At 40.9% G+C, this 72089-nt stretch overlaps 1 non-coding gene across 1 annotated transcript; it reads left to right on the plus strand.

The window, feature by feature from the left end:
* The first annotated feature begins 7891 nt into the window (after positions 1–7891).
* Positions 7892–47060, plus strand: LOC106546378 (uncharacterized). The gene is made up of 2 exons (XR_015695796.1): positions 7892–8049; positions 45371–47060. It is a non-coding gene; the product is annotated as an uncharacterized LOC106546378 (transcript).
* Positions 47061–72089: the final 25029 nt, after the last annotated feature.

The following is a 72089-nucleotide window of genomic DNA, read 5'->3' on the forward strand; positions in this document are numbered from 1 at the left end:
CAGTATCCTTCTCCTGCCACGCCTACCAAGCCATGCCCACAGAACCGGTAGTAACAAAAATTGAATTTCACCACTGCTTGAGATGTTGGGAGGTCAAACAATGGCAACCAAAGTAAAGTGTGCTTCCCAAATTATACTTACATGTCCTTCATTTGGATGGATGTCAAAACCAAAAGCAGAAGCTGTTGATAACTGAAGGCAGATGAGGAATTTGTTTATTTGGTTATAGTTTTGGAACTTTTAGAACTGGGGCTATTGTAAGATTGAAGTGCTGAACACAAGAGGATCTGTTCTCATCAGATATGCTGCTGAATGCACATGTCTGTTTGTAGAATGGCTGACTCTATTATTTTAGATTTTGGGGGCAGTTAATGAGACACAAAGACATCACAAGCTCATAAAATGATTCTGAATGGCTAATTATATTACAAATAACAAACCCAAATGCAAAATATCTCCTAAAATGTATAGCAGCCAAGAAAAAGTGTAAAAGAATACAATCAATGCAATCATGAAACAAACTCCATCATACACCTGGGGAACCAAGTTCAAGCACTGGTAAAGGAAAGGGTACATTTAGAGAGGGGAGCCATTTTGGCAGGAGTTCTAGTCCCACCCTGGGCTAGTCCCCCTCTCTCTCAGCCCTAGGAGGCAAGCAATGGCAAACCATTTCTGAAATCTTGCCAAGAAAATTGCAGGGCTAAAAATCAGGCAATTGCCCAGAATCAAGATTGAACTGAAGGGACACATGAAGAGAAAACAATGAGTGTGTGGAACTTGGTGGGACCATTTGATAAAAGAACGACATGTACCTTGGAGAAGAAAACATGTTCAAAGCAGAGTTTTCAAAATTTCCTTCCCCCCTTCCCCCACACCCCAGATTTCAGATTTACTGAGAACAAGACAGGTGCATCTGGACTCCTTCCCAGAATCTGAAGCATCCCACTCTATGGGATAACTGCTCTGAGTTAAGGCATGAGTCAAACTTCCCTGCTGTGCTTCACATTCAGGAATTTCCCCTGGAAGCACCAAGACTAAATGTGGAGGCGTCTGATTCATGCAGTCACTTAGGCTTTCCAATGACCTACACTCTGCAGGCATTTGGGGAGAAGGAACATTGCCCAAGAGGAGGAAAGAGGGGATGAAAGGCTGGAGCTGAGCTGTCAATTCCTGACTTGGAACTGAGGATCTCAGAACCACTCGGTCATATAGGCGTTGCCAAGTTCTATGAACACCCTTGCCTTCCTGTAACAGTAGTCTCTCCTGCCCCTACTCCCACCCTGGCCCGCCTTTGTATCTCCACCCTGTCCCAAAGTAGCCATTTATAGCCACAGGTTCTATTGCCTTTCTTGCTCTTTGTCTTTTCCTCCACCCAGAACAAAGGAAGGAACAAATGTCCGGAGCTCACGACAATCAAAACAAGGAAAAACTGATTCATTTCCAGGAATGTTGAAAGTCAAGGGAGCATTTGGCTGCGCTTCAGTTTCATGACACTCTGTATCTCATAATCCAAGCAATGGATGGGCGGTTTATTCACAGCATGCGGACGCCTCATTTCTCATAAAATGATTTTGATCCTGGAATTAATTGGCACCCTTTGACTAAATGAATACCCAGCATGAAACCCTCTAAATCTTCTCCTTGTAAATCCATGCAGCTGCAGCTCTGCTAAACTACATGTTTATCTGGCAGAAGATATCTGCCAAAATATGGGAATTGATGCCACAGAAACATGAAGAGGCTAAAATTAAAGTGACAGGACAGACTTCCCAGGACTTTTTCAGCTTCATAATATAGTGGACTTGGCTGTCTTGTTCATGTGCACATGATTAATGTGATTGAGTCCAATGTGGTGTCCAAATCTATGTTATGCATGAAATTAAGATTGTGATAATGTGATGGCTTTCTCCTATGGGCACTTTTCATGACTGCAGCTCCATGTGTCATCCAAACATGAACCAGCACCTCCTTCTGGTTTCCATTTAGAGAAATGGGAAGCCTGAATAACCACAACGAAGTGTATTTCAGTGTCCCTATTTCTGCAGCTCTCAGTTTTCTTTTTCTACTGCACAAGTATGGAAGGCTAAAAAAAAAGAAGATGGAGCAAATTCAGGCTGGCTTTTTCTTGTATCTTTCCTGAGGAAATATTCTGTAGAACTTAAATGCTGTAATGGTATGTGGAAGAAATCTTGGGAATCTGGACTCAGAGATGCTGCCTAGGGAATGGTCAGATAAGAGACAGCATAGTCTGCAGCTGAATAGTGGGTGAGCAGAAGGCTCAAAAGAAATCCACACTAATTCCTCAGGGGTAAAGGAGATGGTGAGAGGATTATACTTCTAGAATTGGAGGATTCTGTTAATATAGCCATACAATAAAGTAGAATTAATTCATCTGGTCGGGTTTCCTGATTAGTCTACGTGATAAAGCTGCCAACTGCTTTGTGTGTCATTTTGGTTGCTTTAAGTACACAGTTATGAATTTTGATTACTCTGAAGGAACTTTGGGGCATTTCTGATCCTGAATGAGGACCTGCCTGTTCCCCTTTCCCACCTTCTGACCCCTCCTTATGGTTGATTTTTCAGAACAAGAGAGAACCTAATGAATCAGAGGAGACAAAATGTAAGTTTATATTTACAATAATTTGGGATCGATACCTCTCTCAGTATGTTTTGGAGGCATACTGAAGTTGGCCATAGTTTATTATTTTTAATATGTTAGTATGAGGAGCCGTATCTCCCCAATGAGAGACTAGCCTGTCCCACATGCACCAATGGAAAAGTCCCACTATGGATCGTGTCTACCAAGCAATTCCAGCAGGTGGGTTCAAGGAAAGGAACCTTTTCAGATATGGCCCCATCCCGGTGGAACCCTCTATCACCGGAGGTGAGAACTGCTCCCACCCTTTTGGCCCTAAAACATATTAAAACATAGGAGGGTATTAAAAGTTGGTTTGATTGGCCTGGAGCCCTAAGGTGGCTGCCAGGATAAAAAGATTTCATCCCCTTTCCATCAATTTCTTAGTTCTGGTTTTAGTATAGTTTTCATACTCTTAATCTGTGCAGTTTTAAGGTTTTAATATTGTAACTATTTTTATATCTTTTTTACTGTAAGCTCCCAGAGTCATCTTATAGGGGAAATGGGCAGCATCAAAATTTAAAGAATAAATAAATACGTATTTAATATGTACTACACCTAAGGAAACTACAAGTTCAACAGTAACCTTATAAATCAGTTGAGCTGAGAAAGACGGACTGGTTCCAAGCTATCCAGTCAGTTTCTGTGTCTGAGAGTGGACATCCAATACCTAAATTCTTGTAACTGCTAGTTAAGATGTTTCAGCACCATCTTCCTATGTTCAAATGTTCTCTCTGTCTCTCTCTTGTCTGTCTGTCTGTCTGTCTGTCTGTCTGTCTCTCTCTCTCTCTCTCTCTCTCTCTCTCTCTCTCTCTCTCTATCTATCTATCTATCTATCTCTTCCTTCCCTGTTTTACATTGCTTTGAGAAACCTTTTTCTTGCTATGAACCATGGAATATAGTTGGAATGCACCAGTGCTAGGGCATGTCAAATTTTCTAACTTTCTATTTCCAAACATTAGGGTTGCTCAAAAGTTGTGACATGCCTTGGGGATTGTAAAGATATTTTGCTTCCTTTAATATAATTTAGATGTGTTTGGTAGTAACTACATAAATATCATGACTTTTTAACATTTCATTTGTTTCACCCCACAAGGATAATCTAGTCTAACCCTCCTCAATGTGTGGGAAAACCAGTTAAAATATGGAAATTGTATATTAGTGGATGAAATAAGTAAATAAATAATAACGGTAGCGGTAGCACAGTAGTAGTAGATTCCTAGAAAGTAATAAAGGAAGAATATCAGCAACGTCATCTTTTTGGGATGAGATTCACTTTGTCATGGAAATCCGTGTAGAAAATAAAGGTAAGCAGAGAGAGCAAATTCTATTATGTTGAATATAATTGCAGTGAGTTCTCCACATGGATGGTTGTTGACTAAGAACCTTAGATTACACTTAAATAACAACCAAAGGCCTAGGAGAGATTCTGTAGCTTCAGCTCTTGGAGTTTCTTGTCCTCCTGATTAATCCATGCCAACTATTTTTGCCAACTATAATAGAATATCCTGCAGCATCACATACACAGTTTTAAGCAGTAACTCTGTCAAGAGGATGGCTTGATTTGAATCTGCCAGATGCCAGAAGCCTTCAGGTCTTTTTCTGATGGTGCCAAAACTGAAGAGTTGTTTGCTTTGACAGCTTGATTTAATTTCAGGGAAATCTTCCCCGCAAATCTTTCCTCTAGGGCAATTTGTATTCTCTCAGATTTCTTCCAAGCTGGCAGTACCATTTGCCAAACTGTATCCCGTAAAAGTACAGTATCAGATAATATTGGTTAGTCTGAAAATCAGTTTGGTGTAGCAATTGAAATACTGGACTGGAAACTGAAGGTAAGAGGCCATGAGTCCTAGTCCTCCCTTTTGCATGGAAGCCAGCTGGATGGCTTGGACTGGTCACAGGGTTATTGTTGTGGGTAAAATAGCAGGAGGGTGCATTTTCTTTTTATTGGGAGCAGTCTAGAGTTTGTTATACAATGGCAGTTATATAAATGTTTTAAATAAATTAATTACTCATGTAACCCATTTTGCGTAGTACAAAATAAAAGGAGGATATACTGGAAATCTACCCTAAATTAGTCAGTCTCTTTTGGGAGTTCAGGCAAAGAATTGTAACCAAAATCTTAGTGAAAATGTGGCATTAGAACACTGTCTTTATTTTTGCTGGGAACATCTTGTCTAGCCAAGATGCCCACTTTGATAACAGCAAGTCAAATCTAACAGCAACAAAATGTGTTTATTGGACTTTTGTACTATTCCTTAACTCCAGGATCAAACTTTACAGTAAACAGTCTTTGTAGTGAATGCATTTGCAAAGTACACAGCTTTTAGTTACACCTTAGCCCTCAAATCCTTCCCTGTCACTTCTTTTTTTAACCATTTCAAGAAGTGACTCTAACGTTAGCTAGCAAATATTCCTGGACATAGGCAGGTACCATTCCAATGCAGATTAACTGGCCATGGTTTGCTAACCTGTATAACCATCCTGCTCATCAGGATGTTATTTGGTCTTGTGATGTTTTTGGCTAGTTCTCCACTGACTGACTCCCTGCCTTCTGTTCAGTGCTTCTTTATTTCCCAAAAGTCCTCTTCCCTTCTAGGGGAATGTGATAGCTCAGTGTATGTAATTTGTATGCAAAACATCTTCAGGTTCAGGCATCTCTGAAACATTACCCTAGACGGGAATCCTGGTCTCCAGCCTCTTCCTTAATCATTCTTTGCCAAATGGTCAATCATCTAGTTAAATGTAAATCTTGTGGTTTAAAGAATGGTTCATTCAGTTAGATTGGTGGAAATCAGATAATGAAAAAGAAGTAGGTGGTGTTTAACTCAGATTTCTCCCAAGCCTTGGGCTAGGATGAGGGTGGAGCCTCTTGGATTGGTTATTGTCTGCTTGTCTTTTTGAGTTTTGATTCTAGTTAGCTGTCTCATTTTGTTTTTCTTTAATCTTTATTTGTAAGCTAGCCAGAATTGCTATGTAGTTGGATGGCCTTGAAATTGAAACACTAAATAAAATAAATAAACTTTGCCTATTTTCTACTTTTACCACAAATTTCAGTTTTATATCTCACTGCCCACATGCAGTCCTTGGTATAATCCTCAAGACTTATTTTATGCCCCTTGTCAAGGGAAGTCCTGATTGCATTAGATGGGGTTCTAGTATATCCACTATAAGATATACTATATTTGTCTTGGACTTTAATTCTTTCTTGCCTCCACTTTTCATCTTTAGAAATCCACCAAGCTGTATGCTTATCTAAGTAACCCAACCTTCATCCCACTCTTACCTATGCCACTTACATGTTCTTAGTTTTTAATCTTTATACCCCAACAAGCATTGAAGACAACCAAAGCTGCAAGATGCAAATTTCCTGAAAGGAAAGAGTAACTGGATTGCTGACATCATTGATGTCACAATACTAGCTCCAACAAGCAATCACAATGCCATGTTAGCTGTAGGAGAATACCACATTGATTTACATCAGGGGAGCTTCCAGAAGCGTGAGCATGGAACAACAGTTGGGTTATTATTTTGTCTGTTTCTCTTTAGATGACCAAACTGCTTATACTGCTTGGGAATCTTATATTCAATTAGAGAACTACGGTAACACAAAGAAGGAGGTGACTTGCCCATTGCAGTATACCACCATCCAGGAAGAAGAAGAGGTTATTAATACTGGGTTACATATATACCATGATGTCAAATGATCGGATGGAAAATCCATCAAGGCCAGGATCAGAGGTGTGCAAAACCTTTCAAGGCTGTAATCTGGGAGGGGGGTATGATCTGGAAATAACTGTGGTCAGAATATGACTATGGCCATGTCTCAAAACCAACTTCCCATGCACTTGTAGATAAAACTACTTGTCATTATGTCACACATAATATATACATATTATAGGATGTATAATGGTGAAGGAGCCATGGTGAAGCAGTGATTAGAATGCAGTATGGCAGGCTAACTCTGCCCAGAGCCTGGTTCATTTCTGACCAAGTCAAGGTTGACTCAGCCTTCTATCCTTCTGAGGTCAGTAAAATAAGGACCCACATTGTTGGGGGCAATATGCTGATATTTGTAAACCACTCAGAGATTGCTATAAAGCATTATGGAGCAGTGTATAAGTTTCAGTGATATTGCTACTGCTATTACTGCCTTTAGCTGGCCAAAATGTTGATTGAAGAACAACCTTTGGGGCTTTATAGACCCAGAGATATAAAATTTTGGAAGCATGATATAGAGTAGATCCTCTTACAAGAAAATTGCCTTCATGAATATGACCTATCTCAAAACATCCATTCAATGGAAGACCAACTATAAGGTTACTTTTTAAAATACTCAACTCACCCACTCAACCCCTGCTCTCTTTGTCTTTTTTATTTCTAGGTTGGCTGTAACCTCCAAATCTTTTTATTTTTTTAAAAAAAATATTGTGGTCTCCAGAACAATAATTGGGGCTGAAAATTCTGCTGAGTCAGCTTCTCATTTTCTGAAGTGTTGACACTGATCTAGCATTCAGCATGGATGTTTATCTGAGTCCTGAGCTAGTACTTGAGAAGGTGACACCGGGCAGCCTTTTATTATGTGTTGCTCTCTAAAGGAGTTGGCTGGAAAATTACAGAACTCTCTCCAATTTATCTGGAAGAGACCAGACTGGCAAGGGCTGATTGAGGTCCAGTAATGTTTTGGAATTAACTTTGGAAATACTGTGACAACTGAAGTTTCTAAATGGTCTTTAACAGTACTCCATAAAGAGCATGCTATAAAATATTTGTGGGGTTTTTGTTTGTTTGTTATTTTGTTATTTGCTCCCTTAGCAAGTAATGGAATTGAGATAAAAGGAAAATAAAAAAATCTGCTTGAAGACAAGAGGCTTGGAAAAATCTAACATCACTTTAAGAGTGTGCCAGTAGTAATCTTTTCTACCCATTGATCCCAGAAAGGGAAAGACTTTCTTTCTGTTTTATAAGAGGCACTTGATTCTGGAATAATCAAGACTGAAGGTAGCCCAATGTGTACATTAGATGGCCATAAGATACCACATTTTGTAGTTAAGCTTCTCATCTCCAGGGCAATAAAGAAAATGGCCCTTATTCATTTGGATGGCCTGTAAACTCTGCATTGTGCAGCCTGAGCGTTGAGCAGCTGCTTTGAGCACAGCTTCATCACAGCAGCTCTATGGCAACCCTGTTTACTGACAGGAACAAGCAGCTCTTTCTCTAAAGCACACACCTCAGTCCTTGCCTCTGGAGCAGAAAAGGCAGGAAGACACATATAGTGCTGGCTGTACATTACTAAGCCTGACTAATGGCTCTTTTCTTAAAGGATATCCTGCAGCCTTCTCAGAAGGACACCTTCAACCTGCTGACACAGGTGCAATCGCATGTGGATGATCCCTTTAAGAGCATAATCAAAGGTAAGCCTGACTTCCGTATTTGAAGGCAGGGCTACTGAAGTACAATTGAATTAATCCATTTTCTGGGTTAGCCTAATCCACTGAGCCCAAACCTAATAAATTGGGTTGTGTTTCCACAATCAAGCATGCTATATGAAGCAGATCTTTAAATGAACTGGGGTAAATGTACTTGCCTTACACAACCAATCGCCACCATTTAACTCCACCCTTACATCTCAGAGGGGGCAGCATTCATGGGAAAGTAAGCACTGCATCTTGACAGTGATTTTGGTGTTTTCTCCTTTACTTTCTCTCACACATGTACACACCTTGGAACTATTTTCTTACGCTATGTGTTGAATTTGCATAAAGGTCTGCTGTGTATCATTAGGTGTCCATGGATATTTTAGTGGTTTCGGAAAAGGAAATAAATTTAACTGGGCATGATAGCCATTTTTAATGTATTTCATACTGAAATGACAAAAGACTAGCAGACAATTGAGGGGCAGATGGGCAAAAGCATAATTTGACCTTTAAAAATTAAAGAATGAATGGGCTGGGTAGGATGTCCTGGCTCTCCCCTAAACTTGAGAGCACCTTCTTGATCCTTGATTGAAGTGGATTTGGATCTGACGATGAAAACAATCAACCAGTTGAAATGGCTTACGGAAGTTGTGGATGCTCCATTGCTGGAGACTTTTGAGAAGAGACTGGACAATCATTTGTCTGAAGTGGTTCATGTCCTGCTGCTAGAGCAAGGCGTTGGGCTATAAGACCTCCAAGGTCCCTTCCAACTCTGATGACACTCTATGTCCGTGATGGTGAACCTATGGCACTCGTGACATGTGTGCGCATGCCAGCTGATTTTTGGCCTTCTGGAGGACCGGGCTGGGGAAGGCCTTTTTCACCCTCCCCAGGCTTCAGGAAAGCCTCCAGAGCCAGGGGAGGGCAAAAAATGGGCCTACCGGAAGTATTTCCAGAGGAAATACCAAGCTCAGTTTGGAGGTGAGTAATTAGGCACACGTGGGGAGTAGTGTGGTATGTGTGCACGCATGTGCATCTGGGGTCATGCTTTGCATTATGATGCCAGCATGCATACACACAATTGCGAGCATGCCCTTGCATTTTTGGCACCCAACAACAAAAAGATTAGCCATCACTGCTCTATGTTCTAACATTTCTAATTTCCATTTAACTTCTCTTTTATTATAAAGCAGTGATGGGTTGCTAATTAGTTTACTACCAGTTTGCTCATCCATGCGCTCGCTCGCACAACACTTTTGCACATGAGCAGAAGCATCTGAGTGGGTGGGCAGAGCCTCCCGCCACTGCAACTACCAGTTTGGCCAAAATGGGCTGAGCCGGCAGCAACCCACCTCTGTTATAAAAACACATTCCTCAGAATGCATATGTGTATTCGTATTCTGCTTTTCCTGCCACAACCTCACAAATCAAACTTTGCTATAAATAGCTTGAAGACAAATGGAAAATTACTGAACTTGTATCTGTAAAAAAAAAAAAAAAAGAAACCCCCAAAATTTGTGGATTCTAAAGTTCCTGTACACTCGGGCTGGAAGGTCATCTTGAATGCTAGGGCTGAGGATCCAGTATTGGAACCCCTCATGGTAGAATAAATGCTGTGGCCCTACTGCCCATCCCTGCTAAACTAACTTCTATTTATTTCTCATCTTTTAATAGAACAAAACGTATTTTTGGATTGTTGACCTGTTTATCACTGTTGCGTGTGGTATTATTGATAACACTTGGACAGTTATAGATCTCAAAATTGCCAGTTGTCATCCACCATCATCAAGCATACAGTGTGATATGTATTTGATCTTGATTTGTGTTTGTCGTATACTCTGAGGAATAAAATAGAATATATTTCTAATTATGTAAACTGAGTTGATTGACAAAAAGCCTTTCAAAGCTTCCACCATTTTCAGTTCTCAGCCACTCAAAAGCAATGTGAAGCTGATGAACAAATCTTCTGATCTTAAAATGCCAAGAATACCATTGTTGTGAGTGACATAAAGGTTTCTGTCGACAAGTTCTCAGGGCTTTAAGCCTTTGAAATTCTGAGATGAACTACAGCTGAACTAGAAATAAATGGACTGATTTATAAATGTATAAATAAATTACTGAGAAGATGCCATGGGATCACACATGATTTGGGAGCAGTGGAAGGAACCTATGTGAAAGTGCCACAATAGACTGGATAATATACATCAGAGTTCAGTCACTTAAGCTGTATGGATAAAACATTATTGAAAGGGGATGATGAATAGGCATTGATTGATTGACTGATTGATTGAAAGAGGAACATGGAAAATTAATTCTCAGTACCAGTCTACAGCCATAAAACCCAGGAGATTAGGCTTTTCTTGTTAATTGCAAAGTCATGTCCAACCCATTGCGACCCCATGGACAACTTTCCTCCAGGCCTTCCTGTCCTCTACCATCCTCTGGAGTCCATTTAAGCCAACGCCGACTGCTTCAATGACTCCATCCAGCCACCTCATTCTCTGTCATGCTCTTCTTCTTTTGCCCTTTCCCAGCATTAGGCTCTTCTTCAGTGCGTCCTTCCTTCTCATTAGGTGTCCAAAGTATTTGAGTTTCATCTTCAGGATCTGGCCTTCTAAAGAGCTCTGGTTTGATCGCCTTACAGTCCAAGCGACTTGCAGGAGTCTTCTCCAGCCCCATAGTTCAAAGGCCTCAAGTCTTTGGTGCTCAGCCTTTCTTATGGTCCAACATTCACAGCCATCCATTGCAACTGGGAAAATCATATTTTTCAGTATATGCACTTTTGTTGGCAGGGTGATGTCTCTGCTTTTTAGTATGCTGTCTAGATGTGTCATAGCTTTCCTCCCCAGGAGCAAGCATCTTTTAATTTCTTGGCTGCATTTCCTATCTGGGGTGATCTTGGAGCCCAGGAAAATAAAATCTGTCACTACCTCCATTTCTTCCTGATCTATTTGCCAGGAATTGAGAGGGCTGGATGCCATGATGTCATGATCTTAGTTTTTAAATTAGGCTTTTAGATTAGGCTTTAGGAACTTGCAAAAGAGAGGAGTTATCAAAAGAATATTTTGAATAAGAAGGGCCTTTGAGTAATAGAATTTATTTGAATGAAATCAGTGTTAATAGGCAAAGGAAAAAATATGAAAAATCTTGAAAGCCAGGAAAAACAAATCTGATTAGAAACATTAATTCTGAGTGGACTTTCTCAGGCCGCAGCCTTTCAAAAATCATTTCTGCTAGCTGGCATACTGTTAGGTAAGCTCCCTGTTGGGAGAGTGAGTGCGTTCAGAGAAGCGTTGTGAGAGTGGTGTTGGAGAACACACAAACCAGCATACAGAGACACTGCAGTTTAAATAGGCTTTTACTTTCGTGGAAATAGAGGTATCAGAGTCCATCAAACAGTCCAAGTCATACATGGTTAAGACAGTCAGTCATCAACATCTTTCAGTTAAGGGATAATCCAAATAACTTAGTCCATAATCATACAAACAGTCCGGTACACAAAGTTTGCTAGCAGTTACAATACTTGCAATAGCTCACGCTGTTCACTATACGGCACTTCTAACAGCCAGCTTCCAAACACTCAGATCAGATCAGCATCTAACAGTGATTCTGGCTCCATTTTATCGCTGATTGAGGAAACAGCAACCAATCACATTTACAACATGATTTAAAGAAACAGGTACAGCATTGTTACATGACTTATATATTGCCAACCAAACCGTTAGATTATATTCCTAACACATACTGTATAGCAGGGGTGTCTAGAGAAGAGGGTGCTTACTGTATTGTGTTTCTGTCTTCCTTCTCAGCATTAGGGGCATGAGAAGTTACTTCCCTTGTCTGCCAAGGCTGTGAGTAATTAGAAGGAGTGGGGGAAAATAACCTTTTAAAGGAGGTTAGGAATAGCTCCAGAAGAGGTGTTTATCATGCAATGGTCCTGACTCATGCACAGGGGAATTTTAGAAAAGGCAGAATGGATGCTTTTAAGTTGGTAACCATTCTTGGTATTCCCACTGATCCTTTAATAGTTTCCTTTCTCCAATTAAAACAAGATCTACTAAAGAGGAAAAGAACTGTTTCAAGTAATGTATGTAGTTAATTCATTTTTAATTTTAGCAAAAACAAAGAAAAAGGGCCATGAAAATACATTAAATATGACCCCTTTTAAGTAAACCATTTCCAGAAAAAAAATCATTTTAAAACCCACAAATGGCAATTTCCCATAGAAATATTTAGAAGTCAATGGGAACAGGACTTTAGATATTTGCTTAAAAGGAGGTCCAGATAAGACTAGCTGCCTGTCTCCTGGGAGAGATTCCACAGCGTGGGGGTCACCTAACCTATGAGTTTATTTTAAGCTAAGATCTCAGGCATGATTTGTTAAACAGCTTATAGTTATTTGTTTTGCACGCAACACTAAGCCAGAATGGGTTTGTGTATATCTCTTGCTAAACCAGAAACAAAGCATAAAATGAACCAGGTCCATGCCATGGAATGGATAGCACAGATATGTCAACTTTGGTTAGCAAAAGAAGATGACAAAGTATTTTAGGACAAGGGATGCATCAGATGCGTTACCACATGGCACATTCTTATGAATGCAGTTCTGTTTCTTCTCATAGATGGGTGCTCATGCAAGTTTGAATGAATGAATGTGTCAGCAACTTAGAGTACTTCTACAAGAAACATGAAAGGTGGCATGTAGGGTTAATGTTGGAGGGCCTTTGATTTTATTAGAAATGTGTAGAGAAAAATCAAAGGTTTTGGAAAGTCTAGGATTCCAAATCAGTATCCTGATGGTGATGTCAGCTTGTCTTCTTTCATTGACACTAGGAGCAGGAAGTTGTAGCCCTCAGGGCACATACAGCTTTGTTTTGGAATGTGTGGAACTCTCTCCTATCATCAGTGGTGGTATTCAGCTGGTTCAGACCGGTTTGGGTGGACCGGTAGTGATGACCTGCAGGCGGGCCCACCCCCACCCACCCTTCTGGGCTCTATGCCATCCTGTTTAGCCATGTTTTCTAAGCCACATACATGCATGTAAGCCACGTGCATAAGCAAAGTGCATGCACGGAAGGCGCACATTCACAATTTTGGTGCATGGCGAACTGGCAGTAAACTTATGTGAAACCCACCTCTGCCTATCATCATTATCAAAACCTGGGTGGTATGTTTTCCCACTATGTTGAGAGAAGAAACACATAGTGAATTAAGTGTAAGACCTAAAACAGACTTAATAATTACAAGGAAATGTCTGCCTGAAACAGAAAAAAAAATGAATCAGAAAATTCTAGATCTAACCATGTAGCTTATCTTAGTTCAGAGTTAATATATGTAAAAAAAAAGGAGCAAGTTTTTGATATTGCAAGATGGTTGCCATCTTGACTTTTTGAACCTCATGGGTATTGTTGTTACCTTGCCCAATAAGGCTACTTCTTTCTATGTAATGTGCATCTCTTGACCAACAAAACGCTGCTGATATTACATTTAAAACAACCACTGCTCTTTATTGTTTATTGTTTTTGTTTTAATTTCCATATATTGGAATGAGCTTAGGTTTGTTTTCATAAAGATGGCAACTTATTGTAATTTAACCCCGAAAGCAATCCTCCTCCTCTCTATTCATAAGACAAAAACCGAATATTTTTCTTTGTAAAAGTTAAATACCAGAAGCAAGTCAAGCATGTGTTTTGAGTACAGTTACTGGCAGGCAAAGTAGCTGGGCGCTAAAGTTATTTGACAATGAGGCATTTTGTGTGGTTGGCCTTGAGATGACAGGTGTTATGTTTCAGACTGAACAGGAGATAGAAATGGAGCAAGAAGTTTGATCTAATGTAATGCCCTTTTATAGGAGGTGTTACTCCATTGTTTTTGTTTTTATGCCTTCAACTCAGAGGTGGTATTCAGCAGGTTCTGACCAGTTCTGGGGAACTAGTAGTGGAAATGTTGAGTAGTTAGGAGAACTGGTAAAAACCACCTCTGACTGGCCCCACCCCCATCTATTCTCTGTTTCCTAAGTCTCAGATGATTGGGAAGGAATGGAGATTTTACAGTATCCTTCCCCTGCCATGCCCAGCAAGCTGGTAGTAAAAAAAAAAAAGAATCCTACCACTGCTTCAACTCAGTGTTGATTCCTAGTGATGCCTGGAGAAACCTCTGCAGTTTTTCTTAGCAAGTTTTTTCAGAAGTGGTTTGCCAGTGCCTTACCAAGCTTCCTTGTGTTGAGAGAGAAGGAGTCACCCAGCTGGCTCTGTGGCTAAAACAGGGCTAGAACTCATACTCTCCTGGTTTCTAGTCTGGTACCCTAAGCACTACATCATACAGGCTCTCCATAGTCACCTGACTTGGCCATGCATATGCAGGTTCCCTTCTCAAAGGTTGTCAGAAGTGCTCAGCAAAATAGGTGTAATCAAACCTGGGTCATACAAGCCATATAAGCATATAACCTAGCCAAACATTTTTCATGACTTCATAGGCCAGTGCCATGCATTTAAAAAGAAACACAATTTTCCTGCCCTCTGTGATACATGTTAATGGAAGTATTTGTTAAAAAAATTATTTTCCATTGAACATTTTCAAGAACGGCTCAGGATCCCGTGAGACATTCTTGCATTTGCTTAGGTTCAAGGGCAAGGGATATTTGGGAATGGCCTCTATTTCATTCTGCAACAATGCTTCTCAGCAGCTGACATTTTTGCCCCTAAGCCTTGGAAATCCCCCTTTTTTAATGAAAAGGCTGATGCTTTGAATTAAATTATTAAATTCAAAGGAACCAAAAGGACACCACTACTAGACAATATATATATAAGGTAAGAAGAGGCTGTCCACTTCATTTCCAGCTTCTCTTTCTTCACATATTAGTTCAAAGCTCAGCTTTTTCCTCCTCAACTAATCTCTGCACTCATAGTAAGGCAACCATTTGGTCTTACACTTACCCCTTTGCATCTTATTCAGTCATTCAGTTTCTATTACTATCTACTTTTGCAGGACTCTGGGTGGATTAAAATAAACAATATAATAATTTAAAATGAGTAAAATGGTTCTGCTAGTAGGAAAACAAAATCACTTGAACAGGCAAAACATTTTCAACATTAACATCACAATAGGAACAGGCAGGTGGTTAAGGCTCCCTTGAAGGATAAATGCTCAGTGTCTTACAAACTTCAGTGAGATCCAAAGGACAAGTAGGGTGACAATTTACTACAATGTTGTGGTTACTGTTGTTATTATTATACTCAGCTTCTAACTACTTGGGTGTGGATTCTTGCTTCTTGTTTCCTACCAAAGTTCTTCTGAGGCTAATTCATAGCCAAGTCTTAGCCAAGATCTTAGCTGATCTCATTCTAGAATGCTACAGCTTATTTAAGATCAAGCCAGAAAGACTCTATCTAGGTGAAGATACAAGAGAAATGAAGAGCTAAGCTAGTAGCCATTCTTTTTCTTTTTCTTTGGGTAGTTTCTTTTAATCAAATTGTGTGTTTATCTGAGATAGAAACTAATGCAAACTAACATAATGTAAAAAGAAGAAAAGAAAAACAGTTAAAAGTACAAGAAAGGGAAAAAAGTTTAAAAAATAGATTAGAAAAAGATTAAAGAAATGGTTTCCAATCTTACAAAATTCCAATGTTACAAATACAAATCTCTTACTCTAAATTTACAACATTACTTTATTCTTTCTATAGTCTATCACAGGAGTATCAAACTTACAGCATCACAGCGGCATTACACGATGTATCAGGACGTTTCCCCCCCTTTGCTAAATCAGGCGTGGGAATGACCAGCACATGATGCATTCAGTCTGGTGGGGCACGGGTTTGACACCCCTGGTCTATCCTGTCTAATCATCAAATTCGTACATTCTGAATTTTTTTTTTTTCTGTTTTACACAAAAAGTCCATAAGGATTTTCAAGAGACAAATATAGCTATGGTCTTTTCTTTGATCAAAGAAGTCAATTCAGTCATCTCAACAAGTTCCATCATCTTCCTCCACCATTCCTCCATTATGAATAAGATTCCCTCTTTGAGCCAAGGTGGCGCAGTGGTTAAATGCAGCACTGCAGGCTACTGCTAGATCAGCAGTTCAGCGGTTCAAATCTCACCGGCTCAGGGTTGACTCAGCCTTCCATCCTTCCGAGGTGGGTAAAATGAGGACCCAGATTGTTGGGGGCAATATGCTGACTCTCTGTAAACCGCTTAGAGAGGGCTGAAAGCCCTATGAAGCGGTATATAAGTCTACTGCTATTGCTATTGCTATACTTACAAAATATTGCTACAGTTATCATCTACAAAAACAAAGATCTGTGATATGCTGCTAGAGAGAAATTCCCTGAGGATGGGCTCCAGTATGAGTTTGCAAGCTCAGATGACTAAACCTCTGGTCCTGGTGACTGACCCAGATTGAATCCTTCAACATTATCCTAGGACATGTATATTCACCTTTATTTGACTTTTTTCAATCCCAAAAGAAAGACTTCTGGTTTCAACTGTAAATCAATATTAAAGTCCTTTGAGTTAGTGTATGTATTAGAATCCAAAATATTCTAGCTTTTTTACATGTCTGTCATGCATGTCATTCTTATTCATTTTCCCACCCTACATTCTGAACAATCCTCGTCACCACATGTTTTCCTGTTCTTTCATTTGTATATTATACCAAAAAATTGTAGCCCACTTATCATACATTCTTTCACTTGTTGTTCTGCTTTCAATTATAATAAAAGGGTATACACTTTAACAATTACAGGTTTATCATTTGTATACAAATCTATTTCAAATTCAGTCTTACAATGTTCAAAACCACAAATTCTTTTGTCTGTTTTTGTTATAACTGTAAATAAGGAAAGTATTAGCAACTATATCGCTCTTCCACAGTTCTTCTCTCCCCCGATTTCATTTTGAATTTCCCTTGACAAATACTAGTACCCCACAACAGGTGGTTAGTCATTTGTGTTATCTATAAATGTTTCTTGTGCTGAGAACAAAAAGATGTTTTCGAATACAATCTACATTTATATCTATTCTGTATTTTTAATATGGCATATCCAACATATAGATTTTTAAAACCCAAATTAAATCTCAAGCCATGTCCTTCTCATTTCAATAATCCTCTACTTTTCAGCAGCATCCATTCTTTCAAACAAATCAAACAGGAAGCTGAAAAATATAATTTCAAATCGGTTAGACCTAATCTTCTTCTTTCCTTTGCATCTTGTAACACCTTATATTTATCTCATGTTATTCCCCTGCCATACAAATTTAGATTATATCCTTTTGCCACTGTTTAAATGGTCTATCAGTTGTCAAAACAGATATTGTCCGAGACAAAATTCTAACATTATTCTAAGCAAGGTATTCATTTTTATCTCAAATATTCTCCCTAGCAATGACAATTTCGATATCTATTTTATTTTCATTTTATGCCTTACCATGGTTATTTTTAAACAACATAACATTCATATTTTTTGTAATGACTCCCAGATATTTTACTATCTTCCCAATTTTAAAATGCATTTTATTCATCAATTCTGTTTGATCTTGTTTTTCATTTCTTCCATGTTATTTATTAACACTTTGTCTTCTGTTTGTTGATCTTAAAATCTGTGATTGCCCCAAATTCTTTTAATATTTCTATTAATGTTTCAATTTCCTTTAAAGGATCTTCCGAAACCAACTCCAAGGTATCTGCAAAACCTCTTTATTTATAAGTTTCTTTTTTTAAAATTTTTAATCCTACAATCCTCTCATCTTTTATCTCTCTATTTGGTATTTCAAAAACCAAAATAAACAAGAGACAGTGGACATCTCTGTCTTGTTCCTTTTTGCACAATAGAGGGTTTTGTTAGACCTTATTAACAATTATTTGTACTTGTGAAGTATAAATCGACCTTACCTATTTTATAAAGTTCTCTTGAAAGTTCATATCTTCCAAAAAACAAAACAAAACAAAAACCACAAACAAAAAGAGAAAACCAAATTCAAATAGTCAAAGCTCTTCTCTGCAAGTAAGCAAGTCAATGTGGCATGTTTTTCATTATTTTGCTATGAATATTTCAAAATAACCTACACATTTCTAACCCTGTTTTTTAATAGTCTTTTAGGTTAAAACCCACAATAAACCTCTCATGAATAAATTCTTGCAAAATGATTTTCAGTCAGTCAAGAAGAATCATTGTAAACTTGATGGCAGTTTCTTTACCCAATTTTTCATAACCAAGATTATTGTCTCTCCATATTTAAGTGGGAGATGCTGGTTTTTAGTGTTTGTATCATTGCTAAATTTCAATTCAGTGCTCCAGATTTTAGCCTTCATATCTTGGTGAACTGTGGAACTTCAAACCATCCCTTGTGCAGGGCAGAACATTGCATCCTACAGTGGGAGAGACACTTAAATCCAATAGGAATGTGGATGGGGAATGGTTACACATTGAAGTGGGAGGGAACTATTACTGCACGCTACCGCTGATGGCATGCACATAAAACTATTTTTTAACCAGGGATTCATGCTTTTTCAGAAGAACAATAAATCAATTTTAAAAGTGGCCACTGGGTAATTGATTGGATACTAGGGTTGCTGTGGGAAACGAGAGTTTTCAAGTCACTACATGGTACTGGTATGTCCTCCGCTAATAAGTAAGTACTTATAACCAAGGTTGTAATGGTTTGCACTAGATTGGTACTGAAAAAGAATCGCCCATCTAATGTTAACAGAATGATGAAGTTACACCATGAAAATGAAGTTTCCTTTGCTTGTTCCTGTCAGCTGTTAGGCACTTTTCTTTTTAACAATGACCTTGGCCTTCTGCAGCCAACCAAAAGCATAACCCTGCTTAAAATAATCACAATCAGGTTTATGCAGATGTCATAAGGAAAATACAGTCATAATCTGCCTCTAGGTTTTTAGGGTTGGGTTGTTTTTTTTAGCTTTTAAGAGGCATCAAATCCCTATGGGTATGTGAGTATTATAGCACTTCTTCCATCTGCTTTCTCACAACCCCCTTTTTAACCTGTCCTATGACTTAAGCCAGGGAAAGGATTGTTTATGTGGCCATATTTAAAATCACTTTTTAAAGAATCTGAGGTGCATTGTGGGAATGGAACAAATCAGGTTGGGTTATTTGCTTCTTAATATACATCAAAAAAGAATGTTAAACCTGTTATAAAGTTTTGTTATAAAGCTTTCAATGAGGATTTGTATACTGCACAAGCCAGAAAGAGGGTTGAGAAAATATCTACAGATCCTTCACATCCTGGACATAAACTGTTTCAACTCCTCCTCTCAGGACATTGCTATAGGGTTGCATGCCAAAAACAACTAGACACAAAGATAGCTCCCCCTCCCATGCCATCACTTTGCTAAATCCCCAATTCACACAGCGATGTCTTATGCATAAGGATTTTTACCCATGTAGTACAGCTGTATTACTATTATCCTTGTCTTTCCTTTATCTTTCTACTATTGGTATCCTGTGATTTATAACTTTGTTTTTTGTATCTTATGATTTATGATTGTATCCTATGGTTTATGATTATGATTTATCACTTTGTTGTTCATATGTACACAGAGAGCTTATGTTTGTATGTACACTATATGTTTGTCATTTGTATGTGCACTGAGAGCTTATGCACTGGAGACAAACTCTTTGTGCGTCCAATCACACTTGGCCAATAAAGAATTATATTCTATAAGATTCACACTACCATTTTCTTATGCTTGCTGACTCAACCTAATGAAAAATAGCTTTACCAATCTTCAATAATAGTGGCCAAATGAGGCTCTGAGCATTCCCCTCAAAGAAAGGACTTGAGTCACTTGCATCTCTGGGCCAATGGTGACCTCCCCTCCTTAGTGAGTCACTAGTACTCCAAATGTGAGCTAACCATTCTGACTTGATTAATGAGGACAGCTTCAAGCAAAAAAAAATATTCTCATTTTTAAAAATACTGTTACAACACTACAACTTGATGCATATTTTTCTCCTCTGTTATTTTTGAAAAGCACTGGAAATTAGTACGCAGCCTTCTTATATGGTACTTAACACTTTGGGCTTCTTCCTGATAGTGAACTGTTCTCAGGATCTGTATCCACCACATTCACAAAAGTCTTGAGGACAGGAAGGTCTACACATGGCCTCACGGTTGGGTGGGGCTCTTGTTTCACCAAAAAGATCTTTCTGGCTTTTCTTCAGTATATTTTTTGGTAATACCTCCTTTGTTTCATTCTTTGCCCATGACTCAACTTCTGGCTCACATTTGTTAACTGCTGATAACTTCAGCCTTGACAGAGAATAAAACCAATCAAGGGAACCAGCTCCATATTTCCAAAATGGACTTTGTTTTTTCCACTAGAAAGTTTCAGGTAGAAAAGGTGATAGTCTCCAAAAAATCTTTTTGAACTTCAACTACCAGCATCTCTCACCAGGAGCGATGCTTTCTTTAGTTATTGGGGGTTGTTGTTCACAAATGTCTGTGAGACACACTACATTCTGCATCTGGATTTAGAAGGAACAAGGCTTTGGCTGACTTAACTTTTTACAAGGCAGAGCAAGCGGCTCCTTCAAAACTACAGATCGGATATCTGGGTCACCTAAAGCACAATTCTTTCTCTTCCTTCCATTCCCACAGATGAAATCTGTATAGTCTGCTGCAGAGCAAAGGGTTCAAACCCCTCTTAGTTCATTCTGTCAGCAGATGTTCACTTGGCCACCTAGGTAGTGGAGGTTACAATAACACTACAATCCAGTTCTTGATCTCAGCAGTTGAGGGCTGCGGAAATATTGCCCTTACTTCAGGGAGAGTATGTGCTTCAAAGCCAGCTAAACCATTAGTTTGCATAAAGAATGGTCTCCTTTTATGGACCTTGTTACCAGAGACTCCTTTGAGCTGGGCAGAATGGCTGCCACAGTATTTGCTAGATCTCCAAGGAATCAATGGGAACTGAGCCATAGGAGATGAATAAGACATTCTGGGCAAAGAGGGAACTATCAAGTTGTATATTCTTAAAAGCTTGGCACTGTGCCCCCAAATACATCACAAACAGATGTTTCTACAACTACACTCTGATGGAGAAGTACTGTAAGCATGCTGCCAGCTCTGATGTCAGCTTCCTCCTCTCTCTGAAGATCTGATGTGTTTGGCAGTTTGCCGTCTGGGTAAGCAGTATAAATGAGCAACTCCCACTTTATTAAAATTTGTCTTGTTATTCCAACCAAACATGAGAGCTGGTAGGGCACAGTGAGGTGGCTTGGCAAAGTTCTTTAAAATGATCTGCGGCCTTGTACCTAAATAGGTGTAATAGTTGACTTTGCATTCCTACTCTTCGTCTGTATGGCTTATGGTGCAGACCACGAAAGGCACTCTATTTATTCCAAGAAAAAGGCCTGGCAATAGAACATACAACAAAGTTGTTTTAAAGTTCTTTATCATATTTGTGGGTCAGGTGGGCAATTTTTTCCTGGGAAATAAAAAGCAATTCCAATAATTTCTCAAGAGTGCTCCCTGCGCCCCAGTGACAGTAGTATCATGGTTTAAATTTTATTCTTTAGTTTATTTATGTCTTAATACTAAGAGATACAAAAACACAAAAGAAAATAGTAGGAAAGATGGAGGAGGGAAAAGGACTGGGCAAAGTGTGGGGGAAAGGGGGAAAAGAAAGAAAAGACGTTGACTTCTGACTCCCTTTGGTGTGCTAGAATAAAATAATAACAGCAAACCTCACCTTTTTACTTTTGCATAATAGTATAAAGTAGCCATTTCTATAACAACAAGCCTATCTCGTGGTGTTTCTTTAACAGTGATACTAGTGTAAAATTTAGGTTTTACATTACTATCATATACTATCAGTATAATGGGTCGATGAGGGTTACGTCAGTATATGATGATCATTCCTCTTTTTCTTAAGTGGGCAATTCTGGTTGGAGGTTGTGGGAAAGGTGATGTCAAGCCCTTGGGGATTCTAGTACCCAGAGCCTGACTCACATATGAATAAAGCCCTTGGAAGAAACCAATATATAGATAATACCTAGTTACATATCTTTACCCTGGGTTGAATGGGAGATGAGGCAAAAGCCTGAACCCTCAAGGTTTCTAAGATGGAGAAGAGGGAATACAGGCTCAGAGCTCAACCTAAGGAAGCTGGAGTAGATGCCATGCCAATCAGGCAGCTATCAAGAAGGTTTCAGTATGCGTTCCTCCTAAAAAAACAAACCCACCTAAAATTGGTTGATAGTCCTGGACTCATCGTTCTCGTGAAGTCCTGCACTGAGCTATCAAGTGGGTACTTGAGAAGTTTAAAGAGCATCATTTTTAATAGGAACAATTAGAGAAATTGGGAATATCCTTGGAAATATCTCTCTGCTGAAAGTTGTTTTCTTCATACTTGCCAACCCTGAAGAAGTTAAGCTGTGTTTAGGAAAGTTCATGTCAGCAAATTCTGTTGGAAGATAGTCAGGCCAGAACAGGAAATTTCAGTCATGTTCTAAGTCAAGCTGGACTGATGCCTGTGGCCAGTAAGAACTTCACACCAGCTCCGTTCAGTGATTAAGCTACAGGGATAGATTCATTCAAAACAACATCTACTGCTTTCTCACTAACACATGGGACTGTGATCGCCAGCATCCCAAGTTGCTACATGGAGTGAAAGATGGGAACTATAAGGGAGAACTTATTTCTTGTAAGGAGTATAGACAAAGGGGCAAAACTATCTTCTGTGTTTATTTGCTTTGTGCTTAGAGGGATAATCGATAACAACTAGATTATGGGTTAACAGAATTTCTGGTCCAATGGACGAGATCTAATTACAATTGTATATATGCAGAATGCCATTGTACATGAGCATAAAATTCCAATTCACTACTTTATGCCTATACAATGCCATTTTGAATGCCATGTTATGAATATGTAAAATCCTGATTGTCATTTACTGCATGATAAGATTTAACAAACATCCCTTCTTCCCTATTCATCTGTTAAATTAAGATTTTATTTATAATGTAGAATTTTGTCATGATTTTATACTTTAAGAATGGAGCCATAAGTCCTGTTTCTAAAACTCAACTATAGGGATGATGGCCATGAATTAAGCTGAAGACTTGTTTTGGCAGTAACCAAAGTCTGATATTTGTTTTTCTGGAGATTGGAGAAATGTGCTATTTATTCAGGGCCCTAATGCTTGGGAAAGTGACTCTCTGTGGCAGGAATACAGAATCAGTTTGAGAATTTAATCTTTAGATAGAAACCCCACACAAAGAACTATATTATAGGCCTACTACAGTAAAACATACAAGTCCTGTAGCTCCTTAGATAAACAAACACATATTGAAACTATAATTTTAAAATGATATTTTCCAGCATTTCCAGCAAATAGTATTTTCATAAATACTGTGCTAAACTATGGCTTCTGAGTCTATATAGGCAAAGGTTATGAATACCAAATATTCTATGATTGTTGTTATTTACACTCTAAGTGATAGTTCTGACTGGATTTGGTACTTTTGACTATCGGATCTAAGATAGTTGAAGATGTAGTACTGTTGTGATATATATGCTGCTCCAAGTAATATAACTTTTTGTAATTTATGGGTTGAAATTCAACAACTTTTTGTAATTGGTGACTTGAGATATCATCTCTTCCTCCTCCTCCTCTTCCTCTTTCTTCATCATCATCAATCTTCCTTTTTCTTTTGCCATCCTGCATGGGATTTTTTTAAAATTTTGGAGTCAGTATGATTTAGTGATTGTTTTTCCATTATGAAAAAGGCCTAATTCTTATGATAAATGTATATGGTTAATAGCCGGTTTGCAGCTCCTTTATTAAATAGGCAAGGTGTAACGGAATGCTCGGATGACATCAACATCATTTTCTTGCTGACAGGAATTGTGGATTAAGTGTTTTCTGAGACAAGAGATGTTTTGCTTCTTGGAGGAGTGCCAGCTAATTGGGTCTAGTTGTGTTCTGCTTATAGAAGGCCCTGAAGTGTTCCCAAAGGAACTCATGTGCAGGTAGCACATTTCCTTAGAAATTTTTTTTTCTAGGGTAGGCAACCTTTTCAAACTTACAAGATTTAATCCTTTCTTCAGACTTGAAGATTCACAAAGTGATAATGTTACCAGAGAAGGCAGGATTGGCATTTTAATGACCTGAAGGAAGGGGAAATGTTTGCTTGTTTTTTAAAAACTTAAAACTTGATGTATTTTCTCATAACTCTTGGTAAATTTCCACCTGAGTACCAAAGCTTCATCTATTTCACACGGCAACTATCTATTGTTCTGAGAACCATCTTTTTTGTGATAATGATATCTTGGTGTACCTTCTTTGAAGTTGTCATCTTTTATGTGCCACACAAATTTTCCAGGACAAACCTTTCTACCTGTATGGCCTCCTTTGAGCAAATTTCATGTCCTGTATTTTTCAGGGTGCAGCTGCAAGCCTCTAGTGATGGATTACCCACAACTTCCGGAGGCAAGTCGTTCCACTGATTAATTGTTCTCATTGTCAAGAAACTTCTCCTTAGTTTTAGGTTGTATCTCTCCTTAACAATCTTCTATCCATTACTTTTTGTCCTGCCCTCAGATGCTTTGGAGAATAGGACAACCTCTTTTTCTCTGTGATAGCCCCTCAAGTATTGGAAAACTGCCATCCTATCACCTCTAGTCTTTCTCTTCATTACTCTGGACATACAGTACCTAGTTCCCACAATCATTCATCATATGATTTAGCCTCCAGATCCTAATCTTTGTTGTGCTTCTCTGCACTCTTTCTAGAATCTCAGCATTTTTTTTTATCATGGTGACCAGAATTAGATGCAGTATTCCAAGTGTAGTCTGATAGTACAAATTATGTTTCTTCTGTGAGGGCTGAAAGCAATTCCTGAGTACCAGAGGGGTAAAAGCTCTTCTTTGACTTTAGTTTCCAATAATCACACTATTGATGAGGCTTGCCCTTCATTTAATTCTCTTTTCTGGACAAATGTGCATTGTTTTCTGGGAAATAAAAAGGATTAGGAAAGCTCCTGTCAAACTCCATTGGACTTTGCACGCATCAAATCTGATAAGAAATCAAGTAATTTTGCCCACAAAGAGCCATGCTAGCTACTCACAATGAAGCTCAGATGGTACTTAAGCATTTGCTGAGGCCACCAAGAGCTGTGTTTATTATTCTGAATAACACTGAAGAGTTCTATTGGATAATTCTCTGCAGATAGAAAGAGAAAATAAATCTGTTGTTTCTTTTCTTGCCTGATTGCCATGGCATAGTTTTTAATGTAATATTTATACAGCAATCAAATTCATCCACAGACCAGCATGGCAATTATTCATTGTCCTCATACTTCACTGACTGCAACCATTCCATATACGATAGGGCAGTGATGGTGAACCTTTTTGTAAACGTGTGCCAAAATTGTGTGTGCACATGTGATAGCCCACATGTATCTCACACTCACAATGCAATGCACCCCGCCATCCACATGCATGCATGATCCCCCCTGTCCATGCGTCCATGGCCTCCCTGTGTGTGTGTGGGGGGGCGTTTTCTCCCCAGGCTTCAGGAAAGCCTCCGGAGCCTGGAGAGGACGAAAAATGGGCCCAAAGAGCCAACAAATTTCCCGTTGGCCCATTGGGCCTGTTTTTCACCCTCCTCAGGCTCCAGAGGCTTTCTTGGAGCTTGAGGAGGGTAAAAACGGCCTCCTGCGGCTCTCTGGAGGCCTTCTGGAAGCTGGAAACGGATCATTTCCAAACTTCTGGTTGGCCCATTTTTTGCCCTCTCCAGGCTCCAGGAATGACTGCTCGCATGCCGGCAGATATGGCTTTGTGTGCCATAGGTTTGCCATCCGGGCCATAGGGCATTATGTGCTTTTATGTGGGAAAGGGACATTTAAAACCTATCCTATACATGACCAAAGAAATGTTCTTACTTCATACCTCAATGAAGGTTCTGGATCAAGTTCAAGAATTTATATCTCCCAACCTCCTAGTATCCCATCAGACCCATTAATCTGATCTGGTCCCCATCTTTGTAGATGAGAATTTTTTGAAACTGTTCAATCTTTGGGAGATACTGTACCCTTTCTTGGACATACATATAAAATAAATCTTTCCCTCCCAGGACATAAACTAATGAGGGTATCACCTTTCTCATGGACATATTCTAAAACAATGTGATTGAAGTACACAGGTCCATGCTTGCCAAAGTAACCTCAGTATAATGTTGATGTAATCCCAAAACTACATCTAAAACCACTTGCACCAGAAGAGAAGAGCAATGTGGCTAATGCATCAGCTCTATCACCTTTTTCTCTTGCACTCAGAATGATGCATGTACCTTTTAATGTAATAATGAAGGTTTGGAAACAGTCCTGGAAAGACAGATGGTATGTTAATGGATTATAGAAACACCACTCCTCTAAGTGCTAGATGCCCATCACTTGGCATAGATGCTCAGCTTGGCTGCAGGTGATCTTATATATTCCAAGTCATTGTAATTTGCACCAGATTAGCCACTGGGTCAGATATACAGGTATTTTCTATTTATGGATGCCAATTGCGATCTCCGGAACTTTAAAATATATTACTCAGCTTTCGTTAGCCACTGCGAACATCGTCAGAGTGTAAAAACCATTAAAGAGATATCTGCCTTTAGACACTGATAATCAATCTGGGCATTGCACATGTGATAGGCCCATCAACCTGTCTTCCACCTGTAATTAGCTTTGTGGTATTTACATCAGGCATGTTAATTGATGCTCCTATTCCTTCCTTCCCTATCAAACACAGCTTGGGCTGCTCACCCCCAGGGAATAACGCTGAGCTGTCTGATGTTGCTTTAACAGCATCCTCTCTGGCGTCCTCCCACCCCTCCCCCCTCTTTTTATGCCTCACAGGCACATCTGAAGCAAAAAACAGCTTAATTTGTTATTTTCCCTGTGATTTTTCGGTTCCACCACAAAACCACGCTCGACTAAACAGCGTCCAACTAAACCGCGTCGCTAACGTCATCAACAGGGCGACAACAGCGTGGAGACAGAAGCACGCTGTAAACCCTAAACCTAAAATTAACCCCTAAACCTAAACCTAACCCCCCTAAACCTAATCCTAACCCTAACCCTAACCCTAACCCTTAACCTAACACTAAACCTAACCCTAAACCTAAACCTAACCCTTAACCTAACCCTAAACCTAAACCTAATCCTAACCCTTAACCTAACCCTAACCCTAACCCTAACCCTAACCCTAACCCTAACCCTAACCCTAACCCTAACCCTAACCCTAACCCTAACCCTAACCCTAACCCTAACCCTAACCCTAACCCTAACCCTAACCCTAACCCTAACCCTAACCCTTAACCCAACCCTAACCCTAACCCTAACCCTAACCCTAACCCTAACCCTAACCCTAACCCTAACCCTAACCCTAACCCTAACCCTAGCCCTAGCCCTAGCCCTAGCCCTTAACCTAACCCTAAACCTAACCCTAAACCTAACCCTTACCTTAAGTTGAATCGGCTTGCTTTCAAAGCGCTATTTAAAACGCCCTTCTTTCTCCGTGCTGGCTGTTGTTGCCCTGTTGATGACGTCAGCGATGTGGTTTAATCGGGCGTGGTTTAGTCGAGCGTGGTTTTGACGGGTCACGGATTTTTCTGGATAGGGGAAGAAGGAGCTGTCGTCCAGCTCAGCTCCTCCATGCATTTGTGCATGACTCCCACCGGCAGTTGATTTTCAGGTCTCTGCTGTGCATGTGCGAGATGTGTGCATGTGCAGGCCAGAGGGAGTTGCATGTGCATATGCAGGGTGTCATGTTTGCATGCGTAGAGGGTGGGGGAGTGGGGGAGGACCCCCTGTGGCCCGTTTTGGTCCCAGGAGGCTTCAGAGAGGCCTGCTAGGCCCAAAATGGATCACGGGCAGGGACGTGCAGTCACTAGAGGCAGGGGAGGTGTGGCCTCACCAGTTTTCTGAGGGAAAGGAAAGAATTTTAAAGAATTTTTTTAAAATAATTAAAGCCAGGATAGTTGCTACCAGATTTCAAGTCATAGTGGCTTGGTGTCTGCTCTCAGTGTTAACTATAGGAGGAGGCCAGAGAACTCGGGGCCTCCTTTGCATAAGGAATTTTTTGCCTTTTAAAAGTTAAGAGTTAAAAAGCAAAAAAAATTCATATGAAAAGGAGGCACTGATTCTCCCGCCTCCTGATCTGGGAGCAGCGAGGGGCCACCTGAGCGGCAATGATCCCAGCTCTGCTGCTCCTGGGCGGCATACTTTTGGAATGTCCTTTTGGAATGTCAGCGGGGATGGAGGAGGCAGGGGCGAGGCGGTAGAGCGCAGCAGCGGCGAGAAGCAACACCCCCACCGCTGTGTCCGACAGGCATCTCGCGTTTATGTCCGCCATAAACGCAAGATGCCTGTTGGACACAGCGGCGGGGACGTTGCTTCTCGCCGCTGCTGCGCTCTTGCCTCACCAATGGTAACCTTCACTGCACGTCAGTGATCATGGGGGATCATGCGCATGCACAGCGGGGTGGGTTGGAGCGGTGGGGGTGCATGCACAGGGGAGAAGGGCCCATGGGGGTATGTCACATGTACATTGCATTTCAGCATGCGAGGACAAAAAGATTAGCCAACACTGCCCTAAGCAGTGTCTTAGATTAGAAGGCAAGTTTTGCAAAAGTGCCACCAAATGATGTTAACAATATGGCTCTGCCATTTCCTTGTGGGAGAATTCAGGACACATCAAGCCATCCTGCTTTCATTTCTCTACAGCCATACCCACAGTTCTTCTTCAGATCTTTCCTTGGCAGTGTATCTTGTAATGCTTATGCAAGCTTCCCACTGACTTTCAGATAACTTCAAAAGAAAATAAATGAAAACCCGTTTTTACAGACTTTTGACACCTAGAATGCACATGGCATTTGCATGAGAGTCATGAATTGGATTCCAGAATTCAGGAGTTTTTCTTAGGACAACCAGCAGTCAAATGTCTTCAGGCTTAGCTAGCTTCAGAAGCAGCCAGGCTGGGATTTCTAGCTGGAGCCCCTGAGGAAGGGAGTCTGATCCCCCTCTGAACAATCCTGCCAGCCTAGCATATAATTCTTAATGCCATGTTGTGTTTTCCCTGCTTGTTCTCCCAGCTCACAAAGCAGCCTTTGTTCAGGCTGCTGCAGCACTTCCTCTTGCTGGCTGATTGGAAACACTGCAGCTGTTTTTCTTCCAGATTTTGCTGTTGACTGGGCCTGGAGGAGCATCTGTGCAGCAAAGGCAGCACAAGGACCTCTTCAGGAATAAATGAGCTAGTAGCTGTTGAAAGTTGCTAGAGTGCTGGCTTCCAGAAGAATGCCAGAGGGAAGTTAGGCACTGAGAAAGAGGTCTCTTATCTTAGGCATGACTATGGTTGGACCCAGAGGAAAAGAGTTTGTAGTTAGAATTTATTTTGTCCAGGGAATCCAGCACTAATGGTTTTGATTGACAGCAGCAGCTTTCTTGGATATTAGGTGGGAGCTTGTTCTGATTAGCTGCTAAGCTTAACTAAAGATGCCAAGGACTGAATATAATCTCTTCTGCAGGCAAACCAGGCAATCTGACTCTAAGCTAGAGCTGCTTCCTTGACCAATTTTTAACTCAAATGTGGCAGAACTAAACAGGTTTGGTTTTCACACAATTCTGGGCATCAATAGAGTCCATCCTGCATCACTGGGTCACACCTCAGTCTCTAGAGCAGGGGTGTCAAACTCAAGACCCAGGGGCCGGATCCAGCCCACAGGGTGCTTACATCTGTCCCGCCCTGGAAACAGTGAAGGAGTGGCCCGCAGTGCCTCTGCCAGTGAAAATGGAGCTTGCGAGGGTCGTGCGCGGTCCTCCCGAGTTCTGTTTTTGCTGGCAGAGGCTTGCAGGATGCTGTCACCACCGAAAACAGGTTCTCTGTTTTCGCTGGCAGAGTGCTTAGGCCACCACAGGCGCCCCCCTCCCCGATATAAATGATGTCATGGTGGCCATGCCCCCTCTCCCAAGGTCAAACACAACCCTGATGCTGCCCTCAATGAAATCGAGTTTGACACCCCTGCTCTAGAGGATATTCTTTCTCTCTTACATTAGAAAAATAAACCTCAGAACTGATTCAAGTCTAAGTTAGGCTTTTTACAATGAAAAAAATGCACTTTTCTCCCAGCTTTGAAAATATCTTCAAAACATCCTGCAAGAGAAGCAGTTCTATTCACTTCCAGATGAAATGTTCATATTGCAACCCATTTGAGTGTTTCATCATTTGCACCTAATCCTGGAATAAAATGTCCTGGAGACATGTTTTCCCTGCTATGCTCTGTGATGTAATCTTCTGCTATGATTAATTTTGGTTTAAGTAATCTTGAGCTGTTCTAATGTTAAAGCCGTGTTTTTCCCTTGAGCCAACAGTATCCAGGGAAAGCTACAGAGTTTTGTTAGAGATGAAGTCAAGTGACTTGCAACAGATAGGAATTAGAAAAGAGTTTATGACCTGGGTTAAACTAAGGGGGCGCCCACCCTCCTGCCTCATCACTTTTTCATCCCTCTATGCCAGCCTTTTGATCTTGTCTCTATAAGTAGCTGAGGAATTCTTTTTATTGTTATTTCATTATTTTTGTTCCCATGTCAAGCAGATAGGGATGCTTTCCCACAACCTATTTGTTCTTTGCTTTTCTTTAGCTTCACAGCAAAAAAACTGCATCTTTGCAACTGTGTTTATTTGCCTTGGTATTATTGCCACAAACACCAGTAGTCGATCAGAGACCACCTGTGGTCTACAACCGCCCACTTCATTTTCAATAGTAACAGCGGTACTGCAAGTGAAAGTATAACACTAGTTGTGCTGAGTCAGATCAGATCTGCTGGTCTAGCATCCTCTCCTCTTTCTCTAGCAGCCTTGGAATAGTTATAAACCCTGTAAGATGAAGAGGGATGTGGTGGCTCAGTGGCTAAGACACTGAGCTTGTCAATCAGAAAGGTAAGCAGTTCGGCAGTTTGAATCCCTAGTGCCGTGTAATGGAGTGAGCTCCCATTAGTTGTCCCAGCTTCTGCCAACCTAGCAGTTCGAAAGCATATAAAAATGCAAGTAGAAAAAGAGGAATCACCTTTGGTGGGAAGGTAACGGTGTTCCGTGAGCCTTCGGTGTTTAGTCTTGCCAGCCACATGACCATGGAGACATCTTCAGACAGTGCTGGCTCTTCAGCTTTGTAACAGAGATGAGCACCACTCCCTAGAAGTGGGAACGACTAGCACAGTGTTTCTCAACCTTGGCAACTTGAAGATGTCTGGACTTCAACTCCCAGAATTCCCCAGCCAGCTGGCTGGGGAATTCTGGGAGTTGAAGTCCAGGCATCTTCAAGTTGCCAAGGTTGAGAAACACTGCACTAGCACATATGTGTAAGGTGAATCTTTACCTTTAAGATGAACAGGGACACATTCTATTCTTTATGGACCCATTAGCCAGAGTTTTTCTGCCTCAGCTGGGTAATCCTGTTTTTAGGTGTCACATCCAGTAGCACTTAGAAATGGTTAAGATCATGTCATTTTTACGCAAGTACAATTTTAGCGTCTTTTTTTTTTTTAGCTTTTGGTATTATTTTAGTGGAAATAAAACCTTCAGTTCTTTATGTAACCTGCCGACCTCCCAACAGCTGTTTGAGAGGCAAAACTTAAAACACCCAAATTCTTTCCCACCATGGAAGCAGTGATAGAAACAGCTTTACTTCTTTAGGCCTACTTGTCTGTCTGATACAGTTTCCGCCCCCCCCCCCCCAAATAAGAGAGGGTCTTATTTTCTTTTGACCCCGTCAAATAAGTGCTTGGCCTTATTTTGGGGAGGTCTTATTATTTTTGAGGTGCAGGAGGCAGCGAACGTGGTCACCTCATGGCTGCTGCTGTGTTGCAATATTTTCAGGGTGGGCTACTTTTAGCGCATGCGCACCAAAGCTCGATTGGGCTTATTATCCGGGGAGGTCTTATTTTCGGGGAAACAGAATAGGTGCCAAAGGAAACAAGCTGACCACTTTTTGCACCCTTTCCAATATGTTGCTGTTGTTCTTACCTGCTCCTTTTATTTCCGTCAATAGTAGCCATACTTGTGCCTACAGTACGCTACCATTGTTTATAGTATCATTATTTTGTTGGCTCAAGCTAACTTCAAGCATTCTGCCCAGCCGACCCCACTTCTTTCTGTCACTTTGGCACTGGAGCAATGAAGGGCAGGTCTCTTTTTAACAGGGTTTGGAGTACCAATGAATGTGCTGCTTACAATGCACATGAATTGGCCTTTATCCTCAATTGACCCTATCGTTATTATCTCCCTCTTATGTACTCGCTATGGAAACGGGTGACAACTTTTGAAGAGCCTTGAGAGGTGTCCTTGCGTTCCCTCCAAAGGGTGCGAGGCTGGCAGAAAATCTTTATTGGTTTTCTCTGGTGCCTAGTCTACAACAAGTTGCCCATATTAAGCAGTTTTTGGTTTTGTGTCTGTACACCGTACTGGGCTTACTTGTACTGTACTGACTCCTGCGTATGTTAAATCAAAATAGTCTCCCCGCAATACTGTGCCCTAGAATGAAAGTAACTTGCTGTCTTTCCAATATTTTTAAGAGGTTTTTTTTTTTTGCTTGGATTCTACAGTCAAGGAAACAAAGCTATTTTCGGGAAACAGCCACTGATTTTGCTACGATTTTAATCAGACTGCATGACAAATTTCAGTCGTCTAAAATTCACCGTTTCTATTTCTTAATAGTCATCAGAGTCGCCTTGTCTAGAATGTCCTTCATTTTTTTCTAGTATTTTTTTTTTCAAATTGGCTAAGCATGATGTGTAAACACAAATATCATGCTTTAGCTTTATGTATGAAGGATTAATGCATTTTCATCCATTACACTTTTTTAAAACCCTGGCTTAACATGCTCTTTGAGGACAGTAACAGATTCTAGTCTTGTATCAAATAACTCACTGGTATGTGATGTATGCTAAGCAGAGGATGGAGCCAAGCAGGCTGGCCAGGTTCTCTGCCCACCCCAACTTCAGATTCACTTGAATGTGTGTGTGTGTGTGTGTGTGTGTGTGTGTGTGTGTGTGTGTGTTCATTTGAGCATGAATACACATTTTTCCCCTCTTCTGAGAACCTAATAAAACAGAGTCTCAGATAATGTGAAAAGCTCTGTTCACATTCAAATTAACACAGTTATCACCCTACTATACCTCAGTGGCATATTTTTAGTCTCTTTCAATTTTTAAGGTTCTTTTTTTTTCCAGAATCAAAGAGCAATCTTATTAACCCAGGGATATCTCTAAAGTATCTATTGGTTTTGTTGCCGTTGCCAAACAGCTTCCTGATTTGGAAACTCTTTTATTTTCTTCCTTCTCTGTGCATATCGTTGGAATATAGGAAAGGTGCAATGCAGATGGGAAGGAAAGAGGAAAGAAGAGGGGGGGAAAGTGTGATTTTGAAATGTTACTTTTTGATTAGCACATATGTCTTGCCAAATTATGACTAACACAAAACCAACTTCAGCAAAACTTCTAAAAGGAAGGAAGAGGAAAAGGAACATTTTCTCTACCTGACCTATTTACTCTTCTCTTATGCCTGGGATGGTGGATCAGTAGTTTAAGACATATGAACTAAACAGTGCTACATCCATGGCAACATGAAACCTCATAAGCAATTCCAAGTGCAGCTGACAATGGAAAGCAATGAAAAACTGTAGAAAAAATATGGATATATAGAAAATACTTGCTACATAGTAGAAGATCAGTGGAAGATTTAATTTCATCATTTTATTCTGGCTAAATGAATCTTGGGATCAGGACTGGCAATGCTTTAAATGGCCATTAGCCCATTCTTTCCCTGTAGCAGTTCCTCTTGTGGCATTAGCTGAGTTCTAAACACAGACATTTTTCACACAGGCCTGTGGGAAAACAAAACAGAATGTTCTAAACCTTCTTATTTCCATAGAGAAGGAAGCTCACTGTGTTCAATAAATTTATTTCTAGGCAAATCTAATAATGCCATGCCACCAACCAATGATTGCTCAATCATTCAGCCTCGCCTCCTGAGGCCATTAAGTGCAAGTCAAATGCTGTGAAAATGTTCTGACAGTAAGATAGCTCTCTGATCTCCAACAAAGGAAGCATGCAGATCTGTTATGGTAACAAAAGAGGGCATTCAAGAAAGGTTTAGGGGTAGGCAATTTTTTTCAACCGATGAAAACATTTGAGTTCTAAGAGTTGTGTCATGAATGGCTGTGGATAGGCCTCTCTGTATCCAGGAATTTATCATCTATGGTCCTGGATGGGGTTGCACAACCCAGTACATAACTTGGAGGCTGTCTTGGACTCATAGTTTCTGCTTGACAAGCAGGTGTCAGCTGTGGCCAGGAGGTCTTTGCATTGTGTGCCAGTTATGCCCCTCTCTGGACACAGAGATCCTCAGTCACTCATGTCCTGGTCATCTCCCAATTGGACTATTACAATATACTCTACATTGGGCTACCCTTGAAGAGCCGAGGTGGCGCAGTGGTTAAATGCAGCACTGCAGGCTACTTCAGCTGACTGCAGTTCTGCAGTTTGGCTGTTCAAATCTCACCGGCTCAGGGTTGACTCAGCCTTCCATCCTTCCGAGGTTGGTAAAATGAGGACCCGGATTGTTGTTGGGGGCAATATGCTGACTCTGTAAACCGCTTAGAGAGGGCTGAAAGCTCTATGAAGCGGTATATAAGTCTAACTGCTATTGCTATTGCTAAAAGTATCCAGAAGCTTCAGCTCATGCAGAATGTGACCACGTGACCCAAAGAAGGGTTCATCTAACTGTTGAATATACAGGAGATTATTAAGAGGCCGGCAACAGCCTATGCTGCTCTCTGATTGGCTGGGACGCAGCATAGCCTGTTGCTAGCCAGTTACCAGCCCCTGATTGGTTGGTCAATTCTGACAGTTGCTCTGGTTTTTTATAAATACCCTGGCGCGTTACCGGGGAGTTTGAATCGCTGTCATCTATGTTCTGAATAAACAGCTTGTTCTTAACCATGGCTCTTGCGTCTTCCCTCACGATTTAAAACTGGCGGACAGCTATTCAAACTCCCCGGTAACGTGCCAGGGTATTTATACAAAACCAGAGCAACTGTCAGAATTGACCAACCAATCAGGGGCTGGTAACTGGCTAGCAACAGGCTATGCTGCGTCCCAGCCAATCAGAGAGCAGCATAGGCTGTTGCCGGCCTCTTAATAATCTCCTGTATATTCAACACTCCTTCCCCCCAGTTCTGCGCATGCTTCCCTAATGGAGCATGCGTAGACCTCAGACCAGGCCTCGTCGTTGTTTGCGGAAGATAGAGTTCTGGTGAGTCCTTTTGGTGGGGAAGGCCCGTAGAAGTCCAGGCGGCCTTTTAACTGGGAACCAGGTCAGAATTCGGGTGCCTGCGGTTGTTGCTACGCGTAAGGCTCTCGCTGGGTCTTCGGGGCGCCAGAATGGTGAGGCCATGTAGAGGCAAGCGGCGTGAGGTGAGGCCAGCGGCGTGAGGTGAGGCCAGCAGCGTGAGATGAGCAGAGCCGGCCGTGCAGGCGGCGAGGCTTCAGAGGAAGCGGCGTCGGCGCGTAGAAGCGATGCGAGTGGAGCCGGGCGCGCAGGCGGCGATGGCTTCGGAGGAAGCGGCGGCGGCGGCCATGTAGAGGCGGTGCGATTGGAGCCGTAGGCGGCGGCGGCCGTGTAGAGGCGGTGCGATTGGAGCCGTAGGGGATCGAAAGGCCCCGCGGCTGCAGGCCCAGGCAGGCAGGCGGTTCCAGCCGAGGTTGAGCCTTCGCGGTCTGTGGCTCATCCTTGAAGTTGGCGTAGACCGGATGTGAGCCTTCATGGTCTGTGGCTCGTCCTTGAAGTTGGCGAAGACCGTAGGCTCCACGGTGGTGGCTACTGCTGCTGCTGAGCGCATGCTGGCCTTGGGCTCCAGCAGGTCCTCAACTGCGTTTTCAATCGCTCGCATGGCTTGTGAGGCGACAGTTTTTATCGCTCGCATGGCTTGTGAGGCGACAGTTTTCGCGTGGCTTTTGTGGCTGATGTTCGCGTGGCTTGTGTGGTTGATGTTGTTCCCTCGCTTCTGTCCTAGGCTCTGCGGGAATCGCGATCCCATCCTCGTCGCCAGTTTTAAATCGTGAGGGAAGACGCAGGAGCCATGGTTAAGAACAAGCTGTTTATTCAGAACATAGATGACAGCGATTCAAACTCCCCGTTAACACGCCAGGGTATTTATACAAAACCAGAGCAACTGTCAGAATTGACCAACCAATCAGGGGCTGGTAACTGGCTAGCAACAGGCTATGCTGCGTCCCAGCCAATCAGAGAGCAGCATAGGCTGTTGCCGGCCTCTTAATAATCTCCTGTATATTCAACACTAACCTTTGCTGCATGAACTGCATTGGGTACCAGTTTCCTTTTGGGTCCTATAGGACCAGGCTACCTCCAGAACTGGCTCCACCCCATCACATAGGCCCATCCCATTCATTCATTCAAGCAGGGGAGGTATGCTACAAATCCCCCCAATCAAAGAATTTTGACTGGCAGGATGTAGGAAGAGGGCCTTCTCTGCCCCTGCTCCTGTCTTGTGGAAGATCATACCCACAGAAGTGAGGAAAGCCCCCAATCTTTTGGTTTTCTTCAAAGAGGTCAGAATTTGCCTGTGTAGCCTTGCGCGAGAGGCCCACACAACCATGGGGCTGGCTGGCCACATGAAAAAAGCCCTCCTGCCTGTGTTAACAATGGTCAATGTCCCATTTATAATATTGTTTTTATCATTTTAAAACATTTAATCCTAACTCATTCTGACGTTAATGTTTAATTTTATTGATGATAGTGTATGTCACCCAAAGCCCCTTTACAAGGGAGATGGGCAGTTAAGACATATGAAGAATAAATAAATAATAAATAAACAATCTCACAAAATAGCATAAAACTCATATTTTACCCAAAGGCAAATGGAATAAGTTTGCTTCTTTGGCATTTTTTTTGAGATAGATTTCCAAAGCCCAGGATCTGCAGTCAGCCAACATTTGTATTATTTCAGGATTTCCATGGGCCAAATGTGAAGCCTTCAGCCATTCTTGGAAGTAAATGTGATGTCAGAGAAAGCCACTTTGCACAGCAGCATGACATTTATTCATTTATCATTTTTTTAAAAAAAATAACTATTTAAAAATTCAGATGATGCAGAATACTTGGCGGGCACTGACTTTAATGGACACCATGGACTACCATGGACTACCCTTAGGCTAAACTTGGTATGCCTTATACAGCCCAGGTTCATGCTTTGAAAGCATAAGAAATAACATCCCTTTTTCCCCTCTTATTGCAATATGATTAGGAGTTGGGAAGTTCTGCGTTGAGAAGAGGGGGTTATATTTGTGTAGTGAATTATACACAGGAGAAGGTGAAGAGGGAGTGGACGAACTCTCGATGCTTCTGTATCTCAGTAACCCTTCTTACATTCTTGAAATTCTAATTGAGTTTAAAAAAGGTTAATCTCATTAGTCCCGAAGAAGCTACAACTTTCTAGAGTTTTTCTAAAATGACCAGATAGATTGACTGCCTGCCTGGAGCAGACTTGTCAAAGACTAAGGAAAGACACCATGTAAACGCCTCAGGACTGGGTTAAAGAAGCATCTCAGCTGCCATCCTAAAACATTTGTGACCATCTGAATTTAAGGTTGTAAAAGTTGTCCAGCTTCTGCAGGGAAAGATGGAAGAGGTGAAACTCAGCCATAATTGAGGTTTGGAAGCATCCACATGCATGCTGCCTTCCGTGTTCTTTGATCTTCTGGATGTGTTTGCTTGTGTAGGCTGGGGACACTGACCATTGCCATTCGAAAGTGCTGAAGGCACAATTCAAGGAAAGCTGCTTTCAAAAGAAATCTCAAGCAGTAAGATGATTGTTGAGAATAAGAACTCTCATCCCCCTCCCCATTTTTAAGTGAGGAGGCATGTGTTGGGGCAGGCAGGGAAGGCTGTTAGAAAGGCAAATTTGGTCACAAGCAAACTGCTTGGCCTTTCCATCCTACGTCGTCTGCCATCTCAAAGCACAGTCCATTGTGTCTGTAGGCCAGCAAAATCCTCCCCAGAAATTCCACAGGCCTTTCCCCAACCATCAATATGGGTTCTGTTGTGGCTCGCCCTGTTTCTTGTCTCCCAAGGCAGGACAAAAAAAGAGGTCCTTTGTGTGAGGCCTGAAAGGAATAGCCCAATCCCACAGTTGGCTTGCAATCCTAATGTCAACTATTTGTTGCCTTGGCATTTCACATAAATAAGCTCTTTCCCCTCCCCCACTTTCTTCCACCCCCAAATATCTGAAAGTTTCTCCTTCGACTAGCTCCACCCAAAGGCTTTCTTTAGCATAGTGGTCTTCGCACCCGGCAGAGAAGAGTCTGTTCACGAGTTACAAAGCTATATTCCCTATCCAGGGAAACAGGCAACAGGGAAGTCAGGACAGAAGAGAATAGAATAACAGAGTTGGAAGGGACCTTGGAGTTCTTCTAGTCCAACCCCCTGCACAAGCAGGAGACGCTACATTATTCCAGACAAATGGCTGTCCGGTCTTCTCTTAAAAGCCTTTAGTGACTTTAAAGTCACTTAAAATTAAGGTCAGAGTCACCAAACGTTCCTGAACTTCTAATGGATGCTTTCTGTGGTAGGATTAGCAAACTGTTGTTAAGGAGTCAATCCCAAAGCAGATGTGCTTTCATAGAAACATGCACACAGAGATGCCTGGGAAGAAATGGTTGTAGAGCAACTGAAGATTTTGGGGCTTGAAATGCCCCTCCTCTGGTTTGCAGGTCCCTATATGTGAACATTGGGAAAATCACCACCTGCTAATGCAGAATGTTCTCCACATCTGGCAGGATCATGGCCACCATAGTTCCTTTTCTGTACAAAGAGAACAGCTTCAGGTCCCAGCACTAGAGCAACACTTGGTTCCTTTCTACAAAATTAATATGTATGATACAGACACGTCTCGTACAAAGCTTCTTCTCATTCTGGAGCTCTGGGATTTTGCTCGGAAAAACTAACAGGCACTGCCATTTACTTCAGCTTTGTATCACCTCCAGCAGTGGTAACAGTGAGCACAGGTGTGGAAGTGTGTGATTTGACATTTCTTTTAAGAAATGCAAGCACTTATTAGGTTAAATAGCTCACCTACCTGCATTCTTCCAAATGCAGATGCTCAGCTTCTCATTCCCATCTACAGCATTAGCAACCTTCTTTCATTCACTGTATATTTGACCTCTTACACCCATTCACTCACACATCCATTGTGCATATTTATCTTCTCTCTCCTAACAGTATGCTTGTGGTCACCTTCAATCTATATGGTGCGATTCTCTTCTTTCCATCTCTTCTTTCCCTGCCAATCTTCAAATCCTAATCTCTGAAAAAGTTTTCATTTTGCAGAAAGTTGCCATTTTTAAAAAAGATGCAGACTTTTTACAAACCTTTTAAATCAAATTGTTTTTTTTAAAGACCTAATTGAGCATAATGCTGCCACACTAATGTGCCTCCTCCTCCTCCTCCACCACCACCACCACCACCTTCTTCTGCCATATCCATCATCAGATGTTGGTGATCATGATGGCAATCCTATTTTTGTCAACAGCCACACAAAAAAGTGCTGCCAAGCTCTGTCCAAACCAGTCCCTTAGGTTTTGAAGCCATGATGTTCTTTTCCTGCCTACTCCTAAGCTATGTATTTGGTCTCTCATGAGAATTATAGAACAGGCCATGCCCCCAATTCCTTTAACATATGTCCACATTGCTTCCATTGATCAGAATTCCCCTTCAGTGTTTTGAAGCTCATCAGCCCATTAATGTAACCTATAATGCTTCAATATCTGAAAGCTACACTGAATTCAGAGGACATTTTGCCTAAACCATTTTGATGAACCTAATAAATGGGGAAAAATGCAAGATTATTTGTTTTGTGGTTCACATTCTACTCTAAGAGGTACAAAGTTAAATTGATTTGTCATTAAATGCAAACCAAATTAATTAACCCAAATGGAATTAATTAACTCTTATTCAGTGCAATTTGAAAAAGGCTGAAAACATGGTATTTTAATCAGGTTTAATAAGATCAGGTTGATCTTCTGGAGCAAACATTTTAAAAATGGTGAAAAAGAGAGCATCATGTAAAAAAAGATGGCATTCCTCTGCTGTTAAGTTATAACAGAAAAACTTCTAAAGTTTAGGAACACTTCTTAGGTCCTTAAATGATATAAACATGATTATAACATTCCTATGCTGCTTTTAGAATGAACTTTTTTGTGTTGTTATGATAAGTTTTGATTATTCAGAAAGTTTTCTCTTTCTATGTCATAAGATAAGAACACAGCGAAAACATCTACTGGACCAGCACACTGTTTTTAGTTGAATTATGTCTAAAGACTGAAATGCACATACTTATATTGGTGGAAGGGAAACTATTAGCCCTATTCACAGACAAGACTTTTGCATTATACAAAATCTCTCTTCCAGACCAAAGGGAAAGCATTCGCCACCCCCACCCCCTTGTTTCCGAAGACAGGAGAGCCTTCCAATCAGGGGGCTCAGAGCGAGTGTGGATGAAAACCATATGGCAAAATAAATAAGGGACAAGGCTGGGGCCTTTCAGTCTTTGAATATGCGTTGAATTATGGGATTAAGGACCTAGCAATACTTTGTTTTTAAATTTGAAAAAAAATAGATGCAATCATGGTAGCTCTTCAAGATTTTTTTTAATGTCCGCCTACAAAAGATTTTTACTTTTACTTGTCCTTCTTTGCTTTTACTACTAATTCTACACACTATCAGGACATTTTAAATTGTAGACAACTGATTTCATTTTATTTCTCTGTTCCCCAGCCCTTTCCACGATCATCTCATGCCCTGCACACAAATTATCTTTAAACAGAACAAATGTTAAAATGGCCTCCCTGCCAGCTTCTTGCTGGAATTTTGTATAGTACCACAGTTTTAATTTTGTACACACACACACACACACACACACACACACACACACACACACACACACACGTTCCCTTTTCCTAACACATCAATTCTGTTTTGGTCTTGTTTCTCCATGCTCATGTTGGCCCGACAGTGGAAAGCCATTTGACAAAAGCTTTTCAGTCAAATCTTTTCCAAGACCTGTATCTGCCAAGTTTAGCTTCAAAGGATTTGTTCCCATTAAATGGCTTCCTGCCCATGTGCTGTAAACTCAATCAGTGTAATGGACATAACACAAAAATAAATTGTTTCTTGATTGTAGTAACTATAAAAAAGAACAAGAAACTTAGCCAAGTGGTAGAGTTTATAGGTGCAATGTTAAAGAGGCCGTGAGAGGCTAGAGCTTTGTTCCATAACACTGGAACTAATTTGACTTGGGGTGCTTCTACACAAGGCTTCTGAGCCAGTTTGAAAAACAGCTCCGGATTTCTATGCCTGTGTGACATCAATAGTATTCAATGCAGGAATTATTTATTTTTGGCTCAGCTGCAATGTATTAATGCTGCCACAAAGCTAGGAGACCTCCACAATGAGAAGCAGTTTTGCACAAGTTGTGTCTGTGCCATAAGCATATTATTGATTTTACAGGAATGAGCCAACTGCTGCAAAGCTAGGGAAATGGTGTTTTTTTAAAAAAATATATGCTGTGGCTCCATTTCCCCATTGGATGGTAAACTTTTATTCATGGTGTTCCTTCTGGCAGAATCGCCTTTAATTTTTTTTAAAAAATGGGATAAAACACCATGTCAGTGTTTATGTGCTTTATATTTTCAATGGAGTATGCTGAAACGGATATGCCACAGCCATTGTGAAAACATCTGCTTAGACCAGAAAGCCAGGAGGGAATGTGGAAGAAAGGCAAGGTTGCTCCCACCTTACCTTAACTCACCTGGTGTAAGAGAAGAGAGATGGAAACTGTCAGGTTTTCAAGATTATGTTATAATATTCTGTAACAATGGAATAGATTCCGGGAGCTCTCCTGCTTTCTCAAAGAGCTGACGGGGCAACCGTGCCAACTACAGAGCTGCATGAATTAAAACATTCAAATTATACAGCTATTAATATAATCCCATTTTCTAAAGAAACCCAATGTGAAAGGAATAATGGTGACCTATAAATTGCTTTCAATCTCTTCCTTATTAAACCATCTCTTTGCAGTTGATACATTTTGAGCATCTTCAACAAGGATGAAATTTGCCAAAGGAGCTAGATAACATATCAGTGAAGAGATGGATTGCTCCCGGTTTGGCCCGGTTTGACCGAACCGGTAGTGATAGTGGCAGGAGGCTCTGCCCACTCATCCGGATGCTTCTGTGCATGTGCAGAAGTGTTGCATGCGTGAGCAGTAGTAATCCAGCAACCCACCACTGTATCAGTCCTTTTTATGATCAATGACCAGCATGATAATGTTGATACTGTCCATTCAGTCATGTCTGAGTCATGGCAATTCCATGGGACAAGACTCGCTACAGCTTCCAATTTTGGACTACTTCTTTCAGTTGTTCTATGATGTGGCTGGTATGAGCTTTGAGGGTGTCCATCATGTTCTTTGGCAGCTTGATTTACTTTTACAGCTAATTCTTCCAAACAGAATTTCTTTCTCCAACGATCTGCCCCACCTTAACATGGCCAACTAATAATGACCAGCATAGGAGTTAGATAACTTCCTGCATCCTTCTACATCACCTCTTTCCCCTTACCCTTTTTGAAAGACGACCTCTTGATTTTAGAATTAGCACATTCAATTTTTTTATCTTGCTTCTGGCCTGTATCTTTTAGCCTTTTTCTGTGAAACTCATCAAACAGTTTCCAAGATTCTCTTTAGCAGCTTAAAAAGCCAGGGCTTGAGGGATAAATCTGCTTTCATAAATGATTCTGTGCTGCATCTTGCTTTGCTTTGGCCGAACTATTGGGTGGGGTCGGAGAAGAGAAGTAAGATCAATTTCATATTACAGCAAATTAGCACAGCAAATTAACTCCTGGAGAACAGAAATAAAATTCGAGATTTGTAATGTCTATTAGGGAGAAAAAAATCCCCAGAAACATATAGGGATGTGAATACCTTTGAATAATTTCATAAATAGATCACTTCACTGGGGAAAGATGAATTTTATAAGTGTGGGAAACAACATCAAAGAAAAATATCTAAAGCTTTTCCATGCAGCAGTCTTAAGCTCTTGGACTCCCATATATAAGCCAGCTGGAAATGAAATCAGCTGAAGAAATGCTTTCCCAGGTTTCAATCTTTCTCTTTGCTTTGTGTGAAGTTACAGTCTGATATCATCCCTGGACTTTGGTGAATTTACCTGGATTGACAAAAGCAAAACAAAATGCTACATTTTTATCATTTGTCCTAACACTTTTGCTAAAAGAGGAAAGTGATAGAATTGTCAATTTCACTGTATTTTTTAAAAGCAGGTTGATCCTTTTACTATTCCATCACTCAGATCTTTCCTTTCTTGTTAAAAAGCCATTTTCCCCCCCATTATTCCATTGGTGTGTTTTTCTTATGTGTTCATAAATACAATGGCCATGAAGGGTAGTAATGGGTGATTGAAGCAGTGCTTCACTTTGGCAACTTTAAGATGTGTGAACTTTACATACTGGCTGGGAGTTGAAGCCCATATATCTTAAAGTTGCTAAGGTTGGGAAACATTGGACGGAAGGGCTGAAGTCAATTGGAGTAGCTCAGAGGTGGGTTCCTACCAGTTCACACCTATTTGGTAGAACCGGTTCGTCAAATCTACCGAACCGGTTAGAAGAGGTTCCACCAGTGACCCGGAAAGCAGGCCACACCTACAGAAGAGGTTCCAAAAAATTTTGAAACCCACCACTGGAGTAGCTAATGTACGCCTATACCACTTCAGCCAGTTTGAGTGGAAAACACAACTTTGCTGCATGATTTTGGTTCTTCCTGGCTATGGAAATACGTAGCTGTGCAACATATTGTCCTGTTGTCAGTTTTATTACTATGGGCAGGTTTTCAAACTTACACGGCTAGTGTTGTACTGACAACATTATCCTCCCCTACACCAACAGAGTCCAGTTCTGTCCACCAACCAGATTGAAGCAGAGTTCATAGCAATAAAAGACCTTGTTACTAATTAAAAACATTTGGTCTTCCTTTTCTGTCTGCCTTTACATTTTGACACACTCATGTGAGAGCACTTCTTCTATGAACGGAGTGCATTTTATCGCGCAGTTCTAAATATGTCTAGACAGAAACTCAGTGCGACTTCCTCTTAAACATACAGTATATGTCTGGAGTCCAAGCCTTTAGTTCTGGATTTTTTTTCCATGATGGTGTCTGTCAATAACAGTTCAATGGTTGGATGCTTTATTATTTATGGCAGAGTCAGATGAGAAAGTGTCCTTCAGGTATTCATTTGTTGAATTATATATGCATATATACAATAATACACAAGCAGTTTTCATGAATAATAATAATACATAATAAAGTTTTCACTAATAATAATTCAGCTGTCAATAAACATGAGGAAGTCAATAGTTTTTGCCAGCCCCACAACGGTATTCCTCCATAGCATTATCACAATTTCCATAAGTCTTTTTGCTATTTTTTAAAAAATGTTATCTGTGTGAATTTTCATATGTTTTCATTTCAAGGTTTTATATTTACCACTGGTAATTTCTTTCTATTAGGCCAAATGTCACCTCCAGATGTTTTTGGACTATGTGCCTACACTCAAAGTCAGTCTGATTTGGCAAATATGCCTTAGTATTTGGGGCATCTGATTTGTGAAAAGATAAAACTCTCTCATGGTAGCCTCCCTAGCAGAGGTGGTATTCAACAGGTATTCAACAGGCATTCTGACCAGTTCTGGAGGACTGGTAATGGAAATTTTGAGTAGTGCGGAGAACCAGTAAATACCACCTCTGACTGACCCCGCTCCCATCTATTTGCTGCCTCCCAAGTCCCAGCTGATCGGGAAGGGATGGGGATTTTTCAGTAACCTTCCCCTGGAGTGGGGAAGGAATGAAGATTTTGCAATAACCTTACCCTGGAGTAGGGAGGGAATGGGGATTTTGCAGTATCCTGCCCCTGCCATGCCCACAAAGCTACACCCACAGAACCAGTAGTAAAAAAAAAATGAATCCTGCCACTACTCCTTAGGAGGAGACCCACCATGTTCATAATTCATGATATGTCTCTGATTCAAAACATTTGCCTAGCTTTGCATCAAGAAATCAGTTTCTTCTGATCTGTAGGAAACAGGTTGTTCTTTGTAGGTGGTGCCATTTGGGTTTGAGATGCTTCTCCTAAAATGTCATTTTTCTTCTGGGTTCCAGATCGGTCTTTGAAATCGGGGAATATTGGCATCCCATCCCATCTCATCCATGTGTGTCGCTGGCCAGCCTATACCACTTACACATCACCCATGGTTAAGAATTTTATTGAACAAGACAAACCAAGAACTGCCACGTTCCTGGGAGCATCTCATTCGAGCAGTCTAGCCCAGCACCGCAGGGACACCAGCGAGGACTTGCAAAGAAAAACTAGCCCTGGTTCTCAGGAATCAGAGGCAGGTCAACGAAGTTCAGAAGAGACCCAGCTTAGTGCCACTGTTAGCTTCTGTTGGGCTCGAAAGGTTTCCCATTATGGTGGCCTAGGAAGGCCAGGAAGCTTTACGCCTACAGATAATTTGGTCATTTTTGCCAAGAAAAGAAACCCTTTACGTGTGCTGCCAATGAAGCTGCCAGATATTTCCCAGAAGGGAAAGAACGAAGGGTCAGGCTACACTAAAATTTCTTAGCAACGAATATTTATCTTGGGAGTATTTTTTTTAAAGGAACTGGATAAAGGATTAATGCAGGCAACATTAAGAAAAGGAAAGTCTGATATGCAAAAGAGTGTACTGTATTAATGAAAATTCAACACTGCCCAATAAGACTGTGAATCAACAATTTAAGCCTCATCATTTCAGGCCCTGGTACTTTTACAAAAACTGTGGATGTGCTTTATTTATATCTACATAATATTATATCGCAAGCCTACAGACTCCGAAAGCCATCCTACACATTCCGATTATATTAATGCATGCAATTCATTGACAGATCAATCTTTTTTTTTTCTTTTTTCCTATCTTTGCTTTTGAGAGCATGGCTTGCCTGTTCTGGGAAAATATACACATGATGGCAGGGACAAGAAGACCTGCCTGATCATGCCGCAGGTTGAATTCATTACTTTTCTAGATATACGAGTGGACACTTAAGCAGCATCACGACAGTTGTACGTTTACTGAAAAGAAAGAGACATTGTGGAATAGACTGTATGGAGCATTGCAGTATATAAATGTCCTATAAAAGACTCCTCCTGAACTCCTCTTTGCTGCCAAAAGGAGCACCGAACTGAAATTCCATAGGGAGTGAACCTGATTTAGCCAATGCAGGACAGATAAGCTGAGTGAGCTGATGTATTTGGGTACAAACCAACCAAAATCAGGCTAAAGGTTTTACCTTGTGTTCCACAGCCAGATGACACTTTCAGTTTGTGGTTAGGTAAACGGGAATTTCCCCAGCATAGATTCTTTCTAGTTATTGGACTGCAAAACCATCGTGCCACTGCCATTATTCATGTATTATTTATATGTTAGACGCCTAGCTCACCTTTTGGGACAGGTGTAAAAGTTAGTGTACATATTGCTTCTTCTCATTTTCCCCTCCTGGGAAGTCAATTGGACTAAGAGAGGCTGACCTAAAGCTTTTGCACTTTAATGAGCTTTCATGTTAAAGATAGATGAGAGTACAGTGCTCATCATCCACTATCATTGGAGAGCACCATATTGTCTACACCTAACTTATCACATGGCATAAATATGTATTTCTTATTTGCTTTGTTAGTTTTTCTTTGTTACCTATGTTATATGATTGAAAAAGTGTAATGATAACTTCCATCATACCCAGAAATGTCCATGTTGATTTGGGACTATGACAGCTTGTTGCCCCAGAAAAACAATTATAGTAATAAAATATCTCTCAATAGATTGTAACCTGGATAAAATAAGGCACCTCCTGTCTTATGAAGTAACTGATTTGTTATGAATATCCATAGGAGGGACATGAGCCACGGTGACACAGTGGTTAGAGTGCAGTACTGCAGGCTACTTCTGCTGGTCACCGGCTGCCAGCAGTTTGGCAGTTGGGTCTTATCCGGATCAAGGTTAATTCAGCTTTCTATCCTTCCGAGGTTGGTAAAATGAGGAGCCAGATTGTTGGGGGCAATATGCTGACTCTGTAAATCACTTAAAGAGGACTGTAAGGCACTGTGACATGGTATATAAGTCTAAGTGCTATTGCTATTGCTATTTTTAAGAGAGTGCCATGTAGGTTTAGGTTTAGGTTTTATTAGTATTTGTAGGCCGCCCTTTTCCCTGAGGGGACTCAGGGCGGCTCACACAAAACCGGGAAGGGGGAATACAGACATTAGATAGACACATATAATAAAATAGTAAGCAACATACATACATCATTCGGGAGGGGTAACTATCCTTATCCCCAGGCCTGACGGGCGAGCCAGTTCTTCAAGGCTATGCGGAAGGCTTGGACGGTGGAGAGGGTACGAATCTCCACGGGGAGCTCGTTCCAAAGGGCCGGGGCTACTGCTGAGAAGGCCCTCCTCCTTGTAGTTGCCAGCCGACATTGGCTGGCCGATGGAATACGGAGGAGGCCTAATCTATGAGATCTTATTGGTCGCAGGGATGTAATTGGCAGAAGGCGGTCTCTCAAGTATCCAGATCCACTGCCATGTAGGGCTTTATGGGTGACTAATAGCACCTTGAAGCGCATCCGGAGATCGACAGGTAGCCAGCGCAGCTCGCGGAGGATAGGTGTTATGCGGGTGAATCGAGGTGCACCCGCAATCACTCGCGCGGCTGCGTTCTGCACTAGCTGTAGATGTAGAATTTTCTGAGAGGGTTAAATGGATTTAACTTATCAATGTATACATAGGTTTTCAAAAAAGCTTTTGATGAAGTTCCTCATCATGGGAAAAGTAAATTTAACTATCATGCTTTGCTAGTTGGTTAAAAATCAGAAAGACAACAACAGAAGTAAATAAGCAACTTTCGTATTGGTGGGAAGTAAAACAGGTGCATAGTGATGAACAGTGAGCTTGCCAAGTTTTGGGGATAATTTTCACAAGGTGATCATTGTGAAAAGATTCACAAGAATTACTCTAAATGGATATTCACATGGAAATATATTTTAATTTCCTTGTGGATATCCATCCATTCAATTTAACTAAGTAAAGTGATCAAAACTGGGACAAAGAGATCTAGCATCACATACAAATTGGTGTTATCTCAGTATTTTTTAAATTAACTAGAAAAAAAATCTTATAGATCATATTGGATAGTTCAAAGAAAATGTCACGTCAGAGCGCTGAATCTGTGAAAAAGTTATATTTCCTGTTGGGGAACCTTGGGAAATGGATAAAAAAAGTTTTAAAATGCTAAGTTTATGACAGCTGCATCAGGAATACAGCATGATACATGATTTGAAAAAAATGGGACACAGAAAATTTTTCTTTCCTCTCTTTAAACACTAGGAGGTGGGGCATCCACTGAAGCTCAGACAAAACTACTTCATGCAGCGCCCAATAGACTTCACTACCTCAAGATGTAGTGAGGGCCAGTAACTTGAATAACATTAAAATTCATGCAGGATAATAACAACACATATATTGATGATAATCTAATTACCTGTAATTATGTTTAGAAACCTATTCTACATCATCTGCATAATTCAAATGGAAGGAGAGTTCCTTCAAATTTTTATCTTATAGAATTTTTGTAGAAGAATATATTGCATTTTGAAGAATGAAAAAGGCAGTCTGTTTTTTAAACTTTTTTGCCAGTATGACTTTTTGGAAATGCAATTATTTAAACACACCTCTCTTCTTAAGTCTGGATGTGATAGATACATAGCAGGGTGAAATTTGCAATATGCATATGGTCCAGTACATTAAATATTTTTTCTTGTTGTCTTACAATACAGTTTTCAAAGTCCACATTTAATTTTAAAAAGAATTTGCCTTTTGCTAACTTTGTTTAATAGTAGGAAGCTAAATTCATGCATACACCCATTTGTCTGTCTGTCTGTCTGTCTGTCTGTCTGTCTGTCTGTCTGTCTGGCTGGCTGGCTGGCTGGCTCTCTCATCTATCTATCTATCTATCTATCTATCTATCTATCTATCTATCTATCTATCTATCTATCTATCTATCATCATCTAGCTGTCTTTTTCAGAAGAACATTCATTGACTAATGGTGTTCCCTGCACATCCTTAATATTTTCTGTCTTCCAGATGTGAAGATGGCACAATTTATCACTAAGTTGCTTTGGAAGCCGTGAGAAATAGGAAGAGCAGCTGTGCAAAAGCGCCTTTATTCAACTACTCTAGCTGCAAAGTGAAAACCTCCTAATAAATAACAGTAACTATAACTAAATCAGGGCCAATAATTTGGAAAACCTGTTAAATTTAGAGTTTAGCAATTTATTTTCTGGCAAGACTCCCGTATTTCCTTAATGACTGCCTGGCAAGCTGAAGAAATTCAATAGGTGAAACATTTCAGTTGGCTTCATCTGCGTGCCAGGAACATTTTCCAAACTCCGTTTACAGAAAATAAAGAAACCCTCAGATTCCTTTTCCAAAATGACTGAATTGAATAGGCAAGAATATCCCTGAACTAGTGGCAGTTATATTTTAAAATGAAATGTGGGAAGCAACGTGAAGACTTTTAAATTTGAATCAGGAGGAGCTCATTTTGCTGGAGAAATATTGTCTAAGGAAGATTCCTTTGTGCATAACTACACGGTGCTTTAATTATAGTTATTCAAAAGTGTAGTTGCTCAAAAGTGCACATATGAGCTTTTCATGATTTATTTTTATTTCGATCCATATATGTATCTTACCTCAAAAAGTCAAAATGGCATCCATCCATCCCACCTCACAGGGTTGTTGTTGTGGGAAAAATAAGAAGAAATAATATTAAGTATATTCACCACCTTGTTACTTATTAAGTAATAAGGATGGTGTAAAAAATCTAATAAAAACAACATACCATAGAAACTTCATATGAACCAATTTAATCAAATCATTCCAATGATCAGATCATTTTCATAACATGAATTATGCTTGATATCAATCTTAAAATTACTGATTACTGATTGTTATTACTGATAGATGCAATAATTTCAGATACATTCAGACTTGGGTAATATTCAGTGGTATCGTTTTACTGACAGAAGCTGTATCTACTGATGGATTCGGAAGGGTGGGGGGACATGCTGGGAATTCCTTGGATAAAAATGACAGGTGGCTGGAGGTCAGCATTCACTTTGAAGTACTTCCAAATTCTTCTTGAAAGTTTTTTTTTTAAATCACAGATCTGTAGGGCGCTTCACAGAAACAGGAAAAGATAACCATGACACTCTGGACCACAAAATCAGTGTTTCCTACAACTTGGCTACATGTCAGACTTGATGAAGAGATCTCCAAGTTTCAAATGCAGATCAACCATAATAGTTACTGAAAGACTTTTGATGCTCCCCAACTAATTAGGTTTAGGTTTAGGTTTCGTTTTATTTATATGCCGCCCTATTCCCAGCGGGACTCAGGGCGGCTCACAAACCCAAAAGGGGAAGGGAAACATAAGAACTACAAATAGAAGCATTTAAAATGACCAACAGACACACAATCGAGAGGGGAAGGGGAGCTCATCAACCCCAGGCCTGCCGACACAGCCAGGTTTTAACGGCTTTTCGGAAGGCCTGGAGAGAAGTGAGGCTCTGAATCTCTGCGGGGAGTTCGTTCCAAAGGGCCGGTGCTGCCACAGAGAAGGCCCTCCCCCGGGTAGTAGCCAGATGGAGGAGGCCTAATCTGTGGGATCTAATGGGCCTTTGGGAGGTAATTGGCAGCAGGCGGTCTCTCAAGTACCCAGGTCCAATACCATGAAGGGCATACTAATTGATCTTGCAGTCATGAAAAAGGGTTTAAGATATTTATTTATTTATTTTTATGTAGTTTTTAACTCATGTACAAGATAACAGGAATAGGAATAAACATGAATAAGAACACAGGAAATGGGTACAAATAAATGGGGACAGTTGGACAGAGTTGTTAGGCACACTGGTGTGCTTATGCATGCCCCTATTGACCTCTTAGGAATGGGGTGAAATCACGGTAGTCAGTTTAAGGTTAAAGTTATGGGGGTTTGAGGATGTAACAACAGAGACAGGTAATGCATTCCAGGCATTGACCACTCTGTTGCTGCAATTGAGTTTGGTAACACTAGTATCAGAATTATTAACTTCTATGCACTCAAGGCATGCTTGATGCCATTAGATCTATGTGCACAGGGGACCTTGGCTGGGTCTTCACTCATTAAAAAGCACAAATTTTATCAAGATGTGCTATTAGCAAGCAATGGCTCACAGACAAACTTACTTTAGATATTTGTGTAGAACAGCATAGAGTATAAGGAGTAGTAACTGATGGAAGCAAGCTGCAGGGTGCATGGCAACTACACTTAATCAATAGAAATTTGGATAAACACATTTACTGAAAAAGTAATCCTTCAATCATAAATAAATAAATAAATTTACAAGCTTGTACAATGGAAGCTGTCCCAGTTGAAGAGCTAAACTCTGTAGAAGCATAACACAAATATTCCAAATGAAAGTCATCATTTGGCTATTTATTTTTTCCTTCCCTGGGTTAGTTTTGTCTTTTTAATCTTAGCAACCTCTCAGAAATATTCTGTGGAAAATGACTGTGTATGGATGAAAACAAATATTACAAATTTCTTGGAACTTAATTCCTAAGACCAAATAGGTAGATAGGGCATCTCTGAAATTCTCATTGTTTGAGGAAACAAGCAGAGGTGGGTTCCTACCGGTTTGGACAGGTTCAGCTGAATAGGTAGTAACTCAGCCTGCCATGCCCCTGAACCGGTTCTATTGGCAGTTCTATCAGAATTTTTTTACTACTGTGCATGAGCACATAGTGCACAATCAAGCGTGCATATGCCTGAAGCATGTCCCTGAGTGAACCAGCAGTAGCAGAAGCTGGAACCCACCCCTGGAAACAAGGTAGTATAACATTACTAACATCTCACTCACAATTGATTTTGCCGAATATTTACATCAAGCCTCAGCCAAACATTGCCATCTTGGTTGTGATGGATTTTTTCCCAGGCTAGTCTAGGACGTCATGTGGGTTTTCTACTCTGTTAATGATATAAACCTGCTTAGCTTTCTCAGCTCAACAGATGGTTAAGTACTGAGCATTTCACAACATTCCAGTTGACTGTGGATTTTTTTTAGTGTGTGCCTCCAAGTCAATTTTTGATTCCTGATGGCTGCCTGGACTAACCCCTGTAACTTTCTTATCAAGGTTTATCAGAAACGGTTTGCCACTGTCTCCATTCTAGAGCTGAGAGAGTGTCCAAAGTCAGGCCTTGTGCTAAGACAGAACCAAAACTCAATATCTCCAGGTTTCTTGATTAATTGTCTAGCCACTATACCAAACTAGTTTTTGTTATCACAGTTGGCTATTGTGATAAACTTATATTTTTATAATAGAATAAAAGGGTTGGAAGGGACCTTGGAGGTCTTCTAGTCCAACCCCTTGCTCAGGTAGGAAACCATATACCACTTCAGACAAATAGTTATCCAACTTCTTCTTAAAAACTTCCAGCGTTGGAGCATTCATAACTTCTGGAGCTAAGTTGTTCCACTGACTCATTGTTCTAACTGTCAGGAAATTTCTCCTTAGTTCTACGTTGCTTCTCTCCTGGATTAGTTTCCACCCATTGCTTTTTGTTCTACCCTCAGGTGCCTTGGAGAATAGTTTGACTCCCTCTTCTTTATGGCAACCCCTGATATATTGGAACACTGCTATCATGTCTCCCCTAGTCCTTCTTTTTATTAAACTAGACATACCTAGTTCCTGCAACTGTTCTTCATATGTTTTAGTCTCCAGTCCCCTAATCATCTTTGTTGCTCTTCTCTGCACTCTTTCTAGAGTCTCCACATCTTTTCTACATCGTGGCGACCAAAACTGAATGCAATATTCCAAGTGTGGCCTTACCAGGGCTTTAAAAAGTGATATTTGCACTAAGACAATCCTGGGGAGAAAAATACCACCACCTTATGCGTAGAATCATGCTTGGATTGCTATGTCTTTACTACCTTGCAACATTTTTTTTTACAGTTGCCTGTTTGACTCAGAAATGTGAGCTCAAAAAAAAAAATGCAAGGAGCTGGAATCATAATTGTGCAGATCTGACTTTTGTAGAAAAGTTATTAAGCTGTTGCTGGTTGATATTTGGAAGAAGAAGAAAAAATAGTTACTGCATGCCACCTCTGAGAACCTGCAAGTGGAGCTGACAATTGTTTAGGATTGTAATTCCCTAGCAGGCTTTGACCAGCTCAGGAGGGAAGCCTTGCCTTGTTTGGATGACATTCATATGATATTGCTTTTCAAGACACAGCTAAAAAGGGCTGGCTCCCCCTCCCTTCCTCCCTCTACTCTGTTTACTATAGTTGCTGTCCCTGATCCATTTAGAGGATCCCGTGTAGTAGCAAAGATGGAATGACAAGACTGTTTTGGTCAAAAGATGCATGTCGGTCTGAGGTCAGAGCACCACACACCCAAATAAAGAAAGATGCCTCTGCCAGGACTTTAGTTGATTGCCTGAATGTCAAGGCTTCCATTACAGCAGATGGAGAGGCATGGAAGAGATTTGGGGGCGGGGAAGGGGGGGGAGAGAGGAGAGGAAAGCGGCAAGATAGCTGACGTGCCTCAGCCTCCTGAGAGGGGGAGGAGGGGGATGAAGAGGTTGGAAGTTACATGGGCTGGGTTGTCCTCCAACAGAACTCTGTTCTCTGGCTGCTGGAATTTGGGATCGGCAGTATCCCACAGTGCAAGCAAAGGGAGACAAGCTGCATGGAGCCAGGGATGTGCCTGGGAACTCTGGAAAACAATAGCAGCAGCCTGCCTGAGGGCAGCTTCTGAAAATTAAGTGGTACCGTGGAATTTTGCAGAGTCTGCAAGAGACAGAGAGAGAAAGAGAAAGAGAGGGAAGGGGAGAGAATGAATCTCACAATTTCTCATGCTTCTCTTGCCAGACTGGTATTCTGCATCTTCCAAGTGTTCGGCTCCACTTTGCCTTCTTTTTCTTAGAAGCATTGCCATCTCTGAATTTTCTATAACCATTCAGAAGAGGCTCTGAAGGCATGCTTAAGAGCAGTGTTTCCCAACCTTGGTGACTTTAAGTCCTGTGGACTTCAACTCCCAGAATTCCCCAGCCAGCTCTGCTGGCTGGGGGATTCTGGGAGTTGAAGTCCACAGGACTTAAAGTCACCAAGGTTGGGAAACACTGCTTAAGAGCACTCTGGCATAGTACAGCTAATCCTCAACTTACAACCATTTTTATAGTAACCGTTTGAAGTTATAACGGCACTGAAAAAAGTGACATATGATCATTTTTCACATTTACGACCGTTGTAGCATCCTCCTGGTCACCTGGTCAAAATCCGGATGCTTGGCAACTAGCATGTATTTATGACGGTTGCAGGATCACGCGATCCCCTTTTGCCACCGCCTGACAAGCAAAGTCCAGGAGGAAGCCAGATCCACTTAACAACTACGTTACTAACTTAACAGCTGCACTGATTCGCTTAATCACGGTGACAAGAAAAATCGTGAAACAGGGCAAAAGTCACTTAATGACTGCCTCACCCAACAGCAGAAATTTTAGGCTCAGTTGTGGTTGTAAGTCAAGGACTACTTGTAATCTGCAGAAATCCAGGAGAACTTTCCGTTCTGGGCTGTCAATGGCTTTTCGAGCACAAGGCAAGTGTCTCTGCCAATTCTTTGCCCTTCCCTTTGCTTTTAGGAAGGCGGTTGAAGGCAAAGAACAAGATGCACCTCCTTGGCCCTGTTTCCCTCATAGATCATGCACATTGTAAACACAGTGCTTCAGATTGTATTATTAAAATTTACAACTGGAGGAGTTTACGGCCAGTGTTGGGACTGGGCCAGGGTGAGGAGAGAGGTATGCATTAAGGGAGAGAGAGAAGAATCCTGAACCTGTTGATGGGAAAGCCATGATGGGAGATTGGAGGGTAAGAAATATGGATGCTTTTTTTTTTTTAACCAAGGCAAATTTAAACAGTGTTAACATTCCCCACACTTCTCTAAATAGTGAGAAGGCCTGAGGCACTGTTTAAGGAGATTTTTGAAGAAACGCTGCATGCTTTGGAATGTTTATTTTAAAAAATATATACACGAACAAGAGTGCAATTCCACTGACCCGCCCTCTGAGTCTGAAACTGGGCTCTGTGACATTTTGCTTTCCCTAATAGAGAAGCATCTATGGAAAACATTATCTCTCCTATTAGCTTCTTTATCCCTTTTCTTTATCCCTCCTATTAGCATCCAATAGGGACGTGGTGGCTGAGTGGCTAAGATGCTGAGCTTGTTGATCAGAAAGATCAGCACTTCTGCGGTTTGAATCCCTAGTGCCGCGTAATGAAGTGAGCTCCCGTTATTGTCGCAGTTTCTGCCAACCTAGCAGTTCGAAAGCATGTAAACATGCAAGTAAAAAAATAGGAACCATGTTTGGTGGGAAGGTAACAGCATTCCATGCACTTTGAGCGTTGAGTCATGCCAGCCACATGACCATGGAGATGTCTTCATACAGTGCTAGCTCTTCGGCTTTGAAACAGAAATGAGCACTGCCCCCTAGAGTTGGGAACAACTAGCACATATGTGTGAGGGGAACCTTTATTTTTACCTTTATTAGCTTCCATTGAAGAAATATGAGCAAACCACCAATAAGCAAACACTAAACCAGTTGCTTAACATAAAAAATGTGTCCTCCCTTTCATCCTAGAGGATTATCTTGTCCAGGAGGACTGGAGATTCAGATGCTAAACTCTTATCACAATCACAACACTAGCAAGCACATGAGAATCCTCACCTTTCCATTTCTCATCAAAAGGGTTTGATGGCGGAGAAGGAGAAGCCACGTCACGACGTTACAACATGCGGTCCCGATACTTTGAGACCGCCGTTGACACTTTTGCCGCTGGGGGGTCCTTGAGACCTAAACCATCCCATAGAGATGGTGATCAGGAAGACAAAGCCTTGCTGGTCTCAGGGATATCGCAAAATCCCCGATAGATCCAAGGGAAGTGCTTCAAGCCCGCAGTGAACAGGCAGTCCTTAGGCTGATGAAGTCAGGACGCTCCGGAAGGAAGGAAGTGAAAAGAGAAAGTGAGTTCATCTGGTGAGGTATTTTTTTCAATTTTGTTAGAGACTGCCTAAAGAAATGTTTCTTCAAAGCCAAATTGATCCTTAAACAAAAGAACTGAGTGGCAAAAATAATCGTAATGGGATCGCTGTGGAAAGTTTTTTTCCCTTTGTCATTGTAACTATTTTTTGTGGATTGAAATGCTCATCACACTCTCCATTTCTCCTCTTAAAGTGAATGGATTGATTTTTCTTCTTCTGCTTCTTGTTGCTTTATTTTTTGACTTCTGGATTAAAACCTTCTTTTTTATTTTAACAATTCTTCCTACAACTTGTTATTAAATCACACTAAAAGCAATCTAAAGAACTTTGTTTCCTACAGAAGGTGAAAATTAACTGCCAGTCAGAGTTTTTTGAAACAACAAATCTCTTTCTTTATTTGACTTTACTAACTTTGCAGCGGAAGGGTTTGCAACTTGTTTACAGAAACTGATTAAAAACCAAGGGCACAAACTGTTTTTACCTGTGAAAACAGTTTGTGCCCTTGGTTTTTTATCAGCGAAAGAAAGGAAGGTTTTGGTTTTGGCAGAGAAAGGAAGGAAGGAAGGAAGGAAGGTAGGAAGGAAGGAAGGAAGGAAGGGGGAACAGAACCCTTCCCCTTTGAAGAGCATAAAAGAACTTGTGTTTAAATCAACTTAAAATAAAAGCTAAGAGAGGCCTGGAAGACTAGACGCAGTCATTATTAGTTTTTTTCTTTTTCTTTCTGTCTCTCATGTTTTGGAAACATGGGTCAATACTTAGATGAGGAAACCTTAAAATTCCAAAATATCTTGGCTGGAATTCAAAATCTATTGGAAGGATATGGGAGAATTGAGAAGAAGCTGGAAAGACTAGTCTTCCTCACAGCAAAAGATGATGGAGTTGGAGCCCCCAAATTAAAGGGGAGAATGAAGATATAGAAGATAAAGATAAGACAATAGATGAATTTATTAATGGAGCAAATGTGGTTGAAAATGGAAAGGGAATGTGGAAAAGGGAATTTGACGAATTGGAGCTCTACCCCAGATTCCAGGACAAAGAAGAGAAAAAAATACTAATGATGATAGACATAGGAAGAGAATTTTTTTCAGAAGCAAGATTGACAAACAAAGAGAAGTTAACTTTAGTAGTAACTGGTGGGCAAGGAGATTATCTGAGAGACCCTTCAAGCAACAAAGTGCTGAGAGAAGATTATAAAAACCTTATAAAGGAGATAAAAAGAAGACTGACTCCACAATTGGCAAGAGAGATAAGACTGTTTTGTTACTGGAAAGATACAGGTTGACAATGAAAGTTGGTAATAAAAAAATTAGTTTTTTTAATTATTGATGATTAATAAGTAGGAACTTTGTAACTCCTAGATTGTTTTAGATTGCTATTAAATGTTTACTCGTTAACTATTAATTAACCATAAACAATAATAATGAAATGATAATGGATACAGCGTAATGATATATACATGTATTGACAATTTAGTGAAAGAAATTTGGATATAAATTGTAAATTGTGACTTGGGAAAAAGACCTATAAATTTTATTAACAAATTTTCATTTAGATCTTGTTATAAAGGTGTAAGGTTTTTTTTGGGGGGGGGGTGATGAGAGGAGATGGGGCATAAATAGTAAATGATTTTTGGCCAATTATAATAACAAGGAAATGTTAATGGTCATTGTTTAACAATATATACATGCTATAGTATTGGCAAAAGTAACTTAGATATACATTTTAGTCAGTGAGTTGGAAAAAAAGGGGGGGGGAAGGCTTAGAAACTTTATTAATTGACTTTTACTTAAAAGATGCTATAAAGGTGTAATGTTATTAGAGGATTTTTAGAAATAGCTAATGAATGCCATTATGTGGTTGTGTCTTTAAGTATGAATGATTTGAGATAAAAGCATGTTCAAATAATTGTAGTCAAATGAGAATTGTGGTACATTGATAGTAAGATATACAAAGATTTTTGACTTATAGTGTATAATCTAATATGAACTATAAGTAATGACTGTGGAAGAAATGCATGAAAGTTATCTGTAACCAATCAACATGCTTTCTACAAGATGTAATGAAGGATGATTCTTTTTTTGTGTGTGTTTTTGTTCAATTAAAATAAAATATTTTTTTTTAAAAACAGAGTTTGATGGCCCAAATGTCATGGGGCTCTGATTGTAAATGCCACGTTTGTATCAAATGCTGCAAGGCAAAAAATAAAATAAAATCCCAAATGGTGGCCAGTTCAATCAGCCAAAGTTCATACTTGTCTCTTAGGCAAAGGGAATGGAATGTCAAGCCGATCGGGCTTCGGCTGCCAGGCAAAGAATTCCACCCTCTGTGTTGGAAACCTAGGTTGGATTTTAGCAACCTCAGGAGATAGATGGCATACCGACAACCCACATTTAGCTAACCCAACAGCTAAAAACAGCCAAAAGCCCGGCCAATGAATAAATATGTTCTAGACTGGACGCTATTGCATCCTACACTCTTCCCCATAAAATATTGCATGGGCACCTTGGGACATATTGATTTTGCCCTGCGCAGCAATCAAGCAGAAATGCCAGTTTTTTTTCTAATTGTGATAGAATTGAATTTTTTTTTAAAAAAAAAGTGAAATAAGTGTGAGTAGATTTTTATATAGATTTATGCCCTGCAATTACTCAAAGCACATTCCTGGGCTTAGCTTTCTTGGGTAGGGACAATAGTCTTGAATTTTGATTGCCTCACAAAGGCTGGCATTACACAACTTTGCACCACCACCACTCCTGTGGCCAGGGTGCTTGGCAACCTGCTAATACTTATGACTACTTGCCAAGTGCCCTGAGATGAATCAATTGCCATTTGCAATCTTCTCTGTTGGCTTTCCCAGAAAGTCAATAGAGAAGTGAGCAGAGAACGTTGCAAACTGTGGTCTCTTACCAAAGGACTCTCTCTTGTTGTTGGGAGCTGGCTGAAAGAGTTGCCTGAAGAGGAGAGCTGAACTCCTTTAACAGAGTACAGAAACAGAGCTGAAATCCTGAAAACTGCACTCCTTTCCTGTACCCACTGATCAATCAATCAGAACTGAGCTGGAAGGGACCTTGGAGGTCTTCTAATCCAACTCCCTGTTAAAGTAGGAGACCCTATAAAGTTTGAGTGAAGTGGCTGTCCAGTACTCTTCTTAAAAACCTCCAATAATGACAGGGGTGTGTTCCTGTACTAGATGGTATCAGTTTGCTGCACGCATGCTTTGTGGCCGCATGTTGCTTGCGCATATGCAGTTGACTGTAATTTGTTCTGCACATGCACAGAAATATGCTGGCCTGGGTCACTGGTGGTTCTGTGACCCAGGCCAGACTACCACTACCGGTTTCCCTGAACTGGTGCAAACCGGTAGAAACCCACCTCTAGTTATGGAGCAACAGTGGTGGGTTGCAGGCTGTATGCCCCGATATGTGCGTACCGGTGCCTGCCTAGAGCACTGGGTACCATTCCAGTATGGTGCTCCGGAGGGCCCACCTGCCCACCTGAGCTCCTTACCTATATTTGAGCTCTTCAGTGCTTCCGTGCACATTCACAGAGAGCACAGTTCCTGCGCAACGCTCCACTGAGCAGCTGGAGCATCGTGGAGGCATCGCAAGGGTTAAGAATGCATGTGTGTGCTGTGCATGAGTGTGCCCACGCTGCGCACATTCATGTGGTGGACACCAGGCCCCGTTGCACCATACCGGTTGCAATGGGATCCAGAACCCATCACTGTGGAGCAACCACACTTTCTGAAGGCTGAAGCTGAAGGAGTTCCCTTCTGGGCATAGAGGGGAGTGAACTCCTTTGGCAAGGTGCATAAATGAAGCTGAAATCCTGATGATTCCAATTCCATTCCTGCATCCTGCCAAAGGAATTCTTTACTGTGCATGGCAGGGGAGGGGAGGGAGAGGAGGAGATAATTCCATTGGCAAGCAGCTTTTTCGGTCGACCTCCAAAGACGAGAGGGAGCCAAAATCCAATCAGAAAGTGGAGAAGCAGTGTAGTAAGATAAGGAGCCCTGGATGCCCCAGACAGGTTGGGAGTCCTAGAATAGGCAATGTGAGGGCTTTTGTTTTGTTTTTTGTTTACTCAAGGGACTGAAAATCCTGCTTGGATTTCAGCAGGTAGAATTTTCAGGTCCTAAGTAGAGCCTCTCAGGACCTACACCAACCCCTGAGGCATTCTGTGTCCCTTATCTGGGACTCCTTCCACTTAAGAACCCGCAAGATCACTTAACAATCACAACTGGGAGTGCCTAGATTGCTGTCATTGAGAGCAATCATGTGGGTATTTCAGTTAAAGACTGCTTCTCTCAGTGACTAACTTTCCAGTTCCAATTGTCATAAGTCAAGGACTACTATTCCTGTACTTATTTTATTTACTTTTGTTTCACTTGGTAGATCAGGGGTTTCTCATACAAAACCAATCAAGCAAAATGTGATATTAGCAAAGAGTGGCCTCATGCTACTCTGTATCTCTTTAAGGAGATTTCTTCTGACGAAGCATCTTCCAGTAGTATAGAGGAGGCAACCCATCCACCCTTGTATGCCTTTATGCAGGTTTCCCGGTATAAAGAAGATCCAATTGCTGCACTATTGACAGTTTATAAATGGATGCTTTCTATTCCTCTTTGTTGATGCACTTACCCCTCTGGTTCATTAGCTGGCTGAACAGAAAAAACAGCAACACCTTGTTAGAGGAATCTTTCACTGTCTGTAAAGAACTGCCCCAGGCTAGCCTTCTGTCAACACTCATGAGTGAGAACTTATCTTAAGGCTAATATACACTTTGATATACAAAAGAAAGTTGATCCACTGTAAGAAAAACTGTAAGTGAAAAGTCAGTTTCTGGTGGATATGCATCGGTAGGCATGTCATAGCTAAGCAAACCTTGCGTGCAACCATTTTTAACCCCATTGGTGTAGGAAAAACACTTGGCTTTGCATTTAAGAATAACAGAATAGAATTGTATACTGATATGCCACTCTTAAAGAACCTTGGTTCCTCTACTCCAGTGGTCTCCAAGCTTTCTGATTTTGCAGATGTGGGGGGGGGGAGAGAAGGGGATGGTTCAATGTGAGTAGTGGGACAGCTTGCATGAGTAGAGGGAAAGCACATGTGAGTGATGGGAGGGCATGCATGTGTGCATCTCAATTTGTACAAGTGGTGGGCATGCATGCACACTACTCGCACAAATGGAGCTGCATGTGTCCTCACCTGCTTCTTCCTCGGCCTGGCTCTGAATGGCCCATGGCCCAAGAGTTGGGGATTCCTGCTCTACTCCCTATCTGCTGCTTTGATTTGACTGGTGGGAGCTCTTCTTTTCCCCCTAAGATGCGGGGAAATTTACCAGACTTGAATAGTCTAAGTTAGTTGTTCACCTATATTTCATTTCAAGTCCCATTATTCACAGCCGGTGGAGTTGCTGGTCCATTTACTTCCATTTTAATGGGGATAGTGACTGTGGAACAAGAATAACAGTGAGAAAGCAAGTGATCTCAGGAACAACAACTGCTTTAACATTTGTTGAATGAGGGAGTCCATGATCAAAGTGATTTGGCCTATATGATTTTTAAGTCTCATAGAGAGTCTGCAGCCCAAGAAATAAATGTGGCTTACTGCTTACTCCCTTGCAAGTTTTCCCGGATTCCAATTTAATTAATGCAAAAGATTACTATGAAGAAGAATTACTTTAGAATTTTGGCTCTGCAGTTCTGGTTGCAAAGCTTCTCATGCTCCCTTGCTCTCCAGGGAGATTACATAAGGGCTTATAAGGAAAAGCCTAGCTCATGCTCCTTGAACCATATTACAGTGCTCCAATGTACATAAACATAAGTGTCAGATTTATTGTCTGAGCATTTGTATCCAGGGGCAGAGAAACTAAGCTTGTGCCCAACATTGTTGGGTCTCCCCTGCTGTCAACAGTCCAATCAAAGGTTGCTTACAGGACTGTTTCTTCCCAGTTGATGTAGCAGGAGGGACATACTGTGGGTACCATCAACCAAGGAGTATTGGCTGGAATGGCCTGGTAGGAGAGCTTTTTCTGCCATGGCAGCCACCTTCTGGTTTACCATGGCTCCAGAGATTGGTCCCAATTCTGCAGGCCTTCCATGGGGCCTTGAATATCTGGTGCAGTGCTCAAATCTGTGGGCCCCAGGTGCATGACTGAGCTAATATTCTGGCTATTTTGAAAACTTGTTTATGATTCTCCATCTGCCATTTTACTACTTTGTTTTGTATTAGTATACCACGAAGTGAATCATGTGCTGAAATGGGGGGAGCTAAATAAACTGATTTAATAAATAAATAAATAACACAGCAAGGCTGGCCTCTTAAATGCTTCTATATACCTTACAACGTACCTCTGCCTGCACTTTGGATTATGATAGAAATGCACCATGCATTTGCATCTGGGATCAAGAGTTGGAAAGGAGTATTACCTGGAAAGAGGGGGGGGGGACAGTAAAATTGTCAAAATGGCAGTGCAGCAGCATGGTGGATCATGGTCCCTTTGTATATGTGTATGATGTGAGTAGCTATACCAAAGAGTGGAACTGTGTGATCGTGCTGCCATGACCACTATCTTTTCTTTTTTTTAATTGCTCATTTGAATAGCAATAGCACCAGAGGTGGGATTTGGCCAGTTTGCACCTATTCGGGAGAACTTTCTAAGCAATTCAGAGAACCGATTGTTGGAAGAAATCTCTTTTTGTTTTTTTCCACTTTACAAGGCTAACCCTGTAAGGAAGACAGGAAGGAAACATTCTGGTTATTTTTAGCCTAATCTTTATTGCCCTACTTACAGAAACTGCTTCTCTGGTTAACCCTGTTACATTGTAACAGCTAAGGCGAAGGCCATCAACGTGAGTAATGTCAAGTTGGCCATGCCCACCAAGTCACATGACCACCAAGCACCACCTACCCAGATGGTCATTAGGGCAGAGAACCGGTTGTTAAATTATTTCTATTCCATCACTGAATAGCACTTAGACTTATATACTGCTTTACAACCCCTCTAAGTGGTTTATAGAATCAGCCTATTGCCCCCAACAATCTGGGTCCCCATTTTACCCACCTCGGAAGGATGAAAGGCTGAGTCAACCTTGAGCCTGGTGAGATTTGAATTGCCAAATTGCAGTTCACCAGCCAGCAATCAGCAGAAGTAGCTTGCAGTCCTGCATTCTAACCACTGCGCCACCACAACTCATATTGGATGCCAATAAATTATTATCTTGAGTATTTTATAACTGGAACATATTATGTGAATGATTTATGATTAGCTTTTGTTACAGCTCAGACATTAAGTTTAATTGGATTAAGAGGCTTTTTTGGTTCCAAAGTCCGGCAGAGTCCTTGCCATCTGGAAACCTTAGTTTATTTTATTTCATTTAAACATCTACTCTGCTCGCATCCCAAAGGGATAGTATAAGTGTTGTCTGGGCTTCTTGTGGGCCTCCACCCTAAGGGGAACCTTATCCTGTCTTTATTTACATAATCTAACATTAAACAAACATCCCACTGACTGAATGATGCCAGAACTGAAGATTTTTTATCCCCACCCATTACCATCAACTAAATCATCACAGATCTCTCCCCAGCCTATGCTGACAGCTGATTCAATGTAAGAAGCAGAAAGACCACGGAAGGCTCTATTGAAACGATGCTGCCTGTGCACTGTCATGGGTGGGAAGCCATGCAGATAGCCTGTTGCGTAAATGTATAGGGAGCATCTTGAGATGCAGCAAAACAGCCAAAAACCATCTCCAAAATGGAATCTCTGAGCTACCAAGACATTATCCAGAACATCACAGCAATAAATCAGGAAGTCTTTTGCATTCTTTGTTTGTTTTGTGGACTAAAAAATGTTTAATTTTGTGCGGCAACCTTTGCACAGATCCCATAAAACAGCAGCCACAAAAGAAAGTGTCATTAAGTTCCAAAAGCAACACAGAGTCTCTTGACAGGGACAGGGACTTGCAAGGCTGTACCTTCAAGGGGGATCGAACTGTTGCCAATGGCCATACTATGTTGGGCAATGTGGAAGTTTTACTTCAATATCTGTGAATGGCATTCTTTAGTCAAATCTGACATGCCTGTTGTTTGGCAATTACTTTCCGCTCCTTTCTTTGTTCCAGAAGTAACAAAAATGCTTTCTTTATTTGGAAACTATCAGCCTCCCTGGGTAAGCCAGACAGGAAACATGACTAGAACAGGGGTGTCAAACTTACCACATCATGGCAGCATCACATGATGTATTGGGACTTTTTCTCCCTTTGGTAAACCAGGCCTGGGTGTAGCCAGCACGTGACCCATCGGGCTCGCCGGCCACAAATTTGGTAGCCTCAGACTAGATGAATGAAATCTAATTTATTATAAAGCTACGTTAACAGAATCTGGCAAGTCTGAAAATACAAACTCCATGAACTTCTAACTGCTTGATCCATTAGGGTGAGTCCTTCCTGAGCTTCTTCTTCTGACCGTTAAGTTGCTAGGGTTTCTTTCCTGTCTTGTCTGACTTTTTCCTAGGCAACCTCTCTTCCCGCTTTTCCCCAATGTCATCCACATATTGTATTATGTCAACTCTTTGAAATGGTTTCATTTCCAATAAGACAAGGCATGAATGATGGACATTCAAAATTTTCTTCCAAAGTTTGCAGATTGAGTAGTTGGGTTGACAGTTTCTCCAAATTCTTCTGGGGCATAGGAAAGTATCGAAGCATTTCTCAAAAACAGAACAGTTCCTTATCAGAAGCAATAACAGTGATTTCCAGTGAGTGGAAGGTTGTGTTCTGCTCCAACAGTTTTCTTGAGTACGTCAGCATTATTTGTAGCACACACATAGTCTATAATCCCCTTTTGAACACAGACCACAGCACAACAAAACAAATGTCAGGATGATGACCAAACAAGTATTGATACTTATTCTGTTACCTCCAGTGAACTTAAAAAAATATTAGTGAAGTCCCACTTCAGAGGCAATTTGCAAATGCATAACAATTCCCTGGTTGGCTCGATGATTGCATACAACATTCAGAATCATAGTCTGACTCAGACAGATAATGTCTGAAGAGAGCCTCATGATGCACAATAACGTGAAATTATCCTCCCAGATCTGCCCATTGTTTTTATTTTGGAGGAAGAGGAAAGGAGGATCTAGCTGCTATTCTTAAATATGTTTTTTTCAATATATTGTACTGTCGCTTCTATTAGTATTTTTTTTTAAAACAGTAACATTCTGCTAAAGAAATGGAAAACTACTGCATTACTATCTAATGGACACACAGGACAGCCTTAAGCTACAGAAATCCCTAAAGAAGTTGGATCCAAGCTTCTAATTAAATCTCTGGGTGGATAGGATTATGGGAATGATATTGATGTTGCCGTCTTTACTTTAGTGAATATATGCATACTCACACACATGAACATACAATATCAGCACATTATTAATCTTGAATCTATCCTACTGTATCCACCTCTCTCTTTGAACATACACATTTATAACAAAGTGGCCCACTCTGTAATAAATTTGCTGGATGAACATTTCCTCTGCAACATTTACAAAAAACAGTTTATGGGTGCAGTTCAGTCTAGCTGAAATGCTGTAGCAGACTTTTCCAACATTTTGGTCTCCAGATGTGGCTGAGATGTGGTTCGAGCTGAAGTCCAACACTTGTTTGAGATAAATAGGTTGGGAAAAGCTATGTGGCAGGATGTGGTAGCAATCCTACCACAATTGTGGAAACAGTTGGCTTTCACAATGACAGATATGTTGCTAAAATACTATGCTAGTATACTTGAGACACAAAAACAAAGTATAGCAAAAGAAAGATCATACTTGTACCATAGTTTCTGCTGTTTACCGAGCTCAGACACAAAAATCCCCCTTCCAGCTAGGTCAAGTAGAAGATGATGAAAAAATAGCTGGACCACTGCTGACCTTATTATGCCCATTTATTTATGACCAAGCATCGAATGTGACCTGACGCAACCATCTCTGGTTTATAAGTTTCACCTAGACAAACTCTTGATAGAGTTACATTTCTCTCTCCCAATGTCAAACAGATTTATTGATACTGTGGTGGTAAGAAGTGAGAAGAAAGGGCACTTTGCTCACAAAGGGAGCTCTCTGAACCCAAAGTATGCCTCCTACAAACCTGTGTCTTTGCCTAAAACAATATTCCAGTGTAAAGGTTAAGATATTGGAATGGCACTAAGGAGACCCAGGTTCTAGACATCTCTCAGACATGGACTTTTCGGACTGACTCTAGGTCAGCCGCTCTGCCCAACCTACCTGACAGCATTCTTATTATGGAGAAAATAGCAGGATGGCAATATATTGAGTTCCTGTATGAAAAATGTGATACTAACCTAATAAAATAAATGAATAGGTAAATATTTCCAAAACTACAAACCTCAGTTGCTCCAGGCAACTAGATAATTATAGGAAATGTTGGGAATTTTATTTCAACGTGAAGAGGGGCCAAGATCCCCTGTGTTGGCCTTGAAACAACACATATTTAAATTCTATCCCTTTTCTTTGAAAAGCAGTACTAGGACATATACCCTGTATAAGAAACTAAGGGAGGGAAGAGGTATTTGGTGAGTTTATCTAACTTGATGGTTTTTCATATTTGACTATATGTTAAGGAATTTCTTTTCTTTTCTATTCTTTTCCTTTTCCTTGATATGTATTATTTTAGCGCTTTTTTCTGCAACAGCAGGAAAATGGTAAGTTCCCATCTCCAATATGAACAAACTTTCTAGCATGTTACTCCATCCAGGGTGACTTCTGGCCAAGCTCTTCATTTTGACTTCCAAGACTGTAGCCTTGTCCACTTAAACATACAACATTGCGTAGATCAGCTAAACAAAGAACAGATGGAGGAAGGTCCTTGACAGCCTGTCTTATGCATATGTAGGGGACGTTGACCAAGATTTTGAACGTGAGAATCAAGGGACTTACAAGAACTCTTTGATTCTCATATACAGATTGGTGAAGAGTATAGAGAACTAGAGTTCGTCCAGCAGTATCTTTGAATTAGAAAAAAAGCCAGCTGAACTGAGATTATTATCAGATGTTTCATTTGGAAACTGAGCAAATTCTTCTGCAACAGTTATTAAACAGATATGCTTCCCCAAATCATTCACAGTTGAAAAATCCAGAGTAACTATCCGGATGAAGTACTACAGAAATATCTAACTGAGTGCACTAATAATGAGACAAAGATTCTTCTGGGCATGGCGTAGCAAAAAACAGATGAGAGAGAAGAACTAATAATGAGACACAGATTCTTGTAGGCATGGCATGACAAGAAACAGGTGAGAAAAGAATGTGTTAACAATGCCTGTGGGAGGGCACCCCTGTGAAAGGTGAATGGGTGATAAAGGGAGCTAGCTTTCCTCAAGCACATGCATATAACATTTTCATAAAAAATAGTAAATAAAGGTACGAGGCTGGAGCGTACGAGGTACAGAGCCCAGAAGGGAAGGCAAGGAAGTAAAATTACAAAGAAGAAAATAAAATTATGTGATACTTATGGGATGTATCAAATCAGTTTAATATTTTCTGAATTATGTTTATTCCCCTTCTTATGAACCATAGATCAATTAGAAGAATCTTTCACAAAAAAAGAGTATACTGTAAAACACAGTCTGCAGACGTCCAGATGATTGTTAGAAGATGGTAAAGAGAGCCAAAACCAATCTCTTTGTTGCCGTCTAATGGCTATCCTGAATTTTTCAATCAATCCCTCCAAGTCATAAAAAAACAAGAACTGAGAAACTGCAGAGGTAACTGCAAAAGCCATTAAGAACACTTCTCAACCATTTTTCCAATGACGAGGAGGTCCTTTTATGCAGCCATATTGCTGAAATGGAGTTCTCCAGTTGTGGTTAATAGCAGAAGTGGGTAAAGTTCTAATCAATCATCTTGAAATATCAGCAGTTGCCAGCAAATATCCCCAAATATCTCCCCACATTGCTTAGAACACCATAGTTTTGTGGCTCTTCATTTTTGTCTTGAGACGATTATCTTACAGAAAGAACAGTACCTTTCTATTAGCATATTGCAAGTCAGATTCTTGTGGCAGTATGTGTTTCTCTTCTGGAATCAGATAGGCAAGCTGGGTTAGCACAGTGGTTAGAATGCAGTACTGCAAACTAATTCTGCCAACTTCCAGTAGTTCGATTTTGATCAGCTCAAGGTTGAGTCAGTCTTTCATCCTTCTGAGGTCAGTAAAATGAGGACTCAGATTGTTTTGGAAAATCTTCTGACTCTGTAAACTTCTTAGAGAAGCTGAAAATGCTACAAAGTGGTATATAAGTCTAAGTGCTATTGCTATAGGTAAAAGAAATCAGAAGGGAAGTTGCAAGAATCACGGCTGCATGGAAGCTTATCCAAAAATTGGCATATGTGCATGGGTCAACAACAGTGGTGGGTTATTGCCGGTACACCCCAGTACGGGCATACTGGTTCCTGCTGGGAGCACTGGGTACCGTTCTGGTATAGTGCTCTGGAAGGCCCACTTACCCGCCTGTGCTCCTTGCCGGTATTTGAGCTCTTCGGGCTTTTGCGCATGCGCATGGAAGTACAGCGCCTGTGCGATGCTCCACTGAGCAGCTGGAGCATCACGGAGGCATCACAGAGCATCACAGGTGACAAGTACGCATGCCTGCGCTGCACACGTATGCACACGCATGTGGTGGACGTCGGGCCCTGTAGTACTGTACTGGCTGCAACGGGATCTGGAACCCACCACTGGTCAACATGGTAATGCAGAGATGACCACAGAGGGAAGATAGAGGTATATGCATTTGATAACAGGCCCAGTGAAAAGAAATTGAGAAAGAAGCTCTTTTCTAGGGTAATGCAGATTATACTAGAGCTGAATTATATGTTTGTATATGTGTATGTGTGTTTGTGTGTGTATGTGTTGGTAGATGGGTGTGGGTTTGGATGTAGGTGTTATATAATTTTTATCATACCTCCTTTCTGATGCCCATCAAATTACTCGAGACTATAATTTCTATCCAGCATGGATATTCTACAGTTTGTAGAAGGCTATGAGACGCTACTATCTCTTTCTCTTCATTATATTTCGTTTAATCTTTATGTTTTATTGATTTGATTGTACTTTCTTTGTGTGATGGTTGTGATCTGCCCAAAGTTGTTGAGAACCAGGCAGCGTTCAAGTTTAGTAAAGTATTGTTATTATTTTCCACTCAATTATATATGGTCCTTCTCTGTTTGATTTTCTTCAGCTTTAAAAAAATGAAAAGAAATCTGGCACTGTTTTAAGAATATCGCTGTCAGTACAGGTTTTTAAGAAATATTTACCATTGAGTCTACACACTAGGGAGCAGATTTTATTTTCAGAGGCCCAATGTAACTGGAATGGAATATGGCTAGCCTAACTCCCCTTCCCTGAGAAAAAATAACCATTGCTATCTGAAGCTAGATGAACATCATTTCTATCTGTAACCTTTACAAAATAGTACAGGCCTTTTGGTGACGTGGTGGCTCAGTGGATAAGATGCTGAGCTTTTCGATCAGAAAGGTTGGCAGTTCAAATTCCTAGCACTGCATAATGGAGTGAGCTCCTGTTACTTGTCCCAGTTTCTGCCAACCTAGTAGTTTTAAAGCAGGTAAAAATGCAAGTAGAAAAAAATAGGAACCACCTTTGGTGGGAAGGTAACAGCGTCTCGGGTGCCTTTGGCATTTAGTCATGCTGGCCACATGACCGCGCAGACATCTTCAGACAGCGCTTGCTCTTTGGTATTGAAGCGGAGATGAGCACTGACCCCTAGAGTCTGGAATGACTAGCATATGTGCAAGGGGAACATATGCTAAAATACCATCAATATGCGGACGATACGCAATTGTATCTGTCCGCCCCGTGCCAACTCAATGAAGCGGTGGACGTGATGAACCAGGGTTTGGAGGCCGTTAGGAACTGGATGAGTGCTAACAAACTGGTACTCAACCCGGATAAGACCGAGTGGCTGTTGTGTTTCCCCCCCAATAATTTGGCTAATATACCAACGCTTAGGCTGGGGGGTCAAATTTTATACCCCTCAGATAGGGTCCGCAACTTAGGAGTCCTCCTGGACCCACAGCTGACTTTCGATCACCAGCTGTCAGCTGTGACCAGGGGGGCATTTGCCCAGGTTCGCCTGGTCCGCCAGTTGCGGCCCTACCTAGACCGGGGGGCTCTCACAACAGTCACTCGAGCCCTTGTGATCTCTAGACTGGAATACTGCAATGGGCTCTACATGGGGTTGCCCCTGAAGTGCATCCGGCGACTGCAGCTAGTCCAAAATGCAGCCGCGCGAGTGATAGTGGGCGCACCGCGGTTCGCCCACGTTACACCTGTCCTCCGCGAGCTGCATTGGCTGCCTGTTGGTCTCCGGGTGCGCTTCAGGATACTGATGACCATCTTTAAAGCACTCCATGGTAGCGGGTCTGGGTACTTGAGAGACCGCCTTCTGCCGATTACCTCCCTAAATCGACCAATTAGATCGCACAGACTGGGCCTCCTCCGAATTCCATCTGCCAGTCAATGTCGACTGGCGACCACACGGAGGAGAGCCTTTTCTGTTGCCGCCCCGACCCTGTGGAACGAGCTCCCCATGGAGATCCGTACCCTCACCACTATCCAGACCTTCCGCGCAGCCCTCAAGATCTGGCTCTCCCAGCAGGCCTGGGGATAGGTTTCCAATTACCCGCCCGAGTGTTTGATCGCTGAATGAAAGTTGTGTTTTATTATTTTTTCTTTGTGCACATATTGTTTTGTTTTTGACCTTGCACCCCCCTCCCCTGTGGTTGTAAGCCGCCCTGAGTCCCCTCAGGGAAAAGGGCGGCATATAAATCCCAATAAAACCTTAAAACCTTACCTTAGAAGGCTTTTTTCCAATTTTCCATTGACAGGGTGTTGTAACTATACAGAATTTATTAGTCAGGGCAACTTCCATCTAACCTGGTTTGAATCTAGAATCTGTTTTCTGACTGATCATTTTTGAAATTAAGGTAAGTATTTGGTGAGTTGGAAATCTACTCCCCAGAGCAAACAGTTGGGGACTTTTTTTGGCCCATTCACTTTTGGGACTCAAGCCTCATAGATTTGATCTTTTTTGGTTTGTTTTTAGCATAAAATAAAGTTTTATTCTCATTTGGCCTAATAAAAGTATTGCATACATGCACTATTCATTTAATTATCAAATGTTCTCTCCATTGACAGGTAATATTGAATTTTCCTCAGAAAATCAGTTAATACTCTTATGTGAACTTTGATTCATCAAGTCAGATATAGCCCATAAGTCATGTTGGTTGTGTTATAGTTATCATTTCAAAACTGCAAAAAAAAAAATGCAGACAATCTCTGTGCTGTCAGGTTGTGGTTTTCTGGATATTTTGTAACCCACATCTATCTAATAACTTTATTTGTTCATCAATATTTGTGCAAAACTTAAATATAGTCATCAAAAGTTCAACAAACAACTGAGGTACTCAGAATGATTTGCCTTCTTCCTTCAGACTAGTTATACCATGCTTAATTCTGTCTTATTTGGAATTACAAAATCCTACTCTTGTCATAATATAACAATTATCCATTCTAACACTTTCTCTCTTCAGATCTGGATTATTTGACATCCCTTCCTAATGTTGTGTCTTAGACCACTCAGAATCCAATTTTATCTCCAGGGAGACTATCCCATCCT

This window comes from Thamnophis sirtalis, unplaced genomic scaffold (assembly GCF_051295495.1).
Source record: "Thamnophis sirtalis isolate CommonGarterSnake01/CBP01778 unplaced genomic scaffold, rThaSir2_p1.2 scaffold_3, whole genome shotgun sequence".
In the NCBI taxonomy this organism is placed as follows: domain Eukaryota; kingdom Metazoa; phylum Chordata; class Lepidosauria; order Squamata; family Natricidae; genus Thamnophis; species Thamnophis sirtalis.